The 69,884-nt window shown below is 41.4% G+C and overlaps 1 protein-coding gene across 1 annotated transcript; it reads left to right on the top strand.

Moving 5' to 3' along the window:
• Positions 1-16,788: 16,788 nt before the first annotated feature.
• CA7 (carbonic anhydrase 7) lies at positions 16,789-36,963 on the top strand. Its single transcript, XM_020989439.2, has 7 exons — positions 16,789-16,945; positions 21,664-21,861; positions 28,265-28,383; positions 30,178-30,273; positions 31,707-31,769; positions 32,478-32,633; positions 35,646-36,963. Exons 1-7 carry the CDS (start codon positions 16,906-16,908, stop codon positions 35,766-35,768), a joined length of 795 nt encoding a protein of 264 aa, XP_020845098.1. The 5' UTR covers positions 16,789-16,905; the 3' UTR covers positions 35,769-36,963.
• The last annotated feature ends 32,921 nt before the right edge of the window (positions 36,964-69,884 follow it).

Below are 69,884 nucleotides of genomic sequence, written 5' to 3'. Positions count from 1 at the left end.
CATAATTTAATAACATTTTTGGGCAAAGTTGCTTATTGCTTTTCCAAATCGCTGATCCAATTCACATCTCCACTGACAGAGGTACATTAATATACCTGTTTTCCCACAACCTTACCAGGCATTTGTCATTTTCCCTTTTTGTCATCTTAGTCAATGTGATGGGTATCAGATAATACCACAAAGTTGTTTTAATTTTCATTTCCTTAATTATTAGTGACTTAGAACATTTTTCCATATGATTATTGACAGCTTGTATTGCTTCTCTGAAAACTGCCTAGTCATATTCTTTGACCATTTATCAGTTGGGGAATGGCTCTTATTATTATAAATTTGATTCAGTTCTCTACATATGTGAGGAATGAGTCTTTATCAAAGAAATTTGCTGTAAATTTTTTTCCCTCAACTTTCTGCTTTCCTTCTAATCCTGGCTATGTTTTGTTTGTGCAAAACTTTTTAAATTTAATATAATCAAAACTATCCATTTTACTTCCAGTGATCCTCTTTATTTCTTTTTTAGTCATAAATTCTTCCCTTAACATCTTACACCATATATGAAAATAAAGTCAAAATGGGTACACGATTTAGGTGTAAAGGTTAATAAATATAAGCGAACTGGGAGAGCAAGGAATGGTTTATCTGCCAGATATATGGAAAACAGAAGAATTTATGAGCAAACAGGAGACAGAGAATATCATGAAATGCAAAATGGATAATTTTGATTACATTAAACTGAAAATTTTTTGCACAGACAAAGTCAATGCAACCAAGATTAGGAGGGAAGCAGAAAACTGGGAAAGAATTTTTAATCTGATAAAGGCCTCATTTCTAAAATATATAGAGAACTGAGTCAAATTTATAAGAATACAAGTCATTCCCCAATTGATAAATGATCAAAATGAACAGGCAGTTTTCAGAGGAAGAAATTAAAACTATCTATAGTCATATGAAAAAAAATGCTCTAAATCACTACTGATTAGAGAAATGCAAATCAAAACAACTTTGAGGTACTACATCACACCTATCAGATTGGCTAACATGACAAAACAGGAAAATGATAAATATTGGAGAAGATGTGGGAAAATTGGAACACTAATGCATTGTTGATGGAGTTGTGAACTGATCCAACCATTTTGGAGAGCAATTTGGAATTATGCCCAAAGGGCTATAAAAATGTGCATACCCTTTGACTCAGCAATAGCACTTCTAGAGCTGTATCCCAAAGAGATCATACAAATGGGAAAAGGACCCACATGTACAAAAATATTTATAGCAGCTCTTTCTGTGGTGGCAAAGAATTGGAAACTGAGGGGATGCCCATCAACTGGGAAATGGCTGAACAAGTTGTGGTAAATGAATGTAATGGAATACTATTGTGCTATGAGAAATGATAAGGAAGCAGACTTTAGAAAAATCTAGAAAGACATGTATGAACTGATGTCTGCATAAAAAGTGAGCAGAACCAGGAGAACATTGTACACAGTAACCACCATGTTGTGTGATGACTAATGTTGATAGACTTAGCTCTTCTCAGCAATGCGAGGATATAAAACATCTCCAAAAGACTCATAATGGAAAGTGCTGTCCACATCCAGAGAAAGAACTATGCAGATGAAGCACATTATTTGCTCTTTTTTTCCATTCTATTTTATTATGTTTCTTCTTTCTTGTGGTTCTAATTCTTCTTTACAACATAACTAATGGGGCAGCTGGGTGGTGCAGTGGATAGAGCACCAGCCCTGAAGTCAGGAGGACCTGAGTTCAAATGCAACCTCAGACAAAACATGACACTTACTAGCTGTGTGACCCTGGGCAAGTCACTTAATCCCAATTACCTAAAACAAACAAACAAAAAACAACATGACTGATGTGAAAATATGTTTAATAGAAATGTAAATGTAGAGCCTATATCAGATTGCACACCACCTTGGGAAGAAAGGAGGGGAAGGAGGGGGAGAAAATTTACAACTCAAAATCCTATGGAAGTGAATGTTGAAAACTAAAAATGAATGAATGAATTTTTAAAAATAAATTCTTCCCTTATTCATAGATCTGACAGGTACATTTTCCCGTGCTCTCCTCATTTGTTTATATCTTTTATGTCTAAATCATGAACCTATTTTAAGTTCATCCCGGTATAAAAAGTGTGAGAGGGAAATGTTGGTCTATGCCCGGTTTCTGCCAGATTGCATCCCAGTTTTCCCAAATAGTGTTTTTGTCAAATAGTGAGTTCTTGCCCCAATAGCTGGAATCTCTCAGTTTATCAAACACTAGGTTACTGTGTTCATTTGATTCTGTATATTGTGTATCTAATCTGATCCACTGATCAACCTCTTTATTTCTTATCCAATACCAAATGCAGTGTTTTGATGGTTACAGCTTTGTAGCATAGTTTGAGATCTGGTACTGCCAGGCTCTCTTACTTTTCTTTTCTTTTCTTTTTTCTTATTAATTCCCTTGATATTCTTAACCTTTTGTTCCACCAAATGAATTTTATTATTAATTTTTCTAGCTCTACAAAGTAGTTCTTCGATAATTTGATTAGTATGACACTGAATAAGTAAATTAATTTAGATCATATTGTCATTTTTACTATACTGAGATTTCTCCAATTATTTAGATCTGTCTTTATATGAAATTATGTTCATATAGTTTATGGGCACATAGACTCCTAGGTATTTTATACTGTCTATAGTTATTTTAAATAGAATTTCTCTTTCTACCTCTTTCTGCTGGGGTAATATACAAACGTGCTAATGATTTGCATGGGTCCATTTCATATCGTGCAACTTTGTTGAAGTTGTTAATTGTTTTGATTAGTTTTTTCGGGTTTTCTAAGCAAACTATCACATCTTCTGCCAAAAGTGAGTTTTGTTTCCTCATTGGCTATGCTTATAACTTCAATATCCTTTTCTTATCTTATGCCATAGCTAGCATTTCTAGTTCAATATTGAATAGTAAAGATGATAATGGACATCCTTGCTTCACTTCTGATCTCATTGGAAAGGCTTCTAGCTTATGTGTTCTTTATATACCCCATGAGGAAGGTAAGGGATTTCATTTCTCCCTACCCTGTTGTTCCACAGGGAGCATAGGCTGAATTAGGTGAGCTTACCCTTGAGTCCCCAGATGACTTTCCTGCTTCTTATTTCCTTTCCTGTATAAATGATTGAACGCTGACCTAGAGAGTCTATGTCTGTGTCTGTGTCTAGGCTTGGAAACAACCTCATACATTTGAGAGGTGTAGAGGTCCTGGGTGCAATTAGTGGAATTGGCTGGTGGCAGAGGAAGCTTTTACAGTTGGAGAGAATGGCCAAAGCCAAGAAGATTGGCCCAAGCCTGACTATTTTACCAGAAGATATAGCAGGAGTTGTTTGCACAGTATAAAGCAAAGGGATAATGAGAAGTACTTAATCAATGGTCTTATCCAGGGCTGGGGAACCTGAGGCATTGAGGCCACATATGTTCTTCTAGGTCCTCGGGTACAGCCTTTTGAGTGAGTCCAAGTTTTACAGAACAAATCCTTTTATTAAGGGGATTTGTTCTGTGAAGTTTGGATTTAATCAAAGGGCCATACTTGAGGACCTAGAGGGCCACATGTGGCCTTGAGTCTGCAGGTTCTCCACCCATCCCACAAACTGCTTTATGGTCGGTCGATAACGTTAAATATCCCAGCAGATCCTAACACTAATAATAAGCTAAGGTGCTGGATCTTTCTTTAAGTTTATTTTTGTCAAAATTGAGCATTCTATGGTTAGCATTCCTTTATTGTATAGAAATTAATACCTGTGCTTTATTTGATTCATATTATACATTAAGTACCTTTTTAATTCCCCATCTTGGGGAAACCCTAGACATAACCCTAAACCTAAGATTTAAATAATTTGTCCCAAGAGTTCTGGTGTGGGAATTATATAAGTTGAAGAATATGAGAAAAGGGAACCTAGTGTCATTCTCCTAATCTTCTTCTCCCCCAGGTAGGGGTAATTCCATGGGATTGAACCCAAACCTGGTCTGACTATATATCTGAATCCAGATCAGAGGGTCCCTGTAATGGAGAAAGGAGTAATATAGTACCCTAGCCCCTATGGGCCCAACAACAGTTCTTCAAAATCAACACCCTTTAATCCATCTCCAAATGTTAACTCATAATGTACTTGAAGATTTCTAGTCACAAAGAATTCACCCTCTCCTGAGGCATCCTGTTCCATTTTCAGATTCCATTTTCAGACACTTCTAATGGTTAGGAGCTTCATTCAATCCAACAGGCATTTATTAAATGCTTACTTTGTACTAAGAAGTTGAAGATTTCTAGTCACAAAGAATTCACCCTCTCCTGAGGCATCCTGTTCCATTTTCAGATTCCATTTTCAGACACTTCTAATGGTTAGGAGCTTCATTCAATCCAACAGGCATTTATTAAATGCTTACTTTGTACTAAGAAGTTTGCTTTATATTGAGCTAAAGTCTGCCCAGTACTCCTGGTTTGGCCCTCTGGAACCAGGCAGAACCAATCTCATCCCCCTTCCATATGACACTTTTCAGGTACTAGATGAGATGTTTCCTACTAATGATTCTTTTCTCAAGGCTAAACATCCACATTCCTTCAATCAATTTTCATTTGGCCTGGTCCACCATCTCTCACTATCCTACTGGCCTTCTTCTAGACACACCCCAACTTATCAATAAAATGGATGCAACACTACAAATTGGGTCTGATCAAAGCAAAAGACAATAGGACAGTGACTTTTGTCCTCCACTATATTTCTTTGGGGTTTTTTTTGGCTAGGCAATGGGGTTACGTGATTTACCCAGGGTCACACAGCTGGTAAGTATTGTGTCTGAGGCTAGATTTGAACTCAGGTCCTCCTGCATCCAGGGCTGGTGCTCTATCCACTGCGCCACCTAGCTGTCACCTAGCTGCCCCCTCCACTATCTTTCTGTAAAGGTAACCTAAGAGCTTATCAACTTTTTGGTCTGCCACGTCCTAATATGGACTCAGTGTTCACTAAATATTGTGGAAAAACCAGGTTGGTCTGTAGATCTAGTACCTCTGTTAAAGGTTCTAAGAGTAAGATGGCTAGAACCTAAAATTGCATTATTTCTTCCTCTCTGTGAATCTTGTTGCCTTTCAGATTCTACCAGGAAGACTTTTTTTTTTCCTTCAGCCATGATAAGTTGTTGCTGAGCTATCACCATGGTCAAACATTTATTTGTACCTACTCTATATAAAAATTTATAGCACTTGCAGCATACCTATATAAATCTTTATGAATCTTCCTTGGCCATTCCTAATTTTAGCTCAGTGAAAGATGATGATGGGAAAACAAGATCTCAGATTTTCACAGGACTTGGGTTTTTATGGTGCTATATTTCTTTTTCAAATTGAAGTCTCTGAAAGAAAAGATAATAAAAGCTACTCTCTAGATATGGGCATGTCATAAGCTATATGACATTGTAATATCTCATAGATAGGGACTTCAATATACATGTCAGTGTCCCTTTTAGCACGTTTCCCTCTCAGATCATCAACCTCCTAAACGTTCATAACCTCCAGATTCACCCTACATACGTGATTCATGTCATATATCACGAGACTATCATTCGTAACTATTGCACCTCCATTATTCAGAATGCCAAAATTCCCTCCAATGATGATCTTGCTCTTTGATCTCTCCCTCTTTCACACTCTTTCTAAACCTATTTTTTTCCTACTTCATTGACCTTCAGTCCCTTTATACCTCCCTGTTTTCTCAGTCCATTACTTTTTCTCAGACCTTACTTCCGTCACTTAGTTATGAGAACAAACCCCAAAATCTGAAATATGTATATATTTTAATATTTTATTTTTCTAATTACATGTAAAAAATATTTTTAATTTGTTTTTCAAAATTTTGAGTTCCAAATCCTCTCTCTTCCTCTCTCCACTCCCCCTTGTTGAGAAGGCAAGTGATTTGATATAGGTTATACATGTATAGTCATGCAAAACATTTGAAATAGTGTTAGAAAGAAATTTATTTGATCATTTGGTAGAGGAGAAAAGCTGGAAGAAGGCTCCCTCCTCAGTCTCTGGGAGGTTTACATTATATAAGGTTTCAGAGAAGAGTTCCAGCACATGAACCGAACCCCAAGTAGCAGCTAAACTATTTTGTAGAAAGGGCAGTTCCCAGGCAAGGTCCATTGAGCTGTATATCAGTAAGCATAAACATTCAAATTTGGGAAAACCAAAACACATGCATTGGGTGGACCCAAAACCTGGGTGAGGTCCAAGCATTCTCTGTAGCCTTCTGGCTTCCCTTGGAGCATCTCTGAGGTCAGCCAATTTCTAGCCACATCAAGCTAGGTTCAAACAATATTAATGAATAAGGTTTTCTGAACAATACCATAAAATACTTCCCTCCAATCCCCTCTTTGGGGCTTATTAAAACCTAAAATTCTCAGAAGCACAGAGTGTAATACCAGAAGCAGAGAGATGGGTTATGGTTTCAAAGGGAGTTCGTTAAAATAACCCAACTCAGTGGTATCTTCCTCACTACCAATCTCATCTAGAGCTTGACAGGATTCCTTTAAATGGCCAGTTTGGTGACAAACTTTTCCCAATGTGTCATCATCAGGGGGATCAATTTAAATAAGTCTCAGGGGCCATAAGTCAATGTACTTAAACTTACACAAGAAAACAAGTACACTGTGGCCAGGAATATCACAAAGATAATAATCCCATTTTTCCTTCAATGTCATAAAAGCTGAACAAAGTTAGTTAAGCAAAGTCATAATATCAGACATCCATCCCTTAAGGAGACGTCCTTAAACAGGCTCTATAGGTAACTAAGTCCAGTTACGGATTAATCTGCATTTAGAGAATGGATTGCTTGAGAGGGGAGATTTATATATCACCACTGTAACCAAGAAAACTCAGCATTAGGGAAATCCTACCTTACACAGTTAGCTGGAATAGCTGACAATTAATTAAATCACTTTAGGAAGCTCAAACTTCCCTTTGGCTTCCACTTGAGGCATGTCAAACGACTAACCTTATTAATCCCTAAGTCATGTTTTGGTCAGGTGAGGTTAATATAAACAGAAAACAGGCTTTCAGTTGACCAAAAAGTTGCAGGAGGAATGGCCCTGATTCTCGTACAATTAAAAAAAAAAAAGAAATTTGGGCATACCCCTTTTGCAGGCAAACAAATACAATGAAACATTAAAGCCAGAAGCAATGCAATAATAATCACCAACTGATTACCCATTCCCAATGTCCATTTACTCAGCATACTTCATCCTGAGTCCCAGAGGTCAGATGTAGTCATATGGTCCCTGGAAACATCTCTTAGAAATTCTGGAATAGTCCTTGTTCCCGGGGCATCTCTAGGCGGTGCTATTTCTAGCAGAGTTGCTTCTCTGGTTCCAAGTCATTTGCAGAGATTCCCTGGGGAATACTGCTAAAAATCTGCCAATAGCAAGACTCAATATAATTTGGTTCAGTTCAGTCACGTCTGACTCTTTGTGACCCCATTTGAGGTTTTTCCTGGCAAAGAGACTGGAGTGGTTTGCCATTTCCTTCTCCAGCTCATTTTACAGATGAGGAAACTGAGGCAAATATTGTTAAATGACTTGCCTAGGATCACACAGCTAATAAGTGTCTGAGGCCAGATTTGAATTTAGGAAGATGAGTCTTCCTGACTCCAGGACTGGCATTCTGGGCACTATCGCGCCACCTAGCAGCTGGGAATCGGTGAAAGACTTGAAGGAGGTGGCACGTTAACTGAGCTTTGAAGGGAGCTGGAGGTTACAAGAGATGGAAAAGATTCTAGGAATGAGTGTTGTTCAGTCATTTTTCAGTCGTGTCTGTGACCCCCATTTGCAGTTTTCTTTGTAGAGATACTGGGGTGGTTTGCCATTTCCTCCTCTAGCTCATTTTACAGATGAGGAAACTGAGGCAAACAGGGTTAAGTGACTTGTGCAGGGTCACACAATTAGTCTCTGAGAATTTGGTTTTCCAGAAACTAGTTCATGTGGTAAAAACTAGCTCAAACCTTATAGAACTAACTTTATTAAAAACAGAGCTATAAGAACATCACATTAGGAACTCATAATTCACCTGAAAGTTCAGAGAATTTCCTTTTTTACACACTGCTTTTTCTTTGTATCATTACTTGAACCCTGTTCCTGATATGGACAATGCCAGGTGAAGGAAGAATCTTAAATTAATCCAGAAGGGCCCTTCTGTCTCTTAATATGATCAGAAACTTTGAGAAACATTTGGAAGTCAATCATACATACATATAATTACACACACACACACACACACACACACACACACACACACACACACAGATGCTCAAGGATCTAGAGAGCTCTACTCCCAGCCAAAGCTACCTAGGAAGTTTGCATAGCACAAACAACCACTGTCCTTCAGAAACCAGAGTCTTTGACACCCACTTCTCCCCAACGTGGAAGCCAAGGAATTAACTACTTGTAAGAATTTTTTTTGAGATTCTTTGGATTTAGCTTAGCAATTCCAACCCAACCTGGAAAGGTTTTCATCTCCTGACTCTTCCTCTCCCTACTTTGGAAGTCTCTCTCTCCCTCTCTCTCTCTCAAAGAAAATGTTCCTCAAACAAGCCAACTTCACATTCTTTCAGTGCTGCTTCCAGAAAAGTCTGTCTGAAGGGGTATGGTATTGTGATCATAAGCTGCATAATCAGCGGTACTTAGTTCTTAGAGAAAATAATCTAATCTTGTTTTCTCAAAGTGAAGTTTACTAATCCATTAAAATTTTAAACTTTTATATCTTCATCCTATCACATCCCTCCCCCTTTTTTGAGAATATCTTTATATCATCTTGAAAGAATGAGAAACTCTTTTTTTGGCAATTGGGGCTAAGTGACTTGCCCAGGGTCACCCAGCTCTTAAGTGTCAGGTGTTTGGTCTGAGGCTGGATTTGAACTCAGGTAACCCTGACTTCAGGGCCAGTGCTGTATCCACTGTGCCACCTAGCTGCCTCTCCACTGTACCACCTGCCCCAGAGATACTTTAAAGACCTAATCTTATCTACAAATATGCACTTAGGGAATGGCAAACTTAAGAACTCATGTATCTAGTTATTTAGGATGGGAACTTAACCACAAATTCAGATTAAAAACAAATAAAAACTGCAGCTTACCTGCTATGATCATAGAAACTCACTATGAAAGGAAAAAAGAGAGACACAGTTATAGCAATATTTTTCTTTCTTTTTTTAATTAAACAATTTATTTATTAATTTTTGGTCTTCAACATTCACTTCCATAAGATTTTGGTTGTTTTTTTTTTTTGGTGAGGCAATTGGGGTTAAGTGACTTCCCCAGAGTCATACAGCTAAGTGAATGTTATGTGTCTGAGACTGGATTTGAACTCAGGTTCTTCTAACTCCAAGGCTGGTGCTCTATCCACTGTGCCACCTAGCTGCCCCCACTTCTATTAGATTCTGAGTTTCAAATTTTCTCCTCTCTCTTCTCTCCCTTCTCCAAGACGGCATGCAATCTAATATAGGCTCTACTTAAAACATTCATATTAAACATATTTTCACATTAATCATGATGTGAAGAAGAATTAGAACCAATGAGAGGAACCACAAGAAAGAATCAAAATAACAAAAGAAAAGGCGAGCAAATTCCATAGTTCTTTCTCTGGCTGTGGATAGTATTTTCCATCATGAGTCTTTTGGAGTTGTCTAGTTATAGCAATATGTCCCTTAAAGGACACACAGACTGACCTGACATAAGCATAACAGGAGAAAAACTACTTTAGTTCTGTTTGAGTTCAGGTAAAAGTCATAGTTAATAGCCAATTTTGCAGCAAAGATCTACATTATTCACAAGGTATCTCAGCCAGATTCAGAATTAACTAGATGGGAAATTTCCTATTCAGAAAGGAAATAACACAATGGGAAAACTGAGTCAAGAGGCTCCTACCTTCCTCTAGGTCATCCCCTCAACTTTTCAAAGCACAGACGTCTACCTATAGCAGTTCTCAGACTGTCCTCCCTTTGAGCAGTACAAGGAATTTCCCTTCAATGGTGGACTTATTGACTTAGTAACAATTCAGACAATCATACCTGAAATAAAAACTCAGAATAATATCTAATTACAATCCCAAGAGATTTCACCTCAAATAGCAAAAGCTCATTGATTATAGCTTAGGGTTAGTTATTATTGTTTTTCTCACATTGCAATGACAGTTAACAATAGCTATATAAGGACATAAAAACACATATAGGCACATACAAACCTTATCTTGCTTATTCTTTCTAGTTTAAATTCAGTTACTTAGAAATTAGGAATAATCACATCCTGGCATCTCACACATATAGTGAGTACACAATAATTCACTCAAAAACCCAGAAAAACTATGGCTGTTATAAGCGTCCAGACTAAAAGATATCCCTATTGCCTATTAACCCTAAATCTAAGGTCTGTTGTTACGAAGCTGGCTTAGAGATATAACTTCGGTACATTACTATTAACAAGTTTTTATTGTTGTTGAGTCACTTTCAGTCATGTCCAACTCTCTGTAACTTCATTTGGAGTTTTCTTGGCAAAGATACTGGAGTAGTTTGCCATGTCCTTTTCCACTTCACTTTACAGAGGAGGAAACTGAGGCAAACAGGGTGAAGTGATTTGCCCAGCATCACACAGCTAGTAAGTGTCTGAGGCTGGATTTGAACTCAGGTCTTCCTGACTCCGGGCCAGATGCTCTATCCACTTTGTCACCTAGCTGCTCTCTGCTAACAGGTACAATTTCATAATTTTCAAAAGTGATGGCTGAACAATCTATCAGCTCCGTCTCACTCTTTACTATAAACAAACTTGTAAGTTCTTTTATTTCAGCTGTGACAGGTCCTAGTTTCATATTTTAGAACTTCATTTACTTTAGAACTTCATCATCTGTTTTGTCCAGCCAGAAGAAGGCTCCCTCCTCAGTCTCTAGGAAGTTTACATTATATAGGATTTTAGAGTAGAGTTCCAGCACATGAACTGAACCCCAAAACAGCAGCTAAGCTATTTTGATGAGAAGGCAGTTCCCAGGCAATATACATTGAAATATATATCCGTAAGCATTAACATTCAAATTTGGGAAAACCAAAACACAAGCATTGGATGGGCTCAAGTCCTGGGTGGGGTCTAAGCATTTTCTGCAGCAAGTTGGCTCCCCTGTGACCATTTCTGAGGTCAGCCAATATCTAGCCACATTCAAGCTAGGTTCAAACCAAAGTAATAAATAAGTTTTTCTGAACATATTTATGTTCAGAAATATATATTAAAATATTTTCCTACAGCCCCATTCATACTCTTGACCTATTCATACAACATTCACTCAATGAGCATTTTTTTCTTAAGTGAGGCAATTGGAGTTAAATGACTTGCCCAGAGTCACACAGCTAGGAAGAATTATATGTCTGAGGTCACATTTGAACTCAGGTCCTCCATGATTTCAGGCCCTGTGCTGTATCCACTGTGCCACCTAGCCGCCCCTCGATGAATGTTTTTTAAGTATCTACTATGTGCCTGAGCACTGGGCCAGGAGTCAGGAAAACTCATTTTCCTGAATTTAAATCCAACCTCAGACACTGATTACTGTATGAGCCTGGGCAAGTCATCTAATCCCTGTCTGCCTCAGTTTCCTCATCTGTAAAAATGAGCTGGAGAAGGAAATGGCAAACCACTTCAGTATCTTTGCCAAGAAAACCCCAAATGGGGTCATGAAGGAGTGAACACAACTGAAATGACCAAATAACTACAACATTATGTGCCTGGCAGTGTTCTAGGCACCAGGGATTGAAAAAAAACCCAACCAAAACCAAAACCAAAAAACCAAAAAAACCCTAACATCAAAATAGTCCTTATTCTCAAGGAGCTCATATTCTACTGGGGGAAGGGGAGATTATATAAACAGATAAGTAAACAAAAAATATAAACCTGTGGCACAGTTTCTACAGATAAACATGCCATTTGTGGGAAGAATGAACATAGGGAATACATGAAGCAGGGCACACACATAAGGAACATGTGAAGACACATATGAAAGAGCAATTCATGCCTCTGGAGCTCTAGGGCTACTGATTTCTTCTGGTCATCTCACCATGTTTCTTCCCCAGTGCCTGCACCTCACTGATTTCCACAAGCATTTTGTCTCTACCAGATGTATAGGGTCTCTATGAGATAAATTGTCTTTATTGGACATTTTCTCCCTTTCAGATGCTTTTCCATTGGTCGTATGATTGCTGTTGGCCACTCACTCCTAAGGGACTTATAGTTGTGGAGTTGTTCTCTGCTGCCAGCTTCTGGCTACAGTTAGAGTCCTTGGCTTAGAGAGCCATTTCTTCCTCAGGAGAAGAGCAGTCTCTGTCATACTCTTTTAGTTTTAAAGACTTGAGTCTTTCTAGAGACAATGTTCCTAAGTCACTAAGCCAAAACACCAGCAGACTAGAGGGAAGAGGACCTTTTCCTTGATTTATTTTCCCCTCAAGCAGGGGCTGTTTGTTACTTTGACAGTCTTAGCCCAATGGGCTAAGGCTCATGAAAACAAAACATTATCTGTCCCAAGTGTGAAGTTCTTTAGATAACCACAAAGGCATTTGATCTTAGCTGTTTAGCTGGTGCCCATACCCCTAATCCGTGGTTACGTCCCCAAGCTTTTCTTCCCTAGTGCCTGTTCCCCACTGGTTTCCACAAGCACTTCATCTCCACGAGATCTAAAAGTGTCCTACCGTAGGCAAACATCAGATCTAGGGCTTGAACCTAGGACTCCTTGGTGCTCAGTTTAATACTTTTCCAGCTGTCAGAAATGATGTAGAGAGGATTTTTGTACTGAGTAGAGATTGTACTGCAGTAGATAACCTTTGAGCCATTTCCTACTTCTCGATTCCACAATTCTCAGATTCTAGGCCGGGTGTTCCCAGGCCTGCTTCACTTCTCCCTTCTCTACTCCAGCTGCCCCCTGGAGATGTGATTGGTCTTTGTACTCTAGATTTATGGATGAGATAGTACCTTGGAGTGGGACAGTGGAAAAATAAGGGGTGGGACTGGGCAGGTCTAGAAGAAAAAGAGGAAGAGAAGAAAAAAGAAATAGGAAGAATAAGATCGAGGGGGAGAGAGGGGTGGGTGGGGAGGGGAAGAGCAGGCTCCCATTCAGGAAGAAGGCTCCACCTTCCTCTAACTACATTAAGATTGACAACAGGTTCTGGCCTTGAGGTGGCCAGGTCCAGCCATGACAAGCCTAGTGTCAAAGTCCTAGTTAAGAATCAGAGACCTTTGCAATCCGTGTGACTTCTTTCCCTTCAAGATACCTCATTTTACCTCCAGGTTAAATATATGGTTGGGCACCACCTTTTTCTATTAACCCTCAATTTTCATGGACTTTATCCCTTGGGCTATTATTGTCAGAGGATGATTAATGGAATGATAATGAGACCTCATTAGATAATTAAATAAGCCTAATGACTTTTCTCTCTTCCTCTCTCTTTCTTTTATCAGCACAGATGCACATGCTCAGGTGGGTGGGAGGCAGTGGGTGGGTTGCCAGCCACCCAAGGCAGAGAGGCTGGGCTGGGCTATCTGTAGTCTTCTGAGACTGAATGGAGGTAGTTCTATTGTTTCAGTGGTGTCAGACTCTGTGATCCCTTTTGGGGTTTTCTTGGCAAAGATGCTGGAGTAGTTTGCCATTTCTTTCTCCAACTCACTTTTTTTTTAAAGATGAAGAACTGAGGCAAGCAGGGTTAAGTGACTTGCCCAAGGTCACACAGCTAGTAAATTTCTGAGACCAGATTTGAACTCAAGAAGATTAAGCTTCCCCACCTCAAGCCCAGCATTCCATCCACTTCGAGAGGACCATGGAATTTTTCTGTCTCTTGCAGAATTCTCTACTGTGGTAACAAAGCATAGAGATGAATTTCAGCTTACAGGCCTTCCACTGCCCTCCTTTTACTTAGTCCCCACCCAAGAGTCTTCCTACTTCTGCAGGGGCAGCCTGGTACAGTGAGAAGCAATAAGCTGGGTGATCAGAAATCCTGGGTTTTTGTCTCGACTACACCAACCTCGACCTCCCCACCCCGTGTGTGTGACTCTGGGCAAGACATTTCCCTTTTTTAGGCCTCAATTTCCTCCTGAGCAAAAGGAAGGAGTGGAACTAGAAGTCATCCATCCCAACTCCTGCATTTTCCAAATGAGGAAACTGAGGCCCAGAGAACTTATATGACTTGCCTAGGGTCACCCAATAAGTAAGTTGGAGAATCAGAACTTAAACCCAGGTCTTTTGACTCCACATACAGCATCCTGTCCACAGCACCATGATCTCTAAGGCCCATTCCAGCTGGAATATTCTATGATCCTCTCTGACACAGGCCACAGTTTGGACTCTACCTCCCTCCTTCCTTTTGTTTACACAGTTCTACCTCCTTACTCTAGTTTGCACAAATCTACCCTTCTTCAGATGCCTTCATTTTTGTCAGCTTCTCAATTCAGTTCCATTCAACGAATGTTTGCTTGTTGCTTCTTCCATTAGATTGAGGGCAGGTATTATTTTTTGCCTCTTTTTGTATTCCCCAGTTCTGTTTAGCACAGTGCCTGGCACATAATAAATATTTATTGGAGTCCTATGCTGAACCCTGGGGAAAATACAAAGATGAGTAAGCCTGCCCTTATAGAGTTTATTCTCTGGTTAGCCTCTCTACCACTCATCTCTTTGGTCCCTTCCCTTCACCCCACCCTACTCCCCACTCTATCATTTAGATTTTTCTCTTGCTGGATCTCTAAGACTACACAGAAAGAACAGGTTTTCATATAATTATTATTATATAATAATATTCATACAATTATTTTTCATATTCATATAATTATTATTCATGTTCATATTGTATTCATATTGTTATTAATTTTTTTTTGGCTAGGCAATGGGGGTAAGTGACTTGCCCAGGGTCACACAGCTAGTAAATGTTATATTCTGCGGCCAAATTTGAACTCAGGTCCTCCTGAATCCAGGGCTGGTGCTCTATCCACTGCGCTACCTAGCTGCCCCTATATCATTTCTGTTAAAGATAGCAAAAGAAAATTGGTCCTTCCCCTACAGAGAAGCATGAGTTCTAGCCCAGGCTATAGCACATATTGTAGGATCTCAGGAAAGTCACTACCTCTCTCCAAGACTCAGTTTTCCCAGTTGTAAAATGAGATGGTTGAATTTATCAAGTCCTAAAATAAGCCAAAACCAGGAATTGAGGAATAAAGCATCTTTACTTAAGATAGCAGGGTAGCAGACCTGCTACCCTGGGGGATGTCCAGTGGATTTCTCAACCAAAAAGAGCCATGAAAAAGTTTTTATAGTTTGGGGAGGACAAGGGGAGCAGATATCATCAGTGGCTCTTGGCAATTCGGGCAAGGAAAACAGCTTCATTTTGGCTGTTTTTGCCCTTCACTTCAGGCATCCTAATGGAAAGGGGCAAGGACATCAAAGGCCTAAATCCAGCTGGAACCAGGTTCCCCCCCACCCAAGGCAAGATCTCTGGATGGGGGTACCTAGGGTGTGGTTCAGCTCAACCTAATCAAGAGTAAATATCTTAAGAGTAGGAATGCAAGGACCGTAATGAAATTGTGACATTACATGGAACAGTTAAGGGAGTGGTAGACCTTAGTACATTTGCTATTAACAATTTCTGTCATTACATTAACAGTTACATTAGGGGACAACTAGGTGGCACTCTCGATAGAGCACCTACCCTGAAGTCAGGAGGACCTGAATTCAAATCCGACCTCAGACCAAACACTTGACACTGACTAGCTGTGTGACCCTGGGCAAGTCACTTAACCCCAATTGCCTAAAAAAAAAATTACATTAACAATTTTATCAAATTAAATGATCTCTATGATCACTTCTGTATCTAACATTCTGAATTCTTAAGGTCTTTTCTGGCTATGATGATCTTATGTTTGTACAACTTTAAAATTCTGATTCCAAGTGGCCCAGACACATCAGCTGTTTCTTTTGATCCCAAACCCTTCTTAGTGGCAAAAGTGAAGCCCTCTCATCAGAACTGTGTCCCAGGAGGGCTTTGACTTCCCCTCTTTCCTGGGGAATGGGCTTTGCCTTTCTGGGGAATCCTGAGGGGATGGAGTCTGGATCTGACTTTTCCCAAAATCTTCCAACTTCCTCCAAAAGGGAGGCCAGTGAAATTTGTTTCCAGGGCTCTCCCATACACAGGTTCCCTCTCTCTGGCATCTGTCCTCTGATCCATCTCCCTTAGAGGAAATGTTTCTCTCAATCAGTTGTCACTCAAAGAGAGAGGTTTAAAGTGTCATCACTCCTAAGTATGCTTCATTCATTCATTTATAATAGAACTATGGGATCCCAAAAGTCTTAGGATCCAACCCAATAAATGAATCTCTAATAGCGAAATTTTAGATATCAGACAGGTTCCTGGGACATTGAGGGGAGTGGGGGCGTTGTTTTGGTTTTTGATGTTTTTGATGACACCTGCCTGCAGTTACTCAAGTCATACCACATCGGCAGCTGTTTACCACCACCCCTCCTTCAATTTTCCTTGCCCATCTGCCAATTTGCCCACCCCTCAGGGTTCCCCCAATCTAGGAAAGACGTGCCCAACCAGCCTCTCTCGGATGCGGCTAAAAGTCCTCCTCCCTTTCTCCAGTCCCCGTCTCATTATCTCCCCAACTCCACAGCTCTTGGCCCCGTAGGGTGGGGGGAGAGAGGAGGTGGGGCAGAATGCGTGCGGGAGGCGGGTCCCCAAGGATCTCCACCCGCAGCCAAGCCGCTGGAGGCTTTAAGCTGGGGCTCAGCGGCGGCTCCGCGCAGAGCGAGCCTTGGGAGCCAGAGCTATAGCCAAGACAGGTGCGCAGCGGCTACGGCAGCGGCGGCGGTATGACCGGCCACCACGGCTGGGGCTACGGCCAGGAGGACGGTAGGAGGACAGACATGGTACCCCCGCCCCGAAATGTAGGCCCCTGGCCCCTTGGATCTTCCCCTCCTAAGTGCAGCGTGAACCCAGGGCTCCTGCTTCCAGGCAGGACCCGGGACCTCCCACCTTCAGCTGGGATTGGATTCCCCGCTTCGGTTCCTAACGGAGACCCAGGAATCTCCGCCCGCGCTTCCCAAGCTCATGCCCCAGAGCCTCTTTCACCTCCTAGATACCCTCTGGCTCCCTCCCCCAGGCATGACTTCCAGCCCAACTCCTTCCTACCCTGGTTTGGAATCCTGTGCCCTCCCCCTCATCCTGGACCCCCAGACTCTCCATCTCCAATCTGCACCCTACTCTTAGATGGGAACTAGTTCCCTTCTCCACCTCCCCCCCTCCCAAATCCAGATCCACTTCCTCAGATCTGTTCTTTGGCCTGGACCCAGAATTCCTCTTTACCCCCTCAGTATGACCTTGGGCAAGTCACTTTCCTTCTCTGGTCTCAGTTTCCCTGCTGTTAAAATGAGGAGGTTGGGCTAGATGATCTCAAAGCTCTAAATCACATTTTATGCTCTTATGACCCCAAATTCCATTTCCCAAGAAGACCAGGACACTGCTAAGTGGGTGCAAAGTCTGAGCTACACTTTGCTCCTCTTTCTGCATCCAGCCTCAGTCCTACAGATAACATATCCCCCCACCTCCCATGCCTACCAGGGTAGAATGGGGGGGGGGACCCCAGCCTGCAGAAGCCCTAACCTGAGTTGGCCCCTAGCTACCTGGAGTGAGAACTCATTGAAACACATGTTGACCTGGCAGCCTTCTGAAGAGGAGGGTCATGGGAGTGGAAAAGAGGGGGATCCTGCCCCCATCCTGGAAGGAAGGCCCCCAGTGTGTGAGAGGTTTGTGCATCTGACTGGGTCCTTTTCTGGGAAGAAAAATACATTTAGGTGTTCAGTCAAGGACTGGGGGAGAAAAGGGGACAAAAGAGGAAGATGGAGAATGTGAGCCAGAGAGTAGGAATGGGTCATTTTTAACTAGGAAGGAACGTGTGGTGCCGAGATCATCCATGGAAAGTATGTCAAGGCTTCCACTTTAACTCTGGGCTTTTGGGGGGTTGGGGGTGGATGGTATGGCAATGGCCCTAAGTCCACTTGTGTCTGAAAAGAGAAAGAGGTAGAAAGACTGGTAGGGAAAGAGATAGAGGTACATGGAGAGGCTTAGAAAGACAGACACAAGGAGAGAAATGGACAAAAAAGAAAGATAGAGAGAAGGACCAGAGAGACAGAAACAGACAAAAGAGAATGACAAAAGCAAACAAGGACAGAAATAAAGACAGAGATGCAAATGAGATGGAGATGAGCAATAACAAAATCAGAAGGGAATGAGTACAGAGAGTTCATACCTAAGAGCATGTTGATTTCACCTGATCTAGGCCCAGCGTGGGTACGTTTCCACTCTGAGCTTTCCCTTGCACTCAGGGAGGGGGAGTTTGGGTTGACATCGTTTTCTTGCCCTGCCCATTTCATCAGAGCAGCACAACAGGTACTCATCAACAGTCACCAGCCCTTACGGGGCAGGGTGGCCTGTAGCCCTAGTCAGCTCTGCCCTTTCAGGGTGGGGAGCCTCATCAGAGGAGCTGCTTTCCTGGGAGAGGATTTACAGCAGGCCAAAAAAAAAGGGGGATTTAAAAATAAACAGAGAGGCAGGAGCTGTGAGAATCTGAGTCATATGCATCTGATCTGAATCCTAGCACTTGCCACAGCTTCCCCAGGAAAATTTATGAAGCTAAAAAGGGGGAGAGGGAGGAAGCCCCACCAGCCTCTGGTAAAAATAGTCATAGAAGGATGTTCTCCCTATGGAGTGGTAGAAATGTCCCAAGGGCAGACCCTCAGAGTCAGGGAGCCAGTAGGGAGACAAGTGTTATGAGCCTTCCTATACAGGTGGGTTTGTGTGGGGGATGCTGGAGGGACATTGGGGATTTTCTGTGTGAATTACACATGTGTGGCTGGGTACAAATGCCTGGATGTGGGTAAGAGGCAGGGAGGTGTGGATTTTTATAAGTATATCCACCTACCTGTATGATCCATTGTGCGCAAAGGTTTGCATTTGTGTTAACATATGCTTGATAGGTGCGTGTATGTGCGCATACACGTATGGCAAGGCATTAGAATGCTTGGTTATATGCCGGAGCACAAGTGCTTTGTAGGAGGTTAAGACTTCTGGACTGTGTAGACCCTGGTTTAAAGCTTAGCTCTTGCCTTTGTAAATGGGGGGTAGGGACGCGTGTTGTGCAGAGCAAGTGAGGCAATGTTCCCCTTGTTACCAATTAGCCTTACATAAATTGTGTGATTTGTGTATGTGGGGGTATGAACAAGTGAACATTGATACATGCTTGCCGAGTGATTATGTTCTTGGGTGTTTTTCAAAGCTGAATATGCCTTCCTGAGAGTGTACATATGTGTGCCCAGGTGTGGATATGCATTCACTTATATTGAAGACCAAGCCATATGCAATGGCTTTCCCAATTTAAGAGTAGATGAGGATTTAATGGTGAAACATAGGCAATCTGTCTGTCCCTTCCTTATCCTAGATGGTGGGTCCCTAACACTGCTCAGATTATAGGAGTCCTAGAGTATCCATGGGGAGATCATCCTGGACCAGACTTTTCCTCACTGAAGGAATCCCTCATGAGCACCAGGTTTCCTATGACTTTAGGGGAATAGACATATTGCAAGTTTACTGTATGAACATTTATTAAATGTCTACTGTGAGCAAGGTATTCTAGAGAAATCAAATCCACAGCTTAACCAAAACCTCATAGTAATCAAAGCTTCCATTCCCCTAAACCTGTCACCAGAATTGATAGAAAGAGCAATGGATCTGGAGTCCAAAAGACCCCAGATTTGAATCCTGACTCTGTATAATTGTGTACCTGTATAATTGTGGGTGAAGTCACTTAACTTTGATGAGCCAGTTTCTTCGTCTGTAAACGGGCACCCACAGTTGCTCTCTCTAGAATCCTATGATTCTAATAAGTGCCCAAGTGGTCACATCTTGAATCTTCCTTCTCCCTCGAGAGGGATGAGATAAACCTAAAGGCTGGAGCGGGGTGGAAAAGTAGAATCAGATGTCTTGAATGGTCCATATATTGGGGAAATGTCAAGCCACGGAATACTGAACTGGATTAGCTGGAGAGATAGCTAGTCCAGCTGCCTACCTGTAGGCATATGACTGCTAAGCCATTTGGGAAGGACAGTCCTTTCTTCTCCTGAAGATTTTTAGGGAAAAATGACTCTAGCTTCCCTCTAATATTTATTCTAGTAGTTTGGCTATGTGAGAAATTCTTCCATGTATGTCTCCCTTTAGTTCCCAAAGAGCTGAAATTTAATTGTAAATTCTTTATTTTTATTTTTACCTTTATATTTTTCCTTTACCAAAGCATATATACATATATATGTATATGTATGTGTATGTATATACACATATATATACATACATACATACATATTTTAGGAGGGTCAGATATTTGAGAAGTAGCCACTCATTTAAGGATTGGGGGCAGCATAATGAGGTGGAAAAGAATATTAGTATTGGAGTCAGAGGACCTGGGTTTGAATTTTTTATTAATTTAGGTAAGTCGTTTTATCTCTCTCAGCTCTAGTTTCCTCATCTGTAAAATGAGGATCTTGGGTGAGTCTGGTTTCTAAAGATCCTATAAATTAAGTGTTGGGTGAGATCTGGTCTTTGAGCATCCCTAATCCTGATATCTCATCATTTAGATATGTTTCCAAATAAGGATCACAGACTGTTAGAAACCTTAGAGGTGATCTCATCCAGCTTTCTCATTTGATAGAAGAGACTGAGGCCTAAATAGGAATAATAATAATAATAATAGCTAATATTTATATAGTACTTAGTATGTTTCAGGCACTGTTCTAAGTGCTTTACAATTATTAACTCACATGGTCCCCTCAAAAACACTGGGAGGTACTTGCTGTTATTATCCCTATTTTATAGTTGACGAAACTGAGGTAAACAGATGTCAAAATGACTTTCCCGAGGTCACATAGCTGGTGAGTATCTGAGGTGGGATTTGAACTCAGGTCTTCTTGACTTGTGATACCTTACTGCCTCAATCAGGGAAGCTCAAGGTCCTAGTGTGTTAATGGCGGTTAGGCTAGAACGTCATAGGCTGACAATGCTCACTACCATTCTGGGCTATTAAAGGAGGGAATGGATATTTTGAGCTGTCCTGAATGGGGGAGGTGACTTCGGGGAGAACTACTCTGGTCCTACCCAAATTGTCCTACAATGTCCCTCTTGGTCATTCAACAAAAAACAGCTTTAGTAAGTAACCAGTAAGAACAATGCATTGTGCGGTGTACTGGGAGAAATAGGAAGATAAATAAGAATTTGTCCCCGCCCTTAAGGCAATGCCAGGCTGGTAGAGATTCTCAGCTTGGCATATGGACATATGTGATATACATTAGAATAGGAGTCCAAAAGAGGAGTTCAGAATTGCTCTGAAGGCAGGGCAAGGAGAGGTTGCTTACCGAGGGGAGGATTTTGGAAAGTTTCCTGTAGGTAATGGCATTTGAGCCCATTCTGGAAGGAGAAGTAGAATACCAAAGATGGGGATACCAGGTAGGAGAAGACAAAGGGGACAGAGTGAGAGAAGGTGTGGAGGGCTGATGCTCTTATTTTCTGGTATCCTGCTTGCACAGGTCCCTCTGAATGGCACAAGTTATACCCCATTGCCCAAGGGGACCGCCAGTCTCCCATCGACATTGTCTCCAGTCGGGCTGTCTATGACCCTACTTTGAAGCCCCTGGTCCTGGCCTATGAGTCCTGCATGTCGCTAAGCATCTCCAATAATGGACATTCTGTCATGGTGGAATTTGATGATGTGGATGACAGGACAGGTGAGTGAGTAGTCTGGTGCACTTGGGTCTCTCAACGAACACAAGAACATAGTGGAGAAGTTAGGAGTCAGTCACTGGTCCTTCCACGACCCCTTTCTTTCTCTTCTTTTCACCTGGGCAGCTAGGTGGCTCAGTGAATAGAGTCAGGAAGACCTGTGCTCAGATCCAGCCCCAGACATTTACTAGCTATGTGACCCTGGGTAAGTCACCTAATTTCTCTGCCTCAGTTTCCTCATCTGTAAAATGTGGACATTAATAGCACCTACCTCCCAGGGTTGTTGTGAGGATCAAGTGAGATAATAATTGTGAAGTGCTAAACACAGTGCCTGGCACATAGTAGGTGCTCCATAAGTGTATATTCTCTTCCCCTGTCCCCTCTATCCTGGAGAGGGACAGGTCAGAACCTGTCCTGTGGGTCAAGCTGGCCATCAAATGTCATGGGAAAACTCACTAGGTCCTAGCTGCAGATGACCTGGGCCTTGGTCCCTGACTTTGGCTGTGTGAGCACCAACAAAGCTATCAGCTATTTTATACAAGGCAAGGCTGAAACCAGGTAGTCTCAGATTTGAATGGGTCTAAATACTAATTCTCTAATGTAAATTCTGTCCTTCCTCTCTCTGAAGTCTCTCTGACCCCATTAGTATCTTTGGGCTGTATTAGAGTCAAGATTGTGCAATGATAAAGATAGTCAGACTTTGGGTCTGTTGGCTGAAGAAACACAGACTCATGGAATGTTAGAACTGGAAGAGTTCCACCCATTTTACAGACTAGGAAAATGAGAGTCAGAGAGCAAGAGATGAATTGATCATTCATTCATTCATTTAGTATTGGAGACAAGTCATCTAAATCCAAATAAAGTCCAGTGTTTCTTCTACTGTTCCATCCTTCTTCTAGAAAGGATTTTGGCCTTTGGAAGAAAATATATGAAGGGAAGATTTCAGGAATTTAAAAGGTATGGGAGTGGGGAATATAATAATAATAATAACAACAATAATTTATATAGTGCCTACTATATGCCAGGCCCTGTGTTAAATGCTCCACAATTATCATATTTGATCCTCACAACAACCCTAGGAGGTAGGTGCCATTATTAGCCACATTTTGCAATTGAGGAAATTGAGAAAATCAGGGTTAAGTGACTTGCCCAGGATCACACAGCTAGTAAATGTCTGGGGCTGGATTTGAACTCTGGTCTTCTTCACTCTAGGCCCAGCATTCTATCTACTGTGCCGCTGCCAAATTTCCCCAGTTCCTTTGCCTCACCTAGACTCTCAGGGATGGACTCATTATATCCAGTCTCCCTTATACTGTCCTTGAAGCCCAAACCATCTTTGATCTCTACCCTCACCCCTGACATTGGTGATTGTCTAGGAAAAGTCACAGGAGGAGCCTACAGCGGATCCATGACACTTAGTGTTAGGCATCCCCATTGGGACTATGGGATGTGTTAGTATTTTTCCATTGTCACATACCCTGTTCAGAGTTTGGACACTTCAGAAATGGACCAATGCCCACAACTGTGCTTGTAAATGTTTAACAACCAGATCTCTAAAAAAAAAAAAAAAACAAACAGGACATACTTTCAAGTTTAGTGTGCATTATTAACATTCTCTCCATCAGGTTCGTAAGTCTAAACAATCAACAAAACCATATCAAGCCCTCAGGTGCAGCATCTGCCAATTTCTGAGGTACTTTTATTGAAAATGTAACAATCAGCTCTCATGAGCTGGTTTGAGTTGACTCCGGCACACCTTTGTGAATATCTAACAAATAACCATAAATCCTTTTTTTTTTTCCAGTTGATACAACACATCAGGAAATCAGGAGCCTGATTTTGTAGGGTTCGGGAAGGTTAAATGATTCTCCAGTCAGATCTCAAGTTGGGTGAACAGGGCTTTGGACTCTTAACTTAGATGAGAGAGGTTTGTTGAAGAAGTTAAAAAGATGAATAACAGACTAGAATAGGTTAGAAGGCTGCTCCCTCAACTTCTTTAAGTTGGACCCTCAGATTTCATCCTTATTGGGAAACTCCCTTTACCCATGTGGATCAGTCCCAGCTCTGATCTTTCTAATCTTAGACACCTGCTGGCTACCCTTTAGCTTCTGACCAAGGTACCCGTTCCCATTTCTCCTGCTGTTTCTGCAAACGCTCTCTGGAAGGACTCCCTATAATAATCCCTACAGCCCACATTTGTACGGCAGCTTACAACATGTTTCCTAGGCTGGGCTTAGAGCCCAAGCTTAGTTCCAGTTAAATGCTCCTCTAGCCCACTTCGGAGGGACAGCCATTCTAGATTAAAAGATTTTTGAGCTAGAAGCAATCCTACCGGGTCCCTGTAATCCAGGCGATCTTCACCTGGAGGTCTGGGAGCATTTTTTTTTTAACATTTTGCTAACTATATTTCAATATAATGTATTTCAATTATAGGGGCAGCTAGATAGCTCAGTGGATAGAGCACCAGCCCTGAAGTCAGGAGCACCTGAGTTCAAATCTGACCTCAGGCCAAACACTTGACACTTCCTAGCTGTGTGACCCTAGGCAAGTCACTTAACCCCAATTGCCAAAAAAAAAATTCTTTCAATTATAATTCTGTGTATTTTATGCCTTTAAAAGGGATCAGAAGGTTTGCATAGGCTGCCGAAGGCATCCAGGACACAGAACAGGTTAAGACCCCTAATCTTATCCAGCCCCTTCATTTTCCAGATAGGCTGAGATGGGGCAAATGGCTTCCTCATAGTCGAGAATAAGTGGTCTGGCCAGGATTCAAGATGAGATTTCCTGGCCCCAAATGTAGTGCTCTTTCTCCCCTACCAAGGCAGCAGGGGAAAGAGTTTAAACCTGATACTGCCAGTCTGCATATAACAAAGATAAGGGCGCCAATAAAGGGAAGGGAAACATGGCAGTTCACAGCTGCATGTACTTCTCATGCCCCTCTCCTTTCCTGATCTTCCAAGTAGTCTATCCAATAAGAACCACCAGCTCAGTGGCCTGACTTGGGGCCAACTTGATACTCAATCCAGTAATTAAAATTCAGACAGGTTCTAGTCACCTTCAGGTAGTATAAGAGTCCCCTCAGCTAATGGCCTGAAGCTCTCTGTCCCTTTCAGGGAGAAATAGGAGCCTGTTACCGGAGCTCACCTTAAAAGGGCCCAGTGCCAGGGGGTGAGCCCTGAGCGCTACTCTCTGATTAAAAAGTGACAAAACTAGGAAAAATAGGAACCTTCAGGAGCTGGCTCTTCCCAGAGTTCTCTCAGCAGGGCTTGGAGGATTAGTCATTGATCAGCCTCATTTAAAAATGATCATGGGTATAAAATAAAAAGGGCATGAGGAAAAAGGAGATTGGGGTGCCACAGATTAGACTTCATTGTCTGAGGAAAAGGCATAATGTGGAGACTCCATTGGATCTAGCTAGTATTGGCATTCCCATCCTTCCTTTGTTACTTATATGGCCAAGGACCAACCATTTCCCTCTAGGTCTCAGTTTTCTCCACTAGAAAGAGGGGGTAGTCCTCGGTTATTCCTAAAGCGGGTTTTTGTTTGTTTTTGCTAGACAATGGGGTTAAGTGACCTCATACACGACACAAGCTGTGTGACCTGGGCAAGTCACTTAACCCCAATTGCCTCTCCCCCCCCAAAAAGAACTCCTGCTTTAAAATTTTTATTTTTTTTACTTCTAAGTCCTATGGTTTTATGACTTCCTGATTTTGCCAAGGGTCGCCCCTGGCCCCATTCCAGATGGAAGGAGACCAGGCTGGGCAATGAATGCCCTACCCTGGTTCAGAACGTTATAGGGGAGGAGTGTCAGTGGAGCACGTCTTGTCCTCATTTGTCCCCGATGAGGAAAATAGACCAGCAACAAATTCAGCCTGTCCTTGGGATGAAGTGTGGACTTGATTGTTAATGCTCATTTTCCTTCAAATCCCGTGCCCTCTCTGAGTCAGCCCAGAGCCAGCTCCTTGCCTTGGCTTGCCGCATCTATCTCAGCCATGATGGGAAGCATCTGCTGGCTGGCATCTGGGGGCTGGCACAGGTTCCCGTGTTGTGATCTGCTTGTAGACGCGGTCACTTTCGTGTGGCCCACCCAAAACTGGGCATTTTCAGGCTCTTTCTGAGACTGGTGCCGGGGTATGGGCTTGCTGACAAAAATGGAGGCAGGAGAGGCTGCCCTAAGCCAGAACTGGAAGCTGATATAGTACCCTTGAGGCTACATAAAACCTAACCCCCAGGGGAGTACAATTATAGTGACCCCTGAGACCGGCTTATTTTTTCTGGAGAAGTCAAGATACAAAAGAAGCACAATAACACAGCAAAGAGATAATGCAAATAGACACAACTAGACATGTTTTTGTGAAAACAATGAAATACCCCAAGTATACAACAATTCTGACATTTCATGTCCTTCTGGAACGTTAGGGTTTGTTTACAACAGCCCTGGGAGATGGGTAGTGACATAGAAACACCCAGATATAACTGTCCTGCACAATCGTGAGCGCTCCCGTGTGTGCACACACACAGAGCAATACAAAGACGATAGCATGTGTGCTGTGAGACTGCAACTAAGGAACAACACGGCAATGAGAACACACTCTATTATTGCAACAACACATCAACACAACAGTACAACAACATAGAAATGTGACCGGATAACCATACCACAACACAATATAGGTGGGCAGCCAGTGGTGGTGTAGTGGATAGAGAGCTGGACCTAGAGTCACAAAGACTGGAATTCAAATCCTGCCGTAGACATTTACTAGCTGTGTGACCCTGGGCAAATCACTTATCCTCTGTCTGCCTCAGTTTCCTCATCTTTAAAATGGGATAATAGCATCACCTATCTCTCAGGATTGTTATGAGGCTCAAATGAGGTAGTATATTTAAAGTGCCGAATGAATGCTAGCTGTTATAGCAGTATCAGAACAAAGACAACAGAACAATACAATACAGCCATGCCATTGTACCGTAATTGTTCTGTGAACAGACAAAGCCAAAGTCTCTTGCTCCAAATATAGCTCCACTATCTGGTAGACAGGGATTTCTTTTGCTGTTCCCAGTTCCTCCAGCCCTTGCCATCCCTCTGTCCCCCACAGCTCTAGGCCCTCCTTAGAATAAAAGACCCAAAGGACCTACAGATCTAGTGTCCTACCCCTTGGAGCCTCTTGAGCATGAGTGAAGGAGGAAAGTGGGGGTTCCAAGCCAAAGGAACATCCCTCAACATTATGAGGACTGGCACAGCCATTCTCCCAGCTTCCTTCTTGGCTTGAGTCAGGGAGAGAAACTGGTAAGTGGGACAGCTTGTTATGTGAGAGGGCAGGAAGGAGTGGGATGACGTTTGTTATCTCAGGTGTAGAAAGGAGGAAGAGAGCTTTGAATCCAAAGTAGCAGAATGAAGTTCTAGACTAGTGAGTCCCTCTGTTAATCAACTGCTGCCTCCTGTTTGGAAGCCGACTGTTACTAGACACTTCCTGGCTGTTACTAGAGCCTGCAAGGGTTAACCTTCCTTCTAGTTGTCTGGCTCATTCAGAGGAATGTGCTTAGTGGGTTGAGAGGGAGGACCTGAATGGGGACACAGCCCCCTTCTTCACCCTGGGATTTCCAGTTCTGGCTGGCTCCAGAGCCAACCAGAATTAGGACAGTGTACATTTTCCAAATGAAAAATGTATCCCTGTTCCTTTCCTCCTTGTGATTTATCTCTGAGCCTGGCATAGGCTGCTGCTGGCCATGGTACCATCTCCCAGGGAGACTTTTGATAAGAGACAGCATGTGGTAGAGGAAGGGAAACTGTATTTGTTCGAGGATGTTGGGCTCTTCTGAACCACTTGTAAGCTTGGCCAAGTTTTTTTCCCCTCTCCAATCCTCAATTTCCTTTTTTTTTTAATAAAATAAAGGCCTTAGACTAGACTGTCCTCAAGTTCCCTTCTAGGGCTAAATCCACTGCAGGCTTTATAGTGTATTGGCTTATCTCAAAATCTAAAGGCTAGGTATGTTACCCAGGGGCAAATCACTTGACCTCTGAGCCTCAGTTTCCTCATCTTTGTGAGCTATGTAGCCTAAAGAAGACACTGAAAGGAGCCCCTTAGGCTAATCATTAGCTTCTTGGCTAATCTGCTGTGATTGGGGGAGGGGAGGCTGAGGCATCTCCTTTGGAGCTGGACTTTCACTCTAATCCCTTGGGAAGTATCCCAGTCCCACCTTCACTGGCTCCCCTTCTCCCTGGGCTACCCATCAAGCACCATACAAATACTAATGATCTTTATCTGGTAAATGTCCTTCTAGTGTTAGATAAGAATCTTTGTAAGAAAGGCCTTCTGAATAGTAAAGTGCCATCTTACTTATACTGTTATTTCCTTAAGGGAAATGAAGATCTGAGAGTTCTCGATTTCCCTCTGTCTCTCTCCATAGTGGTGCATGGGGGCCCTCTGGATGGACCCTACCGGCTGAAGCAGTTCCATTTTCACTGGGGGAAAAAGCACAGCTTAGGTTCAGAACACACAGTGGATGGGAAGTCCTTCTCCAGTGAGGTAAGACCAGGGTTCTGCCCTCTCCATAGGGGGAACAAAGAACCATACCTTCTCCCACCATGTGCTATGACTGAGGGGCCCAGAGAAGGTTCCTTCTTCACCCTCTGCCTTCTACTCTGCTTGAAATTCCACAATTAGTAATGTAAATCTTTGGGTTCCAACTCTGTGACACAAGACAAGTCACTTTATTTCTCTGAGACTTAGTTTATTCATTTGTGAAATGGGGACAATAATCCTTGCTCTACTTAGCTCACAGCGATGCTGTGAAGAAAGTTATTCTCTGGACCTCAGTTTCTACATTTGTAACGTGGGGATAATAATTCTTTAATGTTTCTTGCTTTTTTTTTTTGGCAGTTGGGGTTAAGTGACTTGCCCAGGGTCACACAGCTAGTAAATGTCAAGTGTTTGATCTGAGGCTGGATTTGAACTCAGGTCTTCCTGACTTCAGGGCCAGTACTCTATCCACTGTGCCGCCTAGCTGCCCCCGATAATAATTCTTTGAACTACCCACCTCTCAAGAGGATAGAGTGCCTGCCCTTGAATCAGGAAAGCCTGAGTTCAAATGCAGCCTCAGACACTTATTAGCTATGTGACCCTGGGCATGTCACTTGACCCTGTTTGCCTCAGTTTCCTCATCTGTAAAATAAACTAGAGAAGGAAATGGCAAACCGCTTTGTCAAGAAAAACCTAAATGAGGTCACGAAGAATCAGACATGACTGAAATGACTGAACAACAATCACCTACCTCTCAAGACTTTTTTTTTTTTGCTTTTTTGGTGAGGCAATGGGGGTTAAGTGACTTGCCCAGGGTCAAGTGTCTGAGGTCAGATTTGAACTCAGGTCCTCCTGACTCCAATCTCAAGACTATTGTGAGGACAGTGCTTGGGTGACTTATATTTAGTAATAAGACCTTAACCATCTGTGAGATCAGCACCTTCAAGGGTGTGCTTTAGCTCCCTCAGACTGGAAGAGTTCATGGTTACATTTTCAGTGTGAGCATTTGCACCTCAGAAATCAGCAAGTGTGATAGATCAGGGCTTGATTTGTTGTTGATTGTGTGGACTTAAGAAAGTGATTTGGGAAAATAATGCAAATTAAGCCTAAAAGTGTGTATGATGTGTAATCTTTTTTGAAACCTGATTGTTAATCATTTACCAAGATACCTCTGCATTAAGTGCAATTATTTTTTACCACATTATATTCTTTTCTAACTAGAGCAGGTTGTGATAAAATGGAAGGAGAAGAGATTGGTCCAGACTTGAGATAGATTAGGTAGAAAAGGTCAACAAAGATAAACGCTGATAACACCTGCCTCCAATGTAACATCAAGGCGACCAGAATAATTGTAACTCACATTTTCTATAGTACCTTAAGGTTCATAAAACACTTTCACATTACAGCTCCATGAGATAGGTAGGGCAATGATTATTATTCCCATTTTATAGATGAGGACATGGAGGCTAGAAAGATGAAATGAGTTGGCTGAGGTCATACAACCAGTAAATGTTGGAGCCAGGATTCAAACGTAGGCCTGATTGCCAAATCTAGTGAGGGTTTCCATTATATAGAAATGGTTGGATTCAAGGATAACCCTGGACAACCCTCATCCACCAACCAAGCACTAGAATGATAACCAAAGAGCCTGGCTTAATATGTCCTGATGGAGGGGCCAGAATGGGATCAGAAGGTAGGGAACATATTGGCCTCCATAAATCACTAGTTAGATGGGCCCCGAACAGAGGAGCCACTGGAGGCGACCAGAGTTAGCTTTTGTATGGCCGTCCCTTTCCACAGCTCCATTTGGTCCACTGGAATGGAAAAAAATACAAGACCTTCACAGAAGCAGCTGCAGCCCCAGATGGCCTGGCTGTGGTTGGCATCTTCCTGGAGGTGAGTGAATTTTCTAGAGGGAGGGGCTTGCAATGACTCCTAGGTTTATGTAAACATCTCCAACCTCCCTCCCCCCTGTTCTTCTCTCTTTTGCCTGCCTGCACTTAGTGAAAATCCCAAGGATGAGCAGAGGAGAACAATGATACTGCCCATTCTCTCCATGGCACTTGATGCTTCTTCATGGGTTAAGGGGAGAGGGAAGCTGATACCTTCAACTTTCTTCTAGGCCAGACATCACAGTGATGAAAGATCACTGGTTGAAGAGTCAAGAAATCTAAATCTTGGGGCAGCTAAGTGGGGCAGTGGATAGAGTACCAGCCCTGGATTCAGGAGGATCTGAGTTCAAATCCGGCCTCAGACACATAACACTTTCTAGCTGTGTGACCCTGGGCAAGTCACTTAATCCCATTGCCTAGCCAAAAAAAAAAGGGAAAAAAAATAAATCTAAATCTGGGTTCAGGTGGTCCAGATATCTGTGTATTCCTGACCCACTCCTATAATTTCCTAGAAATCTCAGCACAAGGTCTGTAGAATATAGCTCTACTGATATTAGAGCTGGAAGGGGCCTTACGAAACCATCTTGTTCAATACCCTTTTTTTGCAGATAAGTAAACTGAGGCCCACAAAGGGGAAGTGACTTGTCCAGGGTCATACAGGGAGTAATTGCCAGAGATAGGATTTAAGCCCAGGTTCTCATATTCTAAACCCAGTGTACTTCCCCCTGCTACTTTCTTTGAGCTTAAAATCCCTGTGTAATACAGTGGGAAGGATAATAGCCTGGCAATCAGAGAACCTAACATCTAGCCTGGTTCTTCATTAACTGTCTGATCATGGGCAAGTAACATCTCCTCTCAGTTTCCTCATCTCTAAGGTTGCAATAGGTTTGTAGGACTTTGATCTTGGTAGGAGGAACCCTAGTCCAGACCTTTCATTTTATTGATAAGGAAATTGGGTCCCAAAGTGGGGAAGTGACTTCCCCAGGTCACTTAGGAGGTAAATAAGAGAGCTAGGATTTGAATCCAGCTCTTGATTCCAGAATCAGAATGTTCTTTCCACTGTACCTGGCATCATGGATGATCATCTACCCAGATGCTGTATTGGAGATCCCTGTATTGGGTAGAGGTCGGAAAAGATGTTCTCTAAATTTCCTTCCCCTTCTAATATTTTAGGATTCATACTGGAGAAAGCAAGGGGTCAGTTTCCTACTATAAGCCATGCAATGTCACCTCCTCCTCCTCACCAGGGTTGACTGAACTTTGTCCTTGTACCGACAGACCCCAGGCACACCCAGGGGTTAGGATAGAAGAGGACATGGATGTGTTGTGTCAACACCTTTGTGACTGTGGGAGGTGTCCAGGGTGCTGAATCCTGGGCCAGAAATGAACATGCCCGGAAGACATTCTCAATACCATTTTATCCATTGTAAATTCCAGACTGGAGATGAACATGCCAGCATGAACAGACTGACAGATGCACTGTACATGGTCAGATTCAAAGTGAGTATTTCATAGACTTTGGGGCTTTCTTCTGCATTCTTTGTCCTTTCTCCAAATCTGTTTCAGTTGCCAAAGTGCCACTTGCTATAATTGTGAATGTGTTTGGGCATGTAGCCCTTAGAGTGGGTGTGGGGGGAGCAAGGAGGAAGAAAGATAGCTATTTTCAACTATAAGGGATTTGAAGGACTCGTGCAAGACGGATTAGATTGATTCTGATCCCACAAGCTAGGGGCTGCTGTGGAAAGATCAGACCTGGAGTCAGGAAGATCTGAGTTCAAATCCAGCCTCAGACACTCATTAGCTGTATAACCTTGGCAAAATCACAGCCTATGCCTGCTTCAGTTTCCTCAACTGTAAAGTGGGGGTAATAATAGTAGCTACCTCCCAAGGACCTTAGAGAAATTAAGGGACTCACTCTGAGTCACATAACTAGTAGGTACCTGAGGCAGGATTTGTACTCAGGTCTTCCTGTCTCCAGTTCCTGTGCTTAATCCACTGGACCACCTAAGTTAGGTCTCCAGACTCCTAGATAAATATTCTTTTTACTCTACCACAGAAATAAATTCTATAGTGTGACATAAGGGGGCAAGGAAACCACAAATCTATGTGGGCTAACCTTAGGCGGGGATTTCTGTTTTCACCTTCCCCAAGCTCTAAACTACTCCTGTAGGATCCTAAACCAGAGTCTCTGCTGACTCCCCTTCCCAGGGAACCAAAGCCCAGTTCAACAGCTTCAATCCCAAATGCCTTCTACCAGTGAACCTCCACTACTGGACCTACCCGGGGTCACTGACCACACCGCCCCTGAGTGAGAGTGTGACTTGGATAGTGCTTAAAGAGCCCATCACAATTTCAGAGAAACAGGTGAGTCATAAGGGATTGGAGGAACAGGGGTGGGTGGCACGACAGAGGGGTGGGGCAGGGGACAGGACATCACGCCAGCCTTGACCTTATATGAAGATGAGTGTCCATGATATGATTTGAGTCAGCTAAGGACTCCCCCCACCCCCAGATGACAAGTTTCATGGTCTAGCATTCTGCATTATGAGAGCCTGGTACAGGTGCCCTGCGTTTGGAGGAGTCAGAGGACCAGGGCTTGGATGCCAGCTTACTACTCACTACCTGTATGTGATCTTGGCCAAGTTGCCTAATCAACAAGTATTTAAGCTCCTGCTACATGCCCAGCACTGTGCCATGTGCTGGGGATACCAGTGCAAGGAATGAGACAATCCCTACTCTCAAAGAGCTGACAAGTACATATAAATATTTTATATACACACACACTTGTATATGTGTATGCATACACACATGTACACACATATATACACATATGTATACACATGAGTATGAAGGCAATAATATAACATAATAAGTAATAAACACATGTATAAGTATATATGTTATTATTTATTTGTTATCTGGGTATATGTATTTATTATTTTTAAATTTATGCTATATTTTTATATGTAATTGTATCCCTATAAGAGTATATATATATTTATTAACTTTATGTTTATGGTATATATTTTTGTATGTACTTATTATCTCTACCATTAGAATGTAAGCTCCTTGAAAGCAGATTGTTAAATTATTATGTATATATATGCACACACAGAGGGTAGTTATAACAAGGGTGTTTGAGAGGGAAGTCACTGGCATTCAGGGGAATTGGGAAGCCTCCATGCAAAAGATGATGGTGTATCTTAAGGGAAGAAAGGGCCTCTGTGAGGTAAAGATAAGGAAGGAAGTATATTCCAGGCATGAGAAATGACTAATGCAAAAACACAGAAGTGGGAGATGCCATGGGTGAGGAACAGAGGCTAGTCTGACTGGATCTCAGCGTGAAGGAGGGGGAATGATGTCCCATAAAGCCAGAAGGACAAGATTATTGATGAGAGTCTGAAGTAAGATGGTAGTGAAGGGAGAGAAATTGTTGCATAAGAGAGATGTCATGAAGATAGAAACTTAATTTCTTTTGGCTTCCATCCTGGACTGTTTTTGTCCTCCAATCACCAGGAAGCCATGTTAAGGCCAACCCTTAGTCTCCTGAGCGAATCAAATCCAAATCAAGTACAATCTCAATGTGTTTTAAGAAGAAACTTTTAAGGAAAATCTGCATGGGCCTTAGATTTTTGCTTCAACTAGAGAGCCCCATGTTAAAATGCATCTTAAAATGCCCAGGCCAGAGTCACATTTTGAATTGTTATTGACCAACAATTTAGTAGGGAGTAGTTAATGGTCAGCGAATCAGACTATAGGAGATAGAATGGAAGTAGAGTGGGGTTAGGTGAATGGGAGCTAAAGACAATAAGACCTGCCATTTTTTTTTATTGAATGAAAGTTACAAAGAAAATGATATCTGTTACTTCATTTGACCTTCTAAAAATGTTAGGAGGGAGCATACGTGAGTAGTGAAAGCCAAGTAGAACAGAAGAGCCTTGAGAACAAGGACTGTTCTATTTTTGTCCTTTATTCCCCAGATTTAGCACCATGTCTTAGATGGAGGTGCTCAGATGTTTGTTGAAGTGAAGGGATATTATTCCTATTTTTTGGATGAGAAAATCTGTGCCCAGAGAGGTCAAGGCCAAGGTTAGAGTTAGTAATGGTAGACTAAGAACTAGAAAGGACTAGGACTCAATCAATCAGTCAATCAACAAACATTTATTAAGCACCTACTATGTGCCAGGCACTGTGTTAACCACTGGAGATACAAAAAGAGGCAAATGATCTCAAGAAGTTTATAATCTCATGGACTCAGGACCACAGACAATTCAGTTGTGTCTGACTCTTAATGACCCCATTTGGGGTTTTCTTGGCAATTTCCTTCTCTAGCTCATTTTTACAAATGAGGAAACAGAAGCAAATAGGGGTTAATGACTTGCCCAGGGTCAAAGAGCCAGAAAGTTTCTGAGGCCGGATTTGAACTCAGGAAGAGTCTTCCTGACTTCAAGCCCAGTACTCTATGCACTATGGCACCACCCAGCTGCCTACCATAGACAGAGACCTCTGAAAATGGTTCTTTCCACTACACCAGTGATTCCCAAATGTTTTTTGTTTAAAAACATAAAAAAGGATTATTTTGAACTCCCAGGTTCTATTCATCCTACTCATAATATTTTTTAGATTTTATTCATTAAATTCTCACAGTAACTGCAATAATTTTTGCTCCAAAGAAGTTGATGGTCTCAAATCTCTGTAGAAACCAACATATAATGCTCAAAACATGTGCATGCTTGTTGTCACAGAGGAAAAATAAATTTGTAACATAATTAGGTAATTATTTACTGCTTAGACTATGATCATGAACCCCTAAGTGGTTAGAGAAATACTCAATGAGAACTATTGCATTTCACTGAGAGCCCACCCATTTGGAAACAATGGATTTGAAAATCGTGAGGGAAATACTATAAAATGGTGGTGGTGGTGGTATTTCTCTGTGCCATTTGCTACTTTTTCTCCACAATTTGGACAGTAGAATGGAACATGCTAAGCCTTTTTCCAATGGTTTGGGATTAGAAGAGTTTGAGGAGATATGGAAAAAAAGTAGGGTTGGAGAGTGGGCAGCAGCCTGGAGGACAAATTAGAGTTCAGAGGTCCCTACTGGAAAAGTTGAGAAAGGAAAACAGAATGGAAGTTTTGCTGAGCAAACTTTGCTGGGATTGCCTCTCAAAACTAGGGACCCAGGGACCAAAAGCCAACAAAATAAATATGAAATGGGGAAATCATTGCTTTTGCATGGGTATGACAGAAAAGAATGCAGGGATCGGAGAATACCACAAGCCCAGTTCTGTCTCATCTTTCACATTTACACCCGTGCCAGAACTCATCGCCTACTTTGTAAGCCTAAGCCAGTGTTGCTGATTTGCCTTCCCACAGATGGAAAAATTCCGGAGCCTCCTTTTTACTGCAGAGGATGATGAGAAGGTCCGCATGGTGAACAATTTCCGGCCCCCTCAGCCACTGAAGGGAAGAGTAGTTCAGGCCTCTTTCAAGTCCTGAAGGGGTCATGCTGTCAACAGTAACAGCAATGATGTCCAAAGTGCTTCCATATCAGCTAAGACCAAACCAGGTGTGCGGCCCCTTTGGTCATGGACTGACTTCTCAGAGCCATTTAGGGGTTGGGGCCAGAGTAGAAGAGGGAATGGCCATTATTATTAGCCAATAATGGCTACATTATTAGTTCCCTCCAGTCCATTTCTAAGTTACTTTGGGAGTCTTTCTTACCAAAGCAATCACCTGATTTAAATGCTAAGAAACCCCCTACCCCCACCACTCTGCTATTCCATAATCCTTTGACAGCTTTGAAACTGGCCAGGCTTTTAAAAAATCCAAGGCTGGGGGAGATTTTAAAATCTACCTGGGCTAGAGCCACCAGGAGAGGCAAGAAATAGGAGTGTGAGAGGGTGACTTCTTAGTTCCTGATTAATGGAGAAGGGAGGTTGATATTAGTAACTGCCAGGAATGACTCTGGGGGTTTGACCTGCCTGCTTCTTCCTAGGGGTACGTTTTCCCATCTGTACTCCTTCCCCTGGAAAGAATCACTTTGCTCTTCCCCTCCAGCAGCTCTGCCCCTCTTGAACCCTCTACTGTGACAAGGCCCTGTGCTCCAAGGCCATGGGCAGCTGTTGGCAAGACAAAAGCAATAATTATAGCAGGTGGGAAATCCCTTACCAGTATTAACTTACCTCGAGTACTGAAACTAGGCACTGGAAATGGAACTGCAGAAGGCTGTGGGTTTGTTTGTTTGTTTTTTGACATTTCACTGCCAGCCATTAAAAACATTGATGTGATACTTCTTGTGTTTTTGTATTGATCTGCTGTCTGTCCAGTCTGCCCCCTGACAGTAGAGATGGGCATGAGGTATGAGGGGTAGAGGGGGAGGAAACCACAGATTATGGTATTTATTTACTTGTGCATTGATTCATTCACTTGCTCAGGCATTCATTCATTTATTCATTTCTTTGTTCATTCATTCATTTTGTGATGCTCTTACCCCCCTTTCCCTGCCGCTGTCACTTAACTTGGTACATAAACTATAGAGAAAGGAAAGAATTTATGGTACTGAGCATGATTTGTTCTCTGAATCCATATGAAGCATGGCCATAAACTCTAGAAGAAGATAGTTTAACAAATTGGCCAGAATTAATTTCTAGTTTATTATAAAGTTTATTAAACTATTTCTAGTTAATTTCAAGTTTTTGAAGTGTTTTTCTTCACAACATATCTGTGAGGTTGGTGCATGTATTATTGGGCACACGTGTGTGTGTGTGTGTGTGTGTGTATGTGTGTGTGATGAGAAAGAGAAGGAGGGAGGGAAGGAAAAAGAGGGAGGGAGAGAGAGCAAGCTAATAAATATTTAATTGTTGGCTATTCACAAAAAATTAATATCACACTTTTAAATTTAATCTACCCTATTAATATTTTCTTCTGTACTTAATGAAATCTCAACAATCAATGAAACCATGAATTGAGCCATGATTCAAAGTATAGTGGATAAGAAACGGGCATAAATGTCAGGAAGATCTGGGTTCAAATCCTACCCCTAACACAAACTGGCTTTCTGATTCTGGACAAGTCATTTAACCTCTCATTTAATCTGCTCTAGGCAAATCTTTAAGACCATGTAACAGCGGCAGCAAGGTGGCGCAGTGGATAGAGCACCAGCCCTGAAGTCAGAAGGACCTGAGTTCAAATGTGACCTCAGACCAAACACTAAACACTTGTACTAGCTGTGTGACCTTGGGCAAGTCACTTAGGCCCAATTGCCTAAAAAAAAAAAAGACCATATAACAATCTTTATTGATTATCCACATTTTAAAGATGGAACTGAGGACCAGAGGAGGCATCTTGCTCAAAGTCATATAGATGGTAAAGATCAGTTTTGGGATCCAATTCTGCTTTCTTTCAAAGAAGGACCATAACTAATGTCATTACTCATGTGTATGTAGAGTGTTAACTTGGAGTCTGAAACATTTGGGTTCAGATACCACGTCTGACACTGCCTAGATGCATGACCCTGGGCAAGTCACTTAAACTCTCTTAGACTCAGTTCCTCATCTATAAAATGGAGGAGCTGGACTAGCTGTAAGAAATGAGGAAAAATGGTTTCATAGACACCTGAGAAGGTTTGTCTGAACTGATGCAGAGTGATGGGAGGAAAACCAAGAGAAACAATGTATGCAATAACAACCTTGTAAACTCAAACAACATGGAAAGTTTTAAGGTTCCTTCCAGCCCTAAATCCATGATCCATGTCAGAAACTATTTGGGAATTGTTTTCAAACCTAGTTTAGGGACATAAAAATGGAGGCAGTATAACACTCAATAGTGAATGTTTATTAAGCACCTGCAATGTGCCAGGCATTATTCAAAGCACTAGGGATACAAATAAGATAGTTCTCGACCTCAAGGAGCTTACAATCTAAAGAGGGAAGGCAAGATCCAAAAGGGAGCTGAAAAGGGGGTAGAGAAGAACCCCCGATCCTCACCCCCATGCTTAGGCACCTGATGTACCTGGAGTGAAACCGAGCAGAGCAGCTGATTGGAAGAGTTCATTCCTCTGCTCCCCAACCCCCCATCAGAGGGAAGAAGTGACTGAAAGTACTGTGGAGGAGTTGAGTAATGAAGTTGAATAAATCTCTAGGTAGATGAGATTTCAAATGGTGAGCTTATCCTGAGGAGTGCCTAATGTTCCTGGAGTCAAAATGGTAAAATAAATAGCATAATAAAAAGAACATTTGCCTCTGGCTTATAGCCCTAGCTTTCTCATTAACTTGTTGCATGACCTGAAGTCAATTTTCCTGAGTCTCAGTTTCCTTATCTGGAAAATGTGGATCAGGATCTCCTTGAAAGTCTCTAAGATACATGACAAGTCTTTCTGAAGAGAAATTAATGGTTGCTATAAACGTAAAGACAAATTCAAGACCATTGGACTTCATAATTTCTGAGGTTCCTTCAAACACTTAACAGTCTTAGAAACTTAGTTGCATTATTTTATGGTGTTAAAAAAAATTAACTTCAAATAAAATTCCCTACGATCATTGAACGTTGTATCTGGTTTGTTTCTAAGTACAATGAGATACACACCCACTCAATAAGTGAAATTAACAAATAAGAAAAATGATAAATGGGTACATTGATTAACTGTTGGTGGAGCTGTACATTGGTCAAACAATTTGGAAATGTTCCCACAAGGTCACCAGCTGTGCATGCATTTTGGCCCAACAATACCATTGCTAGACCTGTTAAAGAGAGAGGGAAAAGATCCATACGTACAAAAAATTTATAGCAGCTCCTTTTGAAATAGCAAAACCCTGGAAACTAAGGGTGTATCCATCTATTGGTGAATGGCTGAACAAATTTATTTTATGAATGTAATGGAATACTATTTGCAGTAAGAAATGAGGAAAGAGATGGTTTCATAAACACCTGAGAAGGCTTGTCTGAGCTGATGCAGAGTGAAGGGAGCAAAACCAAGAGAAACAATGTATACAATAACAACCTTGTAAACTCAAACAACATAGAAAGCCTTAAGGACTTGATCGATGCAACAACCAACCATCATTCCAGATGACTCAGGATCCAGAATGCTACCCACATATCTTTGGGGAGCATTGTGAATGTGGGAATCTGTTGTGTTTGACTGCATATTTGTTTCAGTGGAGGAAGTAGGAAGGAGAAGAGATAGATTTTTGTTCATAAAAAAAATTTAAAAATAAACACAGTGAGGTAAAATGGAAAGAACATTGGACTTAGAGTCATCAGAGACCTGAAGGATCCTGTCTCTGGACCTTACTAGGCATGGGACCCTAGGCAAGTCACTTACATGCTCTCTGAATCCATTTTCTCAACCATAAAATTGGAAAAGTAATACCTAAAAGCAGCCACTCAACTGGGTTGTAAGGAATAAAAGAAATAATGAATATAAAACATTTGGAGCCTTTGAAGGGCTGTAGGGCTATTTTACTATGTGCCAGGCTCTCTGCTCAGCACTAGGAATTCAAAGGCAGCCTCTGTCCTCAAGAGAGCTTACAATCTAACAGAATGTACTACATGCAATTCCAGAAGAGGACTTCCAAGCATTTTCTGAGCAGTAGCAGGCATTGGGGAATCAGTGCATAACTTCCCAATATGGTTATTTTAAGGGGGCAATATTAAACTGTATAAGTAAACTCTGATCTATTTAAGAAAAAAAAATTTGAAGCATTTTATATTCATGGAATCCTCTCAGGGACCTGAGAGATCACCCAGGGCAATTCCAACCTGATGGATGAGTCTTTCTTCCCTCATGCTGAATAAAGTGACCATCCTGCCTATATTTAAATACCTACATTGATAGGGCGCTCACTACTGAAGGACATCACAAGGTGATTGTCAACAAAGGCGTTGCTTGTGGAGTCAGAAGATTCTGACGTTTGCAAAGTGTACAGTTTATTTCACTTTTCTGAGTCTTAGTCTTTTCCATCTTATAGACAGAAAATAATAATGACATTGCCAGCCTTCTGAGTTGTGAGGAAAACACATTGTAAACCCTAAAGTACTGGAGAAACACAAATTATTCTAATTGATGTCTCCTAGGATTCTCTTAGAGTAAACCTTAGGAATAGGTGGGGAAAAGCAGAATAATGCAAGTTGCCATCCATATCACATGATATCAGGTTCTCATATGCCATAATATACAATTCCAGATCACTGAGGTCTTAAATTCCACCATTAGCCATTAATTCTTTTGGTGTATAACTTTGTTTCCCTTTATACCACAAGTAACCTGAAACATATTTCATTAAGTCATTTGAACCTTAGTTCAAACAAGTTCACCATTTCCTTTTCTGAGTGCAAGGTTTAAATAGGGATGAGGATCACTGGGAGGTAGTTGGGAAATGGGCATAGGGGTGAGAGTGGCAAGCAACTTCAAGACAGAAAACCTTGAGTTTTTGGCCAAAGACCAAATGCACCAAAGATGGCCCTATAGGCTAATTTTACGTGGGTCTAAGATTTGGAAATAGCTTCTAGTCCATCCTCTTCAGAGTGGGGTGGGAATAATCAACTGAACTTCCTCTTAATAGTCCATGAATTTAATGATCTTATCAGCATGGGAAATCTCCCCATCAGTGTTTCCAGCCTTCTTGTTTATGGCTTTCCATGAACAAACCACAAAGGAGCTATCCAACAGCAGGAGATCTTTCTCTGGCTCTTTTAACATTCCATGGATACCAGTATAGCATTTGGGATGTCCATCTGTTACCCCTCACTCTTTTGAGGGTCTAATGTTTTATTGATGCTTTTTGTTTTTACATCACAGTCATATATGGATATACCTACACCCCCAAGTTCTCTTGTAACACAGGAAAAAAAAACAGCATCCAGCAGTGAATGCCCTATTCAACTTGAGCAGTCTGTTGACTGCCAAGAGGAAAGAGATTTCATATTCTGGTCTCTGAAACCATTACTGATTTTCAGTGACTCAGTTTTACCTTCACACTTTCTTTTGGTAATTGCTGTGAATATTGCTCTATTGCTGTTTATTTTCTTTCTGATTAGTTCTTAGACATTTTTTCATGTTGCTCTAAATTCCTCCTTCATCATTTCTTGCTACACAATAATACTGTTACATTCATCAGTCAATCAACACAAGTTTATTAAATACTTACTTGTGCCAGGCCCTGTGCTAGGTGCTTGAGATATAAATGCAAGAAATGAAACAGTTGCTGCCCTCAACACAAAATAGAAACAAGGTAATTTGGGGAAGAAGGAATCAACAATTTGAGGACACAAGGAAAGGCTTCTCACAGAAAGTTGTGTTTCAACAGTCTTCAAGGACACTATGGATTCTTTGAGGCACAAGTGAGAAGGAAATGCATTCCAGGAAGGGGGTACAGCCCATGAAAAGGCATAGAGGCAAGAGATTGAACTTTGTATTTGAGAAACACTGAAAAGGCCAGTTTGGCTGAATTGTAGAGTGAATGATGGGAAATAATGTATAATAATATTGGAAAGTTGATTTGGGTGCCAGTTGTGAAGGACTTTAAATGCCAGAGGATACCAATCTCATAGCAGTTTGTTCAACCATTACCCAAATCAATGGGTATCCACTTTGCTGCCACAAAAAGTGCTGTCTGGGATGTTTTGGTATTTACTGGATCTTATTTCTGTCTCTGACTTCCTTGGGGCACGTGCACAGTAGTCAGATGATTTTCTTTTCTAGGTGCCTGATATACATCCTTAAGGATATGACTTTTTCTTGGGAGGAAAAAAAAAGTTGATGAAAACTCACTTCAAAGGGGTCCAACGCTCTTTGAGTCTGTCTTCAGAGAATGTGACTTGCTCAGAGAGGGTTACATAGATAATAAAAGGCAAAATCAGGAGTTAGGGTTAGGGTTAGGACCTTGTTTCTCTGACTACCCTCCCCAATGCACCACGTTGCCTCTAAGATCACACTGGATGACTCTTTGTTGGCTCCTGGTAAGATTTTTCACCCTGACCAGGTGAACATTAAGATATCACAACAAATTATGCCTACAATGTTGATTGAACGCAATAATAATCTGAGCAGTTCCAAGTTTGTTCAGGAAAGAATCTAGCTAGTGATATGAAGTATGACACCCCACCTTAGCCCACTCGTTCATTCATTCATTCATTTCATCAATCCTTAAGAATTTACTGAGCAAATTGAGAGGATGCCCCTCAATTGGGGAATGGCTGAGCAAGTTGTGGTATATGAATGTAATGGAATACTCTTGTGCTATAAGAAATGATGAACAGGCTGACTTCAGAAAAACCTGGGAAGACTTATATGGTCTGATGGGTGAGTGAAGTGAGCAGAACCAAGAGGACTTTGTACACAATAATAGCCACGTTATGCAATGACTAAGAATGTTAAACTGAACCCTTCTCAGCATTACGAGGATCTAAGACATCTCCAGAGGCCTCGGGATGGAAAATGCTGTCCACATCCAAAGAAAGAATTATGGAAGTTGAATTGCTATCACTTATTTTTACCTTCTATTCAGTTTTGTTTCATTTTTCTGATGGTTCTTCCTATTGGTTCTAATTTTTACTTACAACTTCACTAATGTAAAAATATGTTTAATGGGTATGTAAATGTAAAGCCTATGTCAGATTGTGTGCCGTCTTGGGGGGGGGAAGGAAAAGGGAGAAAAATTTTCAACTCAAAAGCATATGGAAAAAAAAAGAATTTACTGAGCACCTGTTTGCTTGTGCCCACTGCTGAATGAAGACAAGAGACAGCAACAGAACTGGAAGGGACTTTGTTCATTATCTCATCCAACTCCCTTCATTTTATAGGTGAGAAAACTGAGGCCCAGAGGGGTCAAGGGACTTGGTCAAAGTTAGGTAGATAATAAGTGACAAAGGGAGGATTTGACCCTAGGTCTCTGACCCCAGTGCTTTTACCCCTGCCCCTGCTGAAGTGACTTTCCCATCGTTCCATAGCTGTAAATGAAAGAGGCAGAATCTGAACTGGAGTCCAGCCAAGTTCAGCACTCTCTCACAAATTTTAGTGAAATAATAATAACAATAGTAATACAATAGCTAACATTTATAGAGTACCTTAAAGTTTACAAAGCGCTTTATAAGTACTGTCTCATTTGATTCTCATAACAATCCTGGAAGATAGGTATTATTATTATTCTTGTTTTATAGCAGAGGAAACTGAGGCAACTAGAGGTTTAAGTTACTTGCCCCAGGTCACAGAGATGGAAATGTCCAAGGTGTGAATTTGAACTCAGGTCTTCCTGATGCAAAACCTGGTGTTTTATCCATCGTACCACCTTGCTGATACAGAAAATTCATTTAGTAGAAACACTTCCTTCACTGTACAATGCCTGATAAGTGAGATATTACTAAAATTTACACTCTTTTTTTCTTTTTATAAACACCAGTGGAATCTTAAAAAAAATTAACTTGGGGTTACTCAGTCAACAAACATGTTGAGTGCCTGGCTCTGTAAGATTTAGTCCTTGATCCTCTGTCCTTCATTAAGCAAATTGCTTTGATTCATTATCAGTTTCTCATTTATAATTCAGATACATCACTGCCAACATGATAAGCAAGTACTTCTGAAACTATTTTTTTTAAATCATATCCGACTTTGGAAAGAACTTTTCCCTACTGAGGTCATGTGGTTTGGTGTAGACAGTGCTGGGTGTGGAGTCAGAAGTGCTGACTCCCAGTTCTGATGCTGCTCTCCTACTTTCTTTGTATGACTTTGAGCTAGGTGGCACAATGGATGGAGTGCCATCTTCCTGAGTTCAACTCTGGCCCCAGACACTAACTAGCTATGTGACCCTGGACAAGTCACTTAACCTCTGTTTCCTCATCAGTAAAATGAGCAGGAGAAGGAAATGTCAAACATTTCAGGATCTTTGCCAAGAAAATCCCAAATGACATCATGAAGAGTTGGATACAACTGAACAACAACAACATTCAGGGACTAGAATAGACAGCTTCTGAGGTCCCTTCTAGCTCTGACGTTGTATGGTTTCATATAGGCAATTAGGAATCACTGATGTGTTTTGAGCAGGGTTTTGGCATATACACACATACACACATATGTGTATGTATAAATATACATGCACACATATACATGTATGCACATATATACATGCATGTAGACATGTTTTATTTGTTTTAATCGGCCGAGATATACCTTCTCATCCTTCCACCCCACCCCCAATTGACCACATGAGAAAAATAAAACCTACCACAAACATGTACAGTCAATCAAAACAAATTTCCATGTTGTTCATGCCCCCCCCAGTCTCATTCCTTATTATTTTTTTTAAGACAATAGGGGTTAAGTGATTCACTCAGGTTCACACAGCTAGTAAGCGTCAAGTGCTTGGTCTGAGGCCAGATTTGAACTCAGGTCCTCCTGACTTCAGAGCCAATGCTGTAACCACTGCACCACCTAGCTGCCCCCATCCTTCACTTTTTTATCAGGGCATGGGTAGTATGTTTTATCCTTAGATCTCTGAAATCCTGGTTGGGTCGTTAGGCTGATAAGGGTTCAATGCAGTAGTATTCCACCACATTTATGTACTGTAACTTACTTATCTATTCCCCCAATTTATGAGCACCTCTTCAGATTCTCATTTTTGCTACCTCAAAAAAAAAAACAAACCCCTGTAAATACTTTTGTATATCCTTAGAGTTTTGTTTTGCTTAGAGTTTCCTTCCCTTAATCTATTATCCCTTCTTTCACTTCCTTCTTATTATCCTGTCAAGTGAAATTTCTATTCTCAACTCTGTTGTATCAATATCTATATATGAATCTATATTCTTTCTTTTGATAGTTCAGATGAAAGTGAGATTTGAGTGTCAGCTACTCCTTCAATCCCCTCCTTGTTTGCATAGATGTTTACTTGTGCAATCTGATTACGAGAGATAATTTCCCCTAATCTTCCTTTCCCTTCCTCTTACCCTCTCTTTCCATTCTTTTCTTAAGATCATCAAAACAAGGGGCGGCTAGGTGGCACAGTGGATAGAGCACAGGCCCTGGAGTCAGGAGGACCTGAGTTCAAATCCCACCCCAGACACATGATACTCACTAGCTGTGTGACCTTAGGCAAGTCACTTCACCCCGCTTGACTCACCAAAAAAAAAAAACCAACAACAAAACAACAAACCCAAAACAAACAAACAAACAAAAAATACTTCACAAGATCATCAAAACATTACAGAACCACTTCCAGGCTGTGTCTAATTGGACTCCCTCTATGAACTCTGATGACGGTAGGAATCAGAGGAGACACATGTATCATCTCACCATATTTGAATGTAAGCATTTTATTCTTAATTCTTTAAGCAATTATCCTTTCTCATTGTTCTTTTTTTTACCATTTTTATATTTTACTTCATACCTATGTTTGAACTCCAAAATTTCTCTACAACTCTGGTCTTTTCAAGCAGGAATGCTTGAAAGACCTCTGTTTTGGTAAAGGTTCATTTCCCTCCACAAAGCATTATATTAAGTTTTCCTGGGTAAGTTATTCTTTGCTGTAAGCCTATATCCTTTGCCTGGTGGAATAGCATATTCCAAGCTCTCCACTTTATTGTGGTGGCTGTTAAATAATATGTAATCCTGACTGTGGCTCTTTGATACTTGAATTCCTTCTGTCTGCTTGCAGTATTTTTTCTTTGACCTGGAAGCTCTGGGTTTTGGCTCTGATGTTCCTGGGAATTTTCCTTTGAGGGACCTTTCAGGAGGTTACCAGTATATTCTTTCTATTTCTACTTTGCTTTCTGTTTCTAAGAGATCTGGGCAGTTTTTTGGCTTTTTTAAAAAGATTTTTGAAATAGGATGTCTAGGCTCTTTTTTTGGCCACAGTGTTCAGATAGTCCAATGATTCTTAATTTTTTTCTCCTTGTTCTGTTTTCTAGGTCAATTGGTTTTGCTGTGAGATACTTTACATTTTCTTCTATTTTTTAAAACTTTTTTTTTCTAACTTTGTTTTAATATTTATTATTGCCTTATGAAGTCATTGGCTTCTATCGGTCCATTCAAATTTTCAGAGAGTTTATTGCTTGGGCAAGGTTTTGTACATTTTGTGCCAAGCTGTTAATTCCCTTTCTAAGTCTTTCTTTCATAGCTCTCATGCCTTTTCCAATTTTTTCCTCAAGCACTCTCATTCTATTTATTAAAAAAATGTTTAAACTCTTGCATTATTTCTTCCAATAATCCTAACTGAGTTTGTGCCCAAGCTGCATTTTTCTCTGAGATTTTGCTTGTTGATGTTTTGGAGTCATACTTTTCTTCTGGGGTTCTTTTTTGTTTTTGTTTGCACATTCTTCCATCCCATTTCCTGATTTCGGACTTGATGTTAGGACTGGGCTCTGCTGCACTTCTGGAGGGAAGATCTGGGCTGGTCCTATTGCTCCTTTCTTGGCAGTATTAAGTGTTGTATCATTCCAGGGACAATCTTCGGGGCTGAAAGTTTTCAGTTCTTCCAAAGGGGTCTGATCTAGGTCAAAGTTGATTGCCACTCCCCTAGTCTAAGCTCTATGAGTTCTTGACCTGGTTTTGGGTCTGAGCAAGAGTAGACTGCTGTTAGACTCTGCATCTATCAGAAACCTGGAAAAACTCTGTTGGTTTAAAGTGATAGAATTGTAAGCTCCCCTTTGGTCTAGGTTTTCTGCCTTGATTATTCCTCTGTAGGCTGGACTAGATGCTAGAAGTGAGACCCGGAGCTCGGAGTCTGAGCCACACCACTGCTGCTGCTGCCTTTTGAACTCCCTTTCTTAGTATACCGCTTGGGGCTTTCCTACCATTCACTGTTGGGCAGGCTCCTTTTCCCTCTGCCCTGGATCTGAGATCAGGGACTGGGTAGTAGGTGACAAAGCTGCTGATTTTGCAGTTTGTTCCCATCACAGTGCCCCAGTATGGGTCTGGAGGTGCATAGTTCTAGGACTCCCTTTTGGGCTGATGCACAGCCTTTTCCTTGTGTACTAGAGAGCCCTGTGTTGATGCTCTTGCCTTGATCCTGTCCTCAGTGTTGGCAGACCTCTATCAATCTACCTATGCTGTTCTGGCCTGGACAAAGGACTCACTGTGACTTTTCCTGGATATCTCCAACAGGATTCGGCCTGGTGAATTTTATGGAGCTGTTTGGATAGATCAGTTGCATTGCTTCCTTTTAGTCTACCATCTTGGCTCTACCCTGGGGATTTGGTTTTGGATTGGGATTGGAGGTACATAGTGTAATTTACCTTGCATCTTACTAGGGATGCTCCTTTATTTCCCTATAATAATATTGTTATTTTTGTTCCTGATACTAGGTCAGTCAACAAACATTTATTAAGTGCCTACTATGTGCCAGGCACGTGCCAAACACTGGGAATACAAAGAAAGACAAAAGCAGTCCCTGCTGTCAATGAGCTCACATTCTAATGCAGACGGCAATTATGCACATACAAAGCATATACAGATTAGATAGGAGGTAATTATAATCTGGGTCTCTTGTACATGGTATGCTCTAATCAGGATAAAAACAATCCTTTTTTGTAGCACATTTACAACCACCCTGTGAGGTAGATGATACAAGTATTAGCACCCACATTTTATAGATGAGGAAACAGACTCAGTGAAGTGAGGTGATCCATTCAAGGTTACATAACTATTAAGAGTCAGGGCCAGGAGGTGAATTCAGGTTTCCTGACTCAGAGTCCAGCTCCATTTTCATTCTATGGTGCTGCTGCCCCTTTGACAATCCATAAAAGTCATCTTTTCTTTACCTCTCTCTGCCTTTTAACTTGCTTTCCCCAATCCCAGCACCATCCATTAGGATCTAGCCCAGTCCTTACAATTTTCAGCATCTCCTTTATATAGATTCTGCATCCTTATCCTAGAAGCCTGACCTCATTTCCTTATGGTGTCCTTCAAGCTGAATTGGAAAATAACTTGGAGAGGGGAGCAGGTGGCTGTTTAATTTCCTAAGTACCCATTCTCATTCCATTAAGAGTCTTAACTAGAAGGGCAGCCAGAGTCAGAAGCAGAGGGTGATGGGCCACTGAGATATGCTGGAAAGGTAGGAGATACCAGAGCAGCCATTAGGCCAGTACACAGGCATCTCTTAGATTATTATTCTTAGTAGAAGCAGTAATAATACCAACCATTTATAAAGGTCCTACTATGCGTCCCGCAATGTGCTAAGTGCTTTACAAATATTATCCTATGATGTCTCTGCCACCTGTTCCTTGGTTGGGTAGAGGGATAATCAAGGGGTGAATTCATGGTAGAATCATAGAATCCTTACATTGGAAAGAATCTCAGAAATTATTTATGTGGAATAGCTATAATGCAGTGAAAAGAGAATTGGGTTCAGAATCTAAAAAGCTAGGTTCCATCTCTGCAAGCTGTGTGACCTTGGGCCAAGTAGCTTAGCTTCTTTCTAATTATAATTGCCTCACAGAGTTGTGATTTGAAGATCAAAGATAATGGGGGAAAAAAAAGAAGGTAATGGATTTAAAGTACTTTGTAAAACTTTACATAAATGTCTGCTATGGCAACTATGAATCCCCCTCTAGCATCCCAAGGGGATTTGTAGTGTATTTTAAAAGAAGATATAGGGGAACAAGATAAGACATCTTATCTTGACAGGAGAAACAGGGTGGTAGAGAGTAGAAAGAGCTCAATGGGCTTGGAATCATGAGAGACCTGATTTGAATACCGGCTCTAAAACTTATTAGTCCATGACCTTAGACAGATAACTTTATCTCTCTGAGTTTCAATTTCTTCATCTGTAAGAGGGGGAAAATAATCTTTGCATTACATACCTCACAGGGTTGTTGTGGGGGAAACCTTTTGGAATCTTTAAAGAACTGTAAATTACTACTAGCTCAAAAGGATGAACCACGAATGGTTTAATTTCAGGCATGATACTGGTGTATAAAGGCAATATTTTTGTACAAGAAAGCCTTCTGCCAAAAAGAACAGTGGCTTTAGAGTTGGAAAGCCCAGTTATCTGTTATATATTACCCATGTGGTCTTAGAGAAGTCATTCTACTTATTTTGAATCTCTGCTTCTGTTAAAACAAGAGGATTGGATCAGAAGAATTCTAAAGTGTCTTCAGTATACTATTATTTTCTTTTTGTTTGTTTGAGTCTTCCTGTACAAAATGAAAAATATGGAAATATTTTACATGACTGTAGACATACAACCTTATTGGATTGCTTACCATCTCAAGGAGGGGGGAAAAGAGAGAGGATAGGATAGAATTTGGAACTGAAAACTTAAATTAAAAAAAAACCCAAAAGTTAAAAATTGTTTTTAACATGTAATTGGGGAAGAAACAAAATATTATTTAAAAAATAAAGTGTCTTCAGGCTCTGACACTCTATGGTCCAGTGATCCTTCAGAGGTCACCCTATAGACTGCTGCCCACTCTGGTCTCCAGTTAAGGTCCTCCTCATTTTAAGTGATGGGGTTTTTCAGGCAACAGTACTGTATCCAGAAACCGGTGCATTCTTGAATGTGGACAGTTTCCTGAGACCCACTTCTGCTTCCTATCACGTGCTTTAGTGTTGGTGCCAGGCTGCTCCAGGAACTGGCCTTTAACCTGGATCTGTGAAGCATTAACTCCATTATTTTCAGCTTAGAGTGGTACAAACAGTTCTTTGATGCCACATTCAGGCTATATGGGTCAGGGAGCAAGGATATAGGGCTTGGCTAGGATGGGGACCCAGTGTTCCCAAAGTAAGGCTCTTCCACGTGGCTTAGGCAACTGAATAGTCAGCCAGGCCCTAATACATAGGAGTAATTGTATTGTTCCATATTGTCCCACTTTCTAAGGAAAAGCTATATATATACACATCCATTCAGTCCCACATACAGTTATTTCCAAGGTAATGAGGAAAATAAACAGCCATTTGAAGGAAAACTAACTCCCCTATTTCTATGTTGCTTTAAGATTTCTAAAGCACTTTCCTCACAATTTTTGTGGTTGAGGGGTGATGGGAACCCCAAAATTCAAGGGCAAAAGATGCGGGTCCTGCCTTGAATTCTATTTAAACCTTCTTTTAGTCAGAGACAAAGTTTATTAAAACACAGATTGGGGTGGGCAAGATTCTTAGTGAGTTTGCACTATCAGCCAGATTTAAAGAATCTGAGCTATTGGTGAGATTTTAAGAATCTAAGCGATTTAATGGGGGCAAGATGGACACATATACAGGAGTGGGTCTAGATGGAATCAAAAAATGGAGGTCTAGGGTGGGGCCACATGCAGACAGTAGTGGCTGGGCTGGGTTAGAGGTAACAGAGAATTAAATTAAAGGTCTAAGCCACAATGAAGGAACAGTTGAAAGGATTATTCATGGATGCCTCAGGTGAATGCCAGGGATCTGGGCCATGTGGGAAAAGTCCAGGGCCTTTTGGGGTCCGTCATTAGCACCCCATCAACAATGGTCTTGTGAAATGGGTAGTATAAGGGTTATTACCCCCATTTTATAGATGAGAAAATTCAGCCTCAGAGAAATTCAGTGATTTCCCTAAAGCCACACAGCTGGTAAGTGCCAGAGCCCTGGTCTTAGGACCTGTGTTCTTTCCATTAAGTTGTTCCTCAAATGAGACATTCCATTTCCAGACTCCAGGCATTTTCTCTGGCTGTACCCTTCCCTGGAGTGCTTTCCCTCCTCACCTCTGCCTTTTGGCCTCCTTCTAGCTAAAATCCCATCCTTTACAGAAAGCCTTTGCCAACCCTTCTCACTTTTCATGCCTTCCCTCTGTTGATTATTACCTATTTATCCAATCTAGAGCTTGTTCGTGCAAGTTGTTTCATGTTGTCACTCCCATTAGAGTGTGAGCTCCTCAAGGGCACGAGCTGTCTTTGCCTTCCTTTGTACCCGTAGCACTTATTACAGTGCTCAGCACATAGTAGGCCCTTAATAAATGTTTTTTGAATGACTGACTGAGACTATGTCAGTATCTACTACAATACCTGCGTTTTCAGAGCAACAGGAAACCTTATGCGTCCTGATCCAATAGCCCCAGGATGCACAAGCATCCTTGTGAGGAAGAAGAAAGAGAGAGAAGCAAGGCCAGTAATCTCCCCGTTTCCTTCATCTCTTGTCATTGGTTGACTGAGATGTCAGTTAGCGCTAGGCTGGTGGGTGACCACTTAGCAGCCAATTAAACCACATCTGATAGACAGTTCAACTAGTCAATGGTATTAGTGGAAAGAAAGAGCATGCCTGGTTTCCTTCCCCTCTACATTTTTTTCCATTCCCTCTTCCCACCCTCCCTTTTATTTAAGCACAGACTAGAGTAGAAGAGAAGCTAATCTTGTGTTGAACTGGATGACTGTGCTTTCTGACCTTTATAGCACAGCCTGGATCTGTGTGTTCTATGGACTTTGAGCTGACTTTGGATTCAGCAGGGAGTCCATCTGGAAAAAGAAAAAAAAAAAGAAGTATATCTATTTAGAAGACAGGAGAGGATCAGCCCTAGCAGAGTGATGTCCAGTGAGTAGGAGAAACAAAAAGTAGCAAATCTATAACCGTAAGGAACGATTAAATTATGAACGACAAACACAAAATGCCTGTTTCCTACAGAGCATGGTGCTAAAAGCTGGCCTTAGATACAACCCTTAGATAAGAGATTATCTGCAAGGAGCCCACAGTCTGGTAGGAAGACACAAGCAAATCTAATAAAATTCTAATCGATGACAGGCTGCAGATCCCAGTTTCCAGGCCCTAGACTGGAATAAAAAGAAATAAGGATACAGGTAGAAAGATCTAAGCTCAATTTCTGGTTCTGTCAATCACTAACTTTGGGTGTGACCTTGAACAATTCATTTAACTTCTCTGGGTCTCAATTTCCTCATTTGTAAAATGAGCAGGCTGAACTAAATAACATATAAGGTCCCTTCCAGCTCTAAATCTAAATCTATGAACCAAGATTTTGAATTAAAATGGAAAACAAAGACTTGTCTTTGCACTTGAGGTAGCAAGAGGGGAGTACGATGTCCCCTGTCTGTTCCCTCACTCTACCAGGACACTGATAATTCATACCCAGGTAGCATGTATTCATGTGCGTTTGTCCAAATCCCTATGGGACCACATCCTTTTGTGTGGGAAGAAAGCCTGGAAATCACTTAGCAGGCTACAAGCACAAAGGTTTCTTTCCACAGTCTGAAAACGCCACCTAATGGTTTTCCTGTGCTTGATTATTTATAGGACATTAGGAGACGCTTGGAAGAGACCTCAGAGCGTATTTAACTCAGCTCCTACCTAAAGCATGAATCTCATCTAAGGGATCCCAACCCTGCTACTGTTCAAAGCCCTCCAGGAACACAGAACTGTCCAGTTTTTGAGGCAGTTCATTCCATTATTGAGTAGCCCCAATTCCTAGACTGAAGTCAAGGTCAGCTTCCCCTATAACTTGTATTCAATGACCGACTGAGTCCAAATAGAATAAGTCTGATCCCCTGCTCACATGGTGAGTCATGAAAAATATTTGAAGACAGTGATCAATGTCTTTTCATCATTCATCTCAACAGCTGCATTTCCTTCAACATTTCTATGAAGTTAGGTGGAGTAATAATAATAATGGTTAATAGTAGTTAACATTTATATAGTCCTCACTATGTGCTTCTGGAACATTGTCTTGTGGCAGGGGGCTTTTGCAGCTCAATGAAATTATGAGCTATGCCATGCAAGGTTACCCCAGATGGACAGGTCATAGTAGAGAGTTTTGACAAAAGGTCATTCACTGAAGAAGGAAATGGTAAGCCACTCCAGTATCTTTGCCAAGACATGGACAGTATTAAAATGATTAATGATTTGACACTGGAAGATGAGCTCTTCAGGTAGGAAGGTATCTGACATGCCACTGGGGAAGAGTGGAGGAGAAATGCAAGTAGCTCCAGAAAGAATGAAATGACTGGGCCAAAGCCAGAAGGAAGCTTAACTATGGAAATGTCTGGTGATGAAAGGAAAGTTTGATGCTGTGAAGATCAATATTGCATAGGAACGTGAAATATAAAATCTATGAACCAAGGTAACTAGATATGGTCAAACAGGAGATAGAAAGATTAAACATTGATATCTTGGGTGTCAATGAACTTAAATGGACAGGAATGGGTGAATTTAATTCAGGTGATCACTATATACACTACTCTGGGCAAGAATCCCTTAGAAGAAATGGAGTAGTTTTCATATTTAATAAAAGGGTGAGAAAAGCAGTACTTGGGTATAATCTCAAAAATGGCAGAATGATATCTGCTCAAATGCAAGGCAAACCATTCAACATCACAGTAATTACAAGTCTATGCTCCAACCACCGATGCTAAAGAGGCCAAAGTCAATTAGTTCTATGAAGACTTAGAATATCTTCTAGAAATAACCCCCCCATCCCAAATGTCACATTCATCATTGTTATTCAGTCATGTCCAACTCTTCATGACACCACTGGGGCAAAGATACTGGAGTGATTTGCTATTTCCTTTTCCAGCTCATTTTACAGATGAGGAACTGAGGCAAACAGGGTTAAATGATTTGCCCAAGGTCACACAGCCAATAAGTGTCAAAGGCTGGATCTGAACTCAGGAAGATAAGGCTTTCTGATTCCAAACCCAGTGCTCTATCCACTGTACCACCTAACTGCCCCCAACCTTTATCATTAAAGTGGGAAATCATAAGATAATTGGAATAGCAAGCAGGTTTGACCTTGTAGTACATAATGAAGCAGAGAAGAGACTAAGAGTTTTGTCAAGATAACTCGCTGGTCAAAGAAAACACTCTTTTTCAACAACCCAAAAGGTGACTCTACTCATGGACATCCCCAGATGGTCAATATAGAAATCACATTGACTATATACTTTGCAGCCAACAGTTGGAGAAGCTCTAAACAGTCATTTAAAACAAGACCTGGATCTGACTTTAGCTCAGATCATGAGCTTCTTATCGTAAAATTCATACTTAAATTGAAGAAAGTAGGGAAAACCATTAGACTGTATAGGTAGGACCTAAAAACACAAAAACCAAACCAAACCAAAACAAAACAAAACCAAACTAAGATCTTGGCAACTGATCCCATCACTTCCTGGCAAATAGAGGGAGAAGAAATTAACTCACTGTCACATTTTATCTTGGGCTCAAGGATCACTGCAGATGGGGACTGCAGCCATGAAATTAAAAGATGCCTGCTCCTTGGAAGGAAAGCTATGGCCAATCTGAGTAGCATATTAAAAAGCAGAGATATCACTTTGCTGACAAAGGTCCATGTAGTCAAAGCTATGGTTTTTCCTGTAGTAAATGTATGGCTGTGAGAGTCAGATTCAAAAAGGAAAGCTGAGCACTGCAGAATCTACACTTTTGAATTGTGGTAGACTTTTGAGAGTTCCTAGGACAAGGAGATCAAATCAATCAATACTTAAAGAAAGTAATTCAAGGGGAAGGTAGGTGGCGTCATGGATAGAGCACTGGCCCTGTAGTCAGGAGGACCTGAATTCAAATCCAAAGCTCAGACACATGACTCTCACTAGCTGTGTGACTCTGGGCAAGTCACTTTAACCCTGATTGCCTTGGGGGGGCGGGGAGGAAGTAATTCAGATTATTCACTGGAAGGTCAAATATTTAAGGCGAAGCTTCAATACTTTGGCCACATAATGAGGAGATGGGACTCCTTGGAAAAGGCTCTAATGTTGGAAAAGATTGATGGCAACAGGAGAAGGGGATGGATGGCAGAGGATAAGATGGATACATAGTGTCATGGAAACAACAAATTTGAGCTTAGACAGATTTTGAAAAGTAGTGGAGGATAGAAGGGCCTGGCACGCTATGGTCCATGTGATCACAAAGAATTGGGCGTGACTGAACAACAAATGTGCCCCTCGCTGTGCTAAGCACTTTACAATTATTATCTCATTTGATCCTCACAACAATCCTGGCAGATAGGTGTTATTATTATTATTATTTCCATTTTACAGATAAGGACACTAAGGCAAAGAGAGGTTAAATAACTTACCCAGGGTCACACACCTAATAAGTAACTGAGGATGAATTTGAACTCAGGTCTCCCTTACTCTAGACCTGTTGTTCTATCCACTGAGCCACATAGCTGCACCAGTTTACAGGAGGTTGGACTTGGAATCAACATAGACTTGAGTTCAAATCTTGCCACAGATAGCTGGTTGATCTGTGTGACCCATTCTTCATCTCTCTCAGCCCCAGTTTCTTCATTTGTAAAATGGCCATAATAATAGCACCTACCTCCCAAGGTTGCTGTGAGAATCAAACAAGGTAATATATTCAAAGTGCTTTGTTAACCTTCTGTTGCCATATAAATGCTAGCTGCTGTTATCATTACTATTATTGTTATTGTATGACATGGTTTGCAATCCTTTTCACCATCTTGGTTGCCCTTCTCTGGACACTCCAGTTTATTAGTGGTCCTTATGAAATGTGGTGTCCATAACTACAGAGCCAATCCAATTGAATTCGACAAGTATTAATTAAGCACCTGCTGTGTATATTGTGTTAGACTCTGAAAATGCCAAGACAAAATGAAAGAGAGTTCTTGCTCTAAAGGGGCTTGTATTCTCTTGGGGGAGACATATGCATGCAGATGAGTATGCACAGAATAATTAGTGAGAGAGGGAGAGGGAACCAATCAGTAGGAGCGATTAGGAAAGGTTTCCTATAGGTGGTGGCTTGTGATCTGTGAGCCTTGAAGGAATCTGGGGGTTTGAAGAGATGGATTGAGGAGGGAATGCATTCCAGTCATGGGTGGACAGCCTGTGCAAAGAGGCCGAGGTAGAAGGTGGAGGGCAGAGTTCAGGGACCATCAAGCAAGCCATGGAATTGAAAGGACCTGATGGGAAATGATGTTTAATATGCCTGGAAGTGTAGGTTGCAGCCAGACTGTGAAAAATTATAAATGCCAAACTGAGTTATATTTTAGTGACACAGAGAAATCTTAGAATCAGGAAGATCTGAGTTCAAATCCACCTTACTACTCTGTATGACCCTGGGCAAGTCATTTAACCTCAGTTTGCCTTAATTTCATCTGTAAAACAAGGATGATATTAGCACCTACCTCACAAAAGTATTGTGGAGTTCAAATGAGATAGCATAGATAAAGAACATTTTGCAAACTTCAAAGTGCTGTATATTATACTCATTATTATTATTATTTTCTGAGGGACTGGTGGGAGCTAAAAAAAAAACCTAAAGGTTTTTGAGCAGGAGAGTGACATGGTTAGATTTGTGCTTTAGGGAAACAATGTTGGCAGCTGGGAAGAGAATGGATTGGAAAGAGGTGAGGCTGGAAGCTGAATGTCCAGTCAAGGCTCTTGTAACAGTCCAGGTGAGAGATGATAAGGACTTGACCTAAGGTAGGGGTTATGTGAGAGAAAAGAAGGGGTCAAATACAACAGATATGGAGGTAGAACTAAGCACCCTTAAAAACTGGTGATCAGACATAGGGAGTGAGGGCAGGAAAGAGTGGAGATTGATTCCGATATTCTGGTGACTGGTGGTGCCCTGAAGAATAGGCAGGTTTAGAGGAAAGGTGGATTTAGACAGGGAGATAATGGATTCTGTTTTGAACATTTTGCATTTATTATGCTTGTAGGGCATAGAAACTGGGGGTAGGTGGATAGAGAAGGAAACAAGCATTTATTAACTGCCTACTATGTGCCAGGCACTATGCTAAGCGCTTCACAAATATCTAATTTGATCCTCACAACAACTCTGGGCGGTAGATACTGTTATTATCCCTGTTTTACAACTGAGAAAATGGAGGCAGACAGAGATCAAGTGACTTGTCCAGGGTCACGAAGCTAGTGTTTGAGGCAAAATTTGAACTCAGTTTTTCCTTATTCTAGGACTGGAACTCTATTTACCGCACTGCCTACCTGCCTCTGGGCTGACTGTATAGATCTGGGAGTGAGCTGCATGGAAATGATATAGTGCAATATTCCAGACTGAGTCTTATAAAGGCAAGAGGACAGTAAGAATATCATCTGTCTTGATGCAGCCTAAGATTCCTTAGGGCAGTTAGATGGAGGAGTGGATTGAGCGCTAGAGTTGGAGTCAGGAAGACCTGAGTTTAAATTCTGTCTCAGACACTAGTGTGATGACACCAGGTAAGTTCCTGGACTTCTTTCAGCCTCAGTTTCTTCTTTCTCAGTTTCTGAGGCCACCTTAGGCTTTCTCCTCTCTGGGCTACTTTTCTCTTCTGTGTGTTTAGGGTGACTTAAAGCCTGCTGGGTTTGTTGCTGGCTGCATATCCATAATAAAGGACAGAATTTGAAAGGGTTGGGAGTAGGGCGAACCAAAGAAAGCCCTAGCAACAGTAGGAGTCTCTGAAGCCAGGGTTTCCCTTTTGTTTTCTTGTGCAAATGAAATGGAGAGGGGAAATAAGAAGAAAAAAGTCAAATGGTGCTATTGTTACTATCTCCCAGACTTTATTACGATGGCAGACATTAAGCCTCCCAGGCTTTGACTTTCCCTATACACTTAATCGGGGCTGCTGGGTCGGGCAGTTGATGGAGCATCTGGCCTGGAAGTCAGGAAGGGGCGAGTTAAAATCCAGCTTCAGACACTTTCTAGCTGTATGATTCTGGGCAAGTCACTTAACTATACTGGCCTTAATTTCCTCATATGTAAAATGAGCTGAGGAAGAAAATGGCAAACTGCTCCAGTATCTTTGCCAAGAAAACCCCAAAAGGCATCACAAAGAGTTGGACACAACTGAAAAACAACTAGTGGTGGTGGTGATGAGGGCGGGGCCCAAGCCAAGATCTTCCACCCTTTGCCCCAAAGGGAATCTGATTCACAGGCCCCAGACCCTCATCTCCCTTGAAAGCCCTAGCTTACCTTTAGATCTTATTCAGATGCACCTTCAACCCTTGCCCTGAATAGAATCTGGCTCCCTCTTGTCTGTAGACCCCAGAAAGGCCTTCCTTTGTCTCCTTTTGAAAGTCCTAGCCCCACCTTGATTTTGTGTAGATGCCTTTCAAACTTCTGCCTTCCTATTCCTCCATTATCTATTCCCATTGTCTATTCAATCTCTCAGACCTCCCCAATTAGAATTGTTACCTAGACCCTTTACCCAACCCCCTTCTCTGGCCACCCAAAGTTACTTTAGTATTTAAGATCCACCTTGGCCCTCATTCAGATGCTGAGAATCTCACGCTCAAAAGGCTGAGAACTTCTCATGCCCGCTCATCCTTATGGGCGTCACCCGGCCTATATGTTTTACCACTAATAAACTTTTCCTCTGGCTGAAGAAGATTTGAGTTGAATTCTTTCAGACAGGGCCCGGTACCGTGATCTTGGGGTCCCAGCACCCCAAAACCCCTAGACCTCTTCAGTGGTAGTGCTATAATTAACATTTATACAGTATTTTAAGGCCTTTAAAGCACTTTACATATATGGTTTCATTTGATCCTCACAACAATCCTATGATCTCTAAAACAGAGGATCTCTACAGATGAAGAAACTGAGGCTGAAAGAAGTCCAGCAACTTGCCCAATTAAACAACAACAAAATACCTGTAATAAGAGTAGGGAGTCAGAGAACAATTATATTGTGTTCAATTCTCTCTCTCTCTCTGTCTCTCTCTCACTGACACCACTTTTGTATCTTAATTAAATGCTTTTACTATTGGATTTGTGGGTTTTGCACGGTCTAAAAATGTGTTCCAGAAGTGGGGGCTTAGGATATGTTTTGCATAACTAATTAGCCCCCAATCAGCCCAATTATAGTTGAACAGGGCAAAAATAGCAAGTTGCTCAGAGCTAAGAGCCTGGTTGTTACCTGTAACGTGGAGGGGTTGGACTGATCTCCAATGTCCCTTCCAATTCTAAGTCCTCAGAAGCTACTATCTCTAGGAGATGAGTTCAGCAAAGGGACCAGACACCTGGATCAGATAAACTTTGCTCTGAGTGAAACTGTTTGCTGATGGCAGGTACCAAATCCACCTGCCTCCTTCTACCTAATATAAACCAAATGGGATCTTTGGAAATTGCAATATGTTGGGGATGGAGAAGGGGCGTAGCTCGGTGGCATAGTGGATAGAGCACCAGCTCTGGATTCAAGAGGACCTGAGTTCAAATCTGACTACAGACACATAACATTTACTAGCTGTGTGACCCTGGGCAAGTCACTTAACCCCGTTGCCTAGTCTCCCCCCACCAAAAAAAATTGCAATATGTTGGAATGAGGCAGTAACAATAAATTACCATCATCAACTAGTATTTGCTCAGCCTCTCCTGTGGTAAGGCAGAGATGTCAAAGATGCTGCCAGCATAACACTTTCAAAGCACAGCCAGAACCAGGTTAATATGTAATTAGGAAATATTTAGCAAAACAAGTAAAAATACAATAAAATTTGGATGATGTTACATTTAAATGAAGTCAGTATATGTTGGCAGGGATCCTTATGTATGATTTAGTGGTCCCAGTTTCAATTTGAGTTTGACACCATGGGTGTGGGGCACAAAGTGAAACCCAGGGTGATTTTCACTTCCGTCTTTAAAATCACAAATTAATGCAATGCCCAGTATTATGCCCAATGCAGCCATAGCACAGAGTCACAGAGGCAGTCGTTAACTCATCACCTGGGCAGAAGACCCAGGACCATGCAGCTCTGACACTGACTCACAAATACTCAGATCCTGAGAGTTTTCCCTCTTAATCAGGTTACTTTCCTAACACCTACCATTGACAGAAAGGCAGTTTAGATGGAGGGATGAGGGAGGTGGATGGGGCTATGGGTAGAGGGAGAAGAGCAGAAAAAGAAAATTTGAGAACATGGGGGAATTTGGAGGAAGGCAACTCCTGGACTCGGAGCCAACATACAAGGCTTTGGACAGTCACAGGGCAGCAGGAGGGCACTGAGTTCTGAGGGGAGGGGACAGGAAAGGGACCATCAGAAGATGGCAAGAGGGGGCAGCTAGGTGGTGCAGTAGATAGAACACCAGCCCTGAAGTCAGGACTTGAATTCAAATCTGGCCTCAGACCAAATACTTGACACTAGCTGGGTGACCCTGGGCAAGTGACTTAATCCTTTCTGCCTGAGTTTCCTCATCTGTAAAATGAGCTGGAGAAGGAAATGGTAAACCACTCCAGAATCTTTGCCAAGAAAACCTCAAAAAAGGGTCACGAGGAATTGGAAATGACTGAAACAACTGAACAACAAAATATAAATGTTAGGTGGTGGTGTTGGTAGTAGTAGTAGTATGCTTTTTAAACTTTAAAGTGCTATTGTTATTTTTATAAAACAAGCATGGACCCTGCCCTTAAGAAGTTCACGTTCTAATCTGAGAGACAAAATATAAATAACTAGGTACTTAGGAGATATATCCAGAGTAGGTGGGAGGTAATCCCAGAAGGAAAGACACTCGTAGCTGGGGAGCATCTAGGAAGGGCCCCCTGCAGAAGGTGGGAATCAAGCTGAGTCTAGAAAGAAGCCAGAGGCTGAGGTGAGGAGACAGAGCACTTCTGGGATGAAAGCTGGCCAGGGCAAAGCAAAGAGTCTGGAGATGGGGTGTGGAATGACAAGGAGATCAGTGTAGCTGGATTGAAGGAAAGTATCATACTGGAAAGGCATGAATCCTCCAAGATGTGGTGACCCCTGAAAGAAATGATTGATAATAACCAATGATCTGGGGAGATCCAGAGTTTTCCCCTTTCTTTAAAGTCTTGATTTTAAACGTTCAGTCTCTGAAGGTTGAGCTAACCTTCTTCTCTATTCAGAGCCCACCCAAGTGGGGCAGCCACTGTTCCACTCAGGTTTGGGTGTGGATAAATTCTTTGAATAGATTACCCAAGGCTGGGGCTAATTTAAGAACTAAATGATATAATCCAAGTTCAGGTCCAGCCCCTCACTGTAATATTCATTCTCTCATTAACTCTTAACCAGAGTTGATGACCATCCTTTTGAACATTCCTCTTTTTTTTCTGGGGGGTGTGTGTGTCAGGCAATGGGGTTAAGTGACTTGCCCAGGGTCACACAACTAGTGTTAGGTGTCTGAGCCCAAATTTGAACTCAGGTCCTCCTGAATACAGGGCCCGTGCTTTATCCACTGTGAGACCTAGCTGCCTAGCCTCTCCAACCTTTTTAAACAACACATCCCCTTTCCTCTGAAGAAGGAAATCTATTCTCTGCCCAGCAGCACTTGTCATTTTGTCTTTCGATTGTGACATTTATCCCTGAGGATGACATATTTACCATGTCAGTTTAGGGAGAGATAAGGACCCTCTCTCCCCTCCCCCCCAATCACATAGGCACTAACAGTATTTCCCTATTTCTGAAAGAATTGCCCATGAAATAAGCCTGGATAAGCAATAATAAAATGCCCAGGGCTTCCTGGAGATCTTTCATTTTCACAAGCAAAAAAAAAAAAGGAAATAGACTTGAAGTTCGTGCTATCTATTAACAGAGCTAAACTTTATGATTACTCATTTTAAAAGCTGCAGAGTTAGGTGACATAGGTTTGACTTCAGTTTGTGACATTTCCTAGTTGTATAACCACTAACAAGTCAGTTTCCACATCTTTAAAATGGGAATTATAACACTGGCATTCATTACTTCATAGTACTGTTGTGAGGAAACCCTGAAGTGCTATAGAAATATCAGTTATAATTTTTATTACCTTAATATATCTTATCATCTAATTAGCATGCTTGCCACATAAATCACTACTTTTCCTATATAAGCTTTAGCATCATTTCTGTAACATTGCAAGGTCCCTAAAGAGCTCCGCCTGCCATGGTAGGCTCCTTGAGAATCCTTTCACTCTGTATAGCGTAACAATAAATCTTTGCCACCTCGATTTAAAGAATGCTTGAGTCTATGAATTCACTCCAGACGATCCTGTCCTGTACTCTGGTCTTTGAGGGGTCTCTGAAACTCTCAGACTGCAACAATATTGCTTTAGACTATTGATGAGCCATGAAAAATATTTACATTTAGCCTCCTATGAGGGCTGGCCCTAGACAAAACTGGAAATCAGATAAAATTTCTCTATGCATAATTTTATTCATTCACCAAATGTTTACTAAGTGCTTACTATGTGCCAGGCACTGTGCTGAGTATTAGAGACACAAAAAAAGGCAAAAGACAGCCTTCTTAAACCAGTCTTCCTTCTCTGGGAGAAAAGAGGCCCTCTTTTTTTGGCCTTTCTTCAGCACTTAGCCTGGGTGCATAGTAGGCACTTAATAATTGCTTGACCAACCACACTTCCAGAGGACTGGAATCAGCATGATGAAACATGCTGCCCACCTCCTGAGAGAGAGGCAATGGACTTGGACTGCTGATTGAGACATACCTTTTCGGACATGACAAATGTGGGAATTTGTTTTACTTGGCCATAAATCTATAACAGGCATTTTGTTTTTCTTGTTCTTTCAGTGGGAGGGAGGAGAGAGAGAAGAAAGACTTTCATGAAAATAAAATAAAATTTAATTTTTAAAAGAAAAAAATGCTTATTGATTTTCCATAGACTCTCAGACTTCTAGTTCCTAGATTTTTCTTTTCCATCTTATCCTCCAAACCTGGTTTCAGAAAAAAAAAAGGCATTTATATTTTATATAAGTGGGGAGAGCGCAGGATAGGAAACAGGATTATTTGGTGACCCTAGTATGTCACTTTCCCTGTCTTAGCTCCCTTATCTGCTGGATTACCTTGGTCAAGTCTTTTTTTTCTTTTTTTTTTTAATTTTAAAAAATTTTTATTAATTTATTTTGATTTATCAATAATCACTTCCATATGCTTTTGAGTTTAATGTTTTTCTTCCCCTTCCTCTCCACCACCCTCCCTAAGACAGTGCACAATCTGATATAGATTATACATTTACATTCCTATTAAACATATTTTCACATTAGTGATATTGTAAGTAAAAATTAAAACCAATAGGAGGAACCATCAGAAAGAGGAAATAAAACTCAACAGAAGAGGAAAAAAAATAGCAATTCAATTTCCATAGTTCTTTCTTTGGATGTGGATAGCATTTTCCATCACAAGGCTTCTGGGGGATGTCTTAGATCCTTGTACTGCTGAGAAGGATTAAGTTTATCAATATTAGTCATCAAACAACATGACTGTTATCGTGTACAACATTCTCTTGGTTCTGTTCACTTCACTCAGTATCAGACCATACAAGTCTTTCCAGGTTTTTCTGAAGTTTGCCTGCTCATCATTTCTTATAGCACAATAGTATTCTACTACATTCATATAACACAACTTGCTCAGCCATTCCTGAACTGATGGGCATCCTCTCAATTTCCAATTCTTTGCCGCCACAAAGAGTACATGGGGCTCCTTTTCCCATTTGTTTGATCTCTTTGGGATATAGCCCTAGAAGTGCTATTGCTGGGTCAAAGGGTATGCACATTTTTTATAGCCCTTTGGGCATAGTCTGGACAAGTCTTGGACCTCAGTTCCTTCTCCTGTAAAATGAGGAGGCTGAATTGGATGATCACCAAGACCTCTTCCAATTCAAAATTGTATGATACCTTTAGCTTCATTTCTCATTGTAACCTGGAAGACTTTGGTCACTGTAAAAAGAATCTTGGCTAATAGAGCTGGAATATAATTTAGATGCCAATTAGTCAAAAACCCTCTTTTTTTATAGAGGAGGAATGTGAAATCCAGAGAAATGATTTACCCAAGGTCACATGGGTAATAAGTGATCCAGACCAGATTCAAACCCAAGTACTGATTCTTAATCCAATGTTCTTTCCTGGACCCCTGGCCTTAAGGTTGGGCATCAACCAACCACTCCCTTACCTAGTGACATAGTCATTGCTGACCAGAATCCCTAGAATCTTTTCACTTATCTGAGAAGCACCTTACCCCTGTGTACTGAGAAGAACGAAAAGTATGAGAGATAGAGTTTCTCGTAATTAATAACCAACTTATTAGTTTAGGAAATAATCAATAGATTGATGGTCAGTTGTCTTAGTAATCAAAGACAAAACCTTGGAGCTCCGGAATGCTTAAATACCTTTGGAAAAGGAGGTGCCCCTGACAGGTGAAAATCAACCCTGATTGGTTAACGATTAATGAGTGGGTAGACTTTTTCTAAGGGTGATGAGAATGTGACTTGATCATAAGACTCAGCTGCCTCCAGCTATCTAGACATAGGGTTCATCTACACCTAGACTACTCAAGTTGAACAATGGGGGGTGGATAGGTTTCAAGGGTATGAGCCTAATGCTTTTAGGACTGGAATTCACGTAGATTAGATAATATTCACACTTTAATAAGAAGTGAGCTCTCTGGGGGCAGCTAGATGGTGAAGTGGATGGAGCACTGGCTCTAGAGTCAGAAGGACCTAAGTTCAAATTTGACCTCTGACACCAGCTGTATGACCTTGGGCAAGTCACTTAACCCCATTGCCTCAAAAAAAAAAAGCAAGCTCTCTTAGTTTGGTGGAGTCCCACCAAAGATTTAGGAGAATGTTCCTGGTTAATTAGGCTAATTTCACCATCAGCCCTGTCCTTCAGAGACTAACTGACCTAGGAGGACTGGTATCCTGAATGAGGAAATAGAAAGGATTTAAAACCAGAAAGGGCCTTAAAGACCCTTCTAGTTTAACCTTTTCATTTTAAAATGAGGAAAATACCAGAGTACAGGAGAAGGAAAGTCATTTGCTCAAATTCACATGGCTAGTAATTAGTAAAGGCAGAACTCAAACTCCTGATACAAGGTTCTTTCCACTAGACCACATCCAAGTTCAAGGCTGGCCAGATGCTAAGCACAGCTCTGAAGTAAGGAAGTGAGAAATCAGATTATGGCCCCAGGTAGGACCATTCAGGAATGGGATTTATATGCTGTTGTTGTTTTTTTGTCCTTCCTTCTTGAAGAGAACTACAACATAGGGGAAGGTGATTTCATGACATTCAAGTGAATTGGATTTAAGTGAGGGAGGGCTGTGCAAAATCACCAGCCTCACTCTCTCCTCTGGAGCCATCTGGGTCAAGTGGTATCAATGGTCAGGATGACCCGAGATGGCTCTGCCTTTTTAAGCTAAGGTCCTTCTAGGGTTTCAGTTTGTCTGACACAACTCCCATTCAGTGATTAAGGCTAGGTAAGAAATGAGGCAGAGAATGGCCTCTTTACCTAGTTTAAAAAAAAATCAATCTGGGAAGGGAAAACCCTCAGGGTTTCTGATGGAGACAGAAACAATTGCTATTTACATTCACTCTGAACCAATTAGGGCCCAAACAATGACTAAGTGGAGCTTGGGCTGGGACCTATTGTTGGCCAATCAATTAGAGCCAGAGTGATTTGGTTAAGGCATGGTGCTTAAGAAAAAATAAGTTTTCAGCATCAAAATTTACATTCCTTTGGCCAGAGCACCTGAAGGTAAGGGTATGATACCTCTATGAACAGTGGGAAAAGAAAAGAAAGCAAAAGAAAGAGATAAGAAAAAAGAAAAGAAATCTGTATGCATAAGAAACTAAAAATCCAAGGCTTTTTTTTTTCTTTTTCAGCAAACCCTGCCATACCCACACTTCTCCAGCAGAGTATCTGAGGGGATTGATAGCCCTGGAGTTAGGAAGACCTGAGTTCGAATCACAGGGTTGTTGTGAGGAGCAAATGAGACAATATTTGTAAAGTGCATAGCACTATGCCTGACATATAGTAGGTGATTAAAAATGTTTGTTCCCACCCAGTGAAAATGAACATGATATTTCAGGGAAAGAGATGGATATTCAATGTGTGAGAGATGATCTCTCAGAAGTGAAGCCTCCTCAAAGGGTCAATAGTTCTTGTTAATAGTTCTTGATTGTTGCTTTCAAAACCCTCCCCAGCTCAGACCCTGTTTTTAAGTACTTAGCAGAAAGAATAGCCCTACCCCCAACCTGAACTGCTTGCCTTTGAAAAACTTCCTGCCTTTTCTTGTCTCTGGTCAAACTTGTGTCTCTGTGAATAGATTGTACCCCCTGAAAGCCCAGCCAATTCGATAAGGGGAAGGGGGTTAGGGAGAAGGAGCTCGAGTTAAGGTATAAATAAGCCTTGATTTCTGTAAGGAACTCATACTCTCCTGGCCACAGGACTAGGGGTGGTGCCCTTTCTCATGAGAAAGCAATAAACTCCTTTCTACTTTCAAGGTATCTAAGTCTTTGTTTTTATTTTTGAGTAAGTGGTCTCTGTCCCACACAAATGAAATAGGGGACTTCCAAAACTTCCTGACAAAAAGACCAGAGCTCAACAAAAACTTTGATCTTCAAATACAAAACTCAAGAGAGACATGAAAAGGTAAACAGGGGAGAAAGTAACAGCATATTATTAATAAGGGCAAATTCTTTACGTCCCTGCAAGGGAAGATGACTTGTAACTCTTGAGAACTGTATTGTTATTACACTGTGTTGAAGGGGTATACATAAAGGGGGTGGGTATAAATTGACTTTGAAGTAATGATGAAAAAAATCTAATCAAGTGGGTTAAATGGATCCAAGGATGTGAATTAAGCTGATCTAAGAAAATGTACTGAGAGGAAAAAAAAAAGGAGTCAGACAAGGGTAAATTATATCACAGGAAAAGGCATAAAAACCTATTACAGCAGAGAGAAAGAAAGAAGGGAGAGAGTATTGTTTGAACCTTATTCTCATCAGATTTGGCTTAAGAAGGAAATAACATAATCAGTTAGATATAGAAATCTAACATGCCCTATAGGCAGTTGGAGGCAAAAGGTGAAAGAAAAGGGAGGGGGATAATAGAAGGGAGGTGGGACTAAGGGAGGCAGTGGTCAAAAGCATAACAGGAGGAGGGAAAAGGAGAAAGAAAAGAATAAATGGGGGTGGAGGGGGGTGGGTCTGTGGGACAGAGACAACTTACTCAAAATAAAAACAAAGACTTAGATGCCTTGAAAGTAGAAAGGAGTTTATTGCTTTCTTATGAGAAAGGGTATCGCTCCTAGTCGCCATTGCCTAGTGGCTGTTGCTGGCCAGGAGAGTATGAGTTCCTTACAGAAATCAAGGCTTATTTATACTCTAACACGAGCTCCTCCCCCCTAACCCCCTTCCCCTTATCCCATTGGCTGGGCTTTCAGGGGGCACAATCTATTCACGGATTTTCCCCAGCAACAGAGAGTTACACAAGTTTGCCCAGAGACAAGAAAAGGTGGGAAGTTTTTCAAGGGCAAGAAGTTCAGGTTGGGGGTAGGGCTATTCTTTCTGCTAAGTACTTAAAAACAGGGTCTGAGCTGGGGAGGGTTTTGAAAACAACAATACAAGAATCATTAACAAGAACTAATGACTCTTTGAGGAGACTTCACTTCTGAGAGATCATCTCTCACAGGGGGAAAGGATGAAGAGAAAGACACAGATAGTTATCATAACTGTGGATGTGATATGTGAGTGTAATGGGATGCTATTGTGCCATAAGAAATGATGAACAGGTGGACTTCAGATAAACCTGAAAAGACTTGTATGGTTTGATGCTGAGTGAAGTGAGCAGAAGCAGGAGAACGTTGTACACGGTAACAGCCACATTGTGCGATGACTGACTTTGATAAACTTACCTCTTCTCAGCAATGCAAGGATCTAAGACATCTTCAAAAGCCTCATGATGGAAAATACTATCCATATCCAAAGAAAGAACTACAGAGTTTGAATGCAGATCAAAGCATACTATTTGCTTTTTTTTTCTTCTATTGTATTTTGTTTCCTCTTTCTGGTAGTTCCTCCTATTAGTTTTAATTCTTACTTACAACATCACTAATGTGAAAATATGTTCAATAAGAATGTATATGTATAGCCTATATTAGATTGTGAGTTGTCTTGGGGAGGGAGGGAGGGAGGGGGAGAAAAATTTAAAACTCAAAAGCTTATGGAAGTGATTGTTGATAAATTAAAATAAATTAATAACATAAAATAAGATAAAATAAAAATGCTTGTTCCCTTTCTCTAATGTCACATTCAGGTTGGTAGAGCCTATTTGTGTACATTATTTATTTAAAACCTCTGTTCAGGAACTCCTGTTTTCTGCTGGATCTCCCCTCATCAGTCAGAGCATCATATGACTTCATATTAAGGTAAAACACATTTACTTAGAGTGCACATCAATTGATCAACATTTATTAAGTGCCCTGTTGTGTATCAGGGGTGCTAAGAGCTGGGGATACAAAAAGAGGACAAAGACAGTCTCTGCCCTCAAGGAACTTACAAGCTAATGTATTGGCAAATGACGAAGTGTTTAAATTAAGCAGTAATATGGTTACTACCCTATTTCTCAAGGCTATCACCTTCTATACATCCTGGGGTTGAAGGCCTGCTCTCTCAACACTCCTTCCTTGGTATTTTTGACATAGTAGGAGTGAGACTCAGGTGGTTTCATCATCTCCCAAACAACTTTTCCTGTTTCCTCTATATACCTGGCTGGGGGATATCTCAGTTACTCTGGAGGTGGTAGAGAATCTCCGTATAGCTTTTAGAAACATTGAGCTCTCTCTCTCTCTCTCTCTCTCTCTCTCTCTCTCTCTCTCTCTCTCTCTCTCTCTCATACACACACACACACACACACACACACACACACTCTAGATGACAAGACACCTGGACTGATTCCCATGTTGTTATTCAGTCATTCTGGACTCACATTTTTTCCCAACACCAGGGTCTTTTCCAATGAGTCCCATCTTCTCATTATGTGACCAAAGAATTTCAGCTTCACTATTTGACCTTCCAGTGAAGAGTCTGAATTAATTTCTTTAAGTATTAACTGATTTGATCTCTTTGTCCAAGGGACTCCCAAAAAGTCTTCTCCAGTACCACAACTAGAAAGGGTCAGTTCTGCGGCACTCAGCCTTCCTTGTAGTCCAACTCTCACAGCTATGTGTTACTACTGGAAAAACCATAGCTTTGACTACATGGACCTTTGTCAGCAAGGTGATGTCTCTGCTTTTTAATATGCTATCCAGATTTGCTATAGATTTCCTTCTAAGGAACAAGCATCTTTTAATTTTTCATGCTGCAGTTACTGTCCTCAGTAATCTTTGAACCCAAGAATATAAAATCTGCTACGGCTTCCATTTCTTTTCCCTCTATTTGCCAGGAAATGATGGGACCAGTTGCCAAGATCTTAGTTTTTTTTGATGTTAAGCTTCAAGCCAGCTTTTAAACTCTCCTCTTTCACTCTTATTAAGAAGGTTCTTAATTCCTCTTCATATGTATCTGAGACTATTATATTTCTCCTGGCAACCTTAATTCTAGCTTTTGATTCATCCAACCTGGTATTTTGCATGATGTACTCTGCTTATAAATTGAATAAATAAGGTGACAATATACAGCCTCATTGTACTTCTTTTCCAATCTTAAACCAATCAGTTGTTCTACCGTGACCTGAGCACAATTTCTGGTCCATCAACTTGCTGTCTGTGTGACCTTGGACAAGCTAATTAAACTCTGCAAAATGAGAAAGTTGGACTAGATTATTTCTAAGGTGGCTTTCAGATTTGACATTTTATCATCTTTTACTGATAAAGCTCATCATCCCACCTCAAACATGTTTTAAAGATTTGTTGTTAAGAAATTCACCACCAGGTGGCAATATTTCTGACAATGAGACTCTCCAAAGTTACCCTTGTTTTTGGACAAACAACACAGTTTCTCAATAAAGGCCCACCTTCAAAGCCAGCTTTTGCATA

Source organism: Phascolarctos cinereus, unplaced genomic scaffold (genome assembly GCF_003287225.1).
Source record: "Phascolarctos cinereus isolate Bilbo 61053 unplaced genomic scaffold, phaCin_HiC Scaffold_2;HRSCAF=192, whole genome shotgun sequence".
Lineage (NCBI taxonomy): Eukaryota > Metazoa > Chordata > Mammalia > Diprotodontia > Phascolarctidae > Phascolarctos > Phascolarctos cinereus.
Note: the sequence above shows the minus strand (reverse complement) of the source record. Positions and strands in the feature narration are given on the sequence as shown.

Excerpts from the sequence above, each read along its gene's own strand:
- CA7 (XM_020989439.2), top strand. The coding sequence starts at position 16,906 with ATGACCGGCCACCACGGCTGGGGCTACGGCCAGGAGGACG. Across the intron at positions 21,862-28,264 it reads TGATGTGGATGACAGGACAG|TGGTGCATGGGGGCCCTCTG; the intron begins GTGAGTGAGTAG and ends CTCTCTCCATAG. Across the intron at positions 32,634-35,645 it reads TCACAATTTCAGAGAAACAG|ATGGAAAAATTCCGGAGCCT; the intron begins GTGAGTCATAAG and ends GCCTTCCCACAG.